Below are 72,089 nucleotides of genomic sequence, written 5' to 3'. Positions count from 1 at the left end.
AAGATCATTAAATATCAAGACAAAAATGGCTCTGAGCACTATGCGACTTAACTTCTGAGGTCATCAGTCGCCTAGAACTTCGAACTAATTAAACCTAACTAACCTAAGGACATCACACACATCCACGCCCGAGGCAGGATTCGAACCTGCGACCGTAGCGGTCGCTCGGCTCCAGACTGTAGCGCCTAGAACCGCACGGTCACTCCGGCCGGCAAATATCAAGACATCGGCTGTGCTTACGTATATTACGTGAGTGTGAACTGACGTCACTACTGACTTTGTGTACTTTCTCCCACAACTGGTTTAGTTAGTAATTATCGACACGTGTTTACAACTTTCAAGTAACAATGGAAAGCAATCAAGTGAAGCCTGATATTGGAAACCTTCCAAACTATCACACATTTATGACTTACGCAACACCGTCCGTTTGGCAACGAAGTCAGCCTACGTCCCTGTCTACTATAGTACAAGAACTGAACATAAATTTCCCATTGTTTGGCGTGGCGAGGTGGTTAGCGTGCTGGTATACGAAACGGGAGGACACGGTTTCGCTTACAGGTGGGAGCCCAATTTTTTTTTTCTCTTCATATACGCAACACGTTCTGAGACATTGTTATTCGTGTAAGTTAAGATATTCGTTATAACTTACATGTAAGAGCGCACTTTCTCAGTAATGATTTCGTGATTTCTGTGTGTTTAAAAATCGAAATATCAAATTGCTGGAGATGAAATTGCTGTGAATGAAACAACCGACAGTGACCTTTATATTATTTATTGTCAGAAATAATTCACCATTTTTTTCCGAATATGTAGCGATTTCCGAGTATGCGGTTAGACAGGAATCTAAGAGCAGAACTTAAATCACTGGGAATGTAACTAGCACCACTAATCTTCATAATCTTGCTTGTCACAACTATTTATCTGCGATCGAATCCTCAACAACAGTAGACAGAGATGAAAGATCTCCGCCGTAATATTTTTAGACTGTAGCACCATATACGAAACATTTTCATTTATGAGATGCGTGTTATAATCTTCGACGAACTGCACCAGCTCTCGAAAATGCGTTTTTTTCAATTTTGTTCTTAAGACCCAAATCGTTGACGTATCATATAGGGAAGTGGGCTACTTAATAATTTGGATCTCTAGGAGCGAGTTATAACCACATAATGTTTATCTTCTTATTCTTTGAAACTCTCAGAATCAATTTTTTCGGGTGTTTTTATAGATGTACTAGTACAACGCGGTACTACACGCTATTCCTAACTCATCTCCGGAACATAAAATCCAAAACACGATGTCAGTGTGAGTGAGAATAAGATGAGATAACGCGGCATTTACGACAATCTGCAGAATGCAGTCAAATACGCCATCGTTATTATGCATGCATGGAAACATGCGGTCAGGGAAATTGTAAAAATTTCAATGCATTTCAGCTGAGAATCATGAGAATGGATATACTGCGCCTGATACTGTTATGGAGGAGGCAAGAGCAATGAAGGCGGGCACGTCACCTCGATGGAATGTGGCGTCATGCGTTGTGGCAACGTAAACGCAATTTTCGGTACTTCAAAGAATAGCGCGCCTGTGTCATCTGCTGGCCGCTTTGTGTTCGTGGCGCTGTGCGCGCTGCAGTGCGCAGCGCGGGTCTGCGGCCACTTGCTTTTGATTGGCTTGCGCGACGCGAACCGACAACAGCGCTTCGGTTCTCTAGACCCGAACGGTATCGCTTCCGAAATGCATACTGAATAATACAGGGGCTCTAATTCGAGTACTAGGCCGTTCGGCGCTCTGAAGTGCCGACACGATCGGCACAATGGCGGAAAGATACAGAATAGGCACCCAGGAGGCGGTTAGGCAAGCATGAGCGCCCGCGTTGGCCCACCCCGTGAGCAGGGAGCTCTCTGGGTAAAATGGGGCTGTCAGATGTCATCACGTAGCGCAGGGGAAGCGCAAACTGTGTATCTTCAGACTGTGTGAAGTTCGCCGTAGCCTCGCACACAAGCACACATAGTTACAGTGCAGTGCTTAAATTCTTGAGTAACTTATTTTAAATCGATGAAAAGCACCATATGGCTGGGTGAGGAGCTTTAAAGCGAAGGTCACACGCCAACATAAATTTACAAAACGTCTATACAGGATGCCTAGCTACAGTTAGAACTTACAGACCTGCAGTGTCACTGGCACTTGAGTAATAAAGCTGTAGAAATTAGGGATAAAAATGTATGTATGTATGTGTGCATGGACATATGAATGTATGTTCCACATCTCCACCTAAATCATTGGACTGATTTCAACAAAACCTGGTAAACATATCATTTACTGTCTACAAAGTACCACTGTGAGGGTAAAAACCACTCACCTATCAAAGATGTGGGGTGGGAGAAAAACAGCAGTGTAGCCCACGAAGTGCAAATAACCCTACTTTAAGTATTACTTCTTTAATACTAACTGTATTCGTGACACATTTTGCAGACAGTATTCACAGATGCTACTGAACGTACCGGAAAAATTACGTTATTGAAGGACACATAGTTCAAGACATATAACGTCATAAATATTGAATACGTGGAAAACAGCCTGCATTGTGTAAGATGTTTAAATTTATTACTGCATTGCTACTAATTATATTCGCAACACTTTTCCCCGACAGTATCCGCATTTGCAACTGAATATACCTACAAAAATACATCATTGTACGACACTTAGTTCAGGAGATGTGACGCCATAAACACTGAATGCGTGAGAAACCGCCATATCATACATAATGTTTTAATTTAATACTTCTTTACTACCAACTCTATTCGTAACACATGTCACACACGGTATCCAATTATGCCGCTGAATGTACCTACAAAAATATATCATTGTACGACACACAGTTCAAGAGCTATGACTTCATAAACATTAAGCTGCGTGAAAATGAAACAGAAGAGCGATATTCGCTAGACATGCAGGTCAAATATGTGTACAAACAAGCGTGTAATACCTTACACATGTGTGAATTATATTTAACATATGTGACTGCGAGCAAAGACACAGGTTACAAGCTCATCCTAAATCACTGGAGCGATTTCAATCAAATTTGGCACATATATCAGTTATAATCTGGAAAGTAATACTGTAGGGGTAAGAATCATCAGCCTCCAATTTGGGTGAGTGTGACAACGTGGAGACGGAACGGAGGGCGAGGAGATGGGCAGACAGCGAGAGAGCGGTGGAGACAGGCACAGATAGGAGTAGGAGGAGATGGACAGAGAGAAGGTAGGGGAACATGGACAGAGAGAGAGGAGAGATGGAGAATGTCAGAGAAGTGAAAGACGAGAAGGTGGACAGAGATACTGAGAGGAGGAGACTGGTTGTGAGCAGGGGGGGGGGGGGGATGAGATGCACAGACAGAGGAGGAGGAGGAGGAAATGGACAGAGAATGGTAATAGGAGGAGAGAGGGGATGGACAGAGAGAAGGGGTGGTATAGATGGACAGCGAGAGGGAGCAGAGGAAGTGATAGACAGGAACAGCAGAGAGGGATAGAGAGAGGAGGGAAGGGAGGAGAAATGGATAAAGAGAGAGGGGATGGATAGAGAGAGGTGGGAGGACGAGATGTATAGAGAAAGGGGATGCAGGAGATGGACAGAGAGAGGGAGCAAGAGGAAATGATCAGAGAGGAGATGTACTAACACAAGATTGGAAATATAAATAGCTGGGTAACGCCGGATTTCTCAGCCAGTTAAAATAAATTTCACTTACTTCTATACATTTACTGTACTTGTATACTTTTCTTTTATAAAATTTTTCCTCGACCTAAATTCCTAAGTCGTTACAAGTTCGTACCTATGATTACGTCGATGTTTGGACCTACTTCTGCCAGATACCTTCTTCAGTAGTGAAGAGAACGAAATTCAATCTCAGAATCTCGCTGACAGCCTTCAACTTAAAAGGTGATCTTCGAATTATCAGTGCTCAGACATTGGTGAAAGACATTGATCCTTTAGCGAAAAGCAAAATAAGCTGTATTCATTGACATGTTTAACGTGCGAATAAAATAGTCATAAGTTGATGTCATTTTAAACTTCATCCGAAGACGACATTCATCATAATGTTGCAGGAGTCGTAAGAAATATTATGTTCCGCACTTAGCTTCCCATGTTCTTCGCTTCACCTATTAAAAGAAGAGTTGAATTCATTTCATTGTCATTTGCTCGTCAATGTAACAATCGTAGAACATAAATTTACGACTAAAAATATTAAGTAGCCACCGGGAAGCGATACATCTCCGTAGAGCTAACGTTAGTGAGCGTAGAACATAATCGTTGGCAACAGTTTCTAGTTCGGACCTACCCTCCCCCTCTGACACTGTGCTCACCGCTTTGACTTGAGCGCGATTCCACTCGCACGAGCAGATCGGTGAATGAGCGTGCTCCAACACACGGAGGTACCTGGTACCAGCACGCTGGGTGTCCAGCTCACTACTCGCTTATGACCCGGAAAGCGCTCACACACCTCTTTCCTTGTCTCTGGATACAACGTGAAGGTGTGGCCTGCACGTCCACCTGATTTGACACAATTGAACGTTTTCCTCTGGTGTAAACACGGAGTTGAAGACTATGCCCAAGTTTTGTCGACACAAGAGAATTTACATCATCACGTTGTTGCAGCATGTGAGTAGGTAGGCCGAGTGCGTTCTGGGCAAAATGTGCATTATATGATGTCATCGAAAATGTCATCTATAGTGTCCAGGAACCCTGCATACTCGGTTCACTATACTAACAATTAAACAAGTCATATTAATGAGTTTTATTACAATAAGGAAAGATACATTACTTAACTCTGGTAATTACACAGATGTGTCGCAAGCAAAGGGCGACATACGAAATAAAGAATCTTTTTCAGTATAGATAATCCCAAGTCTGTGCTACATAGAGAGTACAAGCAAAGTGACTCGAGTTGACGCTGCTACCGAAGTAGCTAATCTTGAAGCTGTTATTGAACTGGGCAATCACCAGTCGCTCGCGGTGCTTGTGTCCTCTTCACACAGGGGCCGCTGCTGTCGCGTTGTCGTCCTGGAGGGAGATCCGGTCAGCGTGCGATTGGCTGCTATCTTCTCGCAGCCTTCTCTTCTTTGTCGTTCTCTACTGGCGAGCCAGCACTTGAGTCTGCGCCGTAACATCATTAGTGATGCCACGTGATGTTGCCTGGTTTCCCCCCACCCACTCTCCCAACCCTCTAACATAAGTCAATTGTCTTATGTATAAAATGACGGGAAATAAGAAAAACTTGGCGGGAAATTCAAAATAGGGCGAAATATTGAAATATACGGGAAATATTGAAATACTGAGTCTTTATTTAACACCACAGCCCGGTAGGCCCTCCGCCAGCCGCACCTCACCCATCCGTGAGCCTCCACTGCAGCAAACTGAGTGTGTGCAGGCCACTGACAGAGCGCCGGGGCCACCGCCAAACAGGACAGAAGGTCACAGGCAAATATGACAATGCATGCATCGCACGTTATTATGCATCAGAATATATTGAATAGAGGGATAAGTTCAAACCGAAGTATAGCCCACACATTCATTCTGCAGGGGAAATTTCAAAATCAGAGGGATGATACACACTTGTCCTGCTGATTAGGATGTCTGCGCTGTAAGGTTACGTTATGCATTATATTTGCAAAATTCACCACAAAAATGTTTGGGTGGAATGAGTGTCAGCTACTAAAACAAGCAGTCCTGCCGCGAACTCATCGTTCTTATACACAGCCATGTATCAAACACATTTCAGAATAAAACACACATTCACATTTTTACAAGTCAAACCATAACCGTCAAAAATGTGTCAAATGCATATTATAACACCTATGTACGTACGTTGTGCCAAATATGGCATTAAAGTACAAAAATTGTTATCCTCTGGGAGGAATTTTGAAAAGTTTGACCGTATGTTAACCTAATGGACAGAGGGTATAGAACATGGATTGCTGACAATGGCAGTTAATAGAAAGCTGAAAGACTTTAATTTTGTAAGTAATGAAAGTAGCAAACTTCACGTAAATGAAATACTAAACGGTCGCCAGCCTAATTAGGCACCATACTTTTAAACATTAAGTTAAAAAAGAAATGAACATGGATTGCCGAAGAGACTTCCATTAATGCTCCTTTTAAACAGTGCAATGGATACATACAACTAACGAACCAACTATGTAGTTGTTAGCAGTAGAAAGCTTTTTACAGAAACCAGCGAACACAGAGAGCTAAATAATACTTCACTTGTAGTAATAAAAGTTACTGTTGCAATCATTAATTAACTCAGAACCAATTAAGATGTTACTAAAGACAGTGGACTGAAATTGGGCATGGAAAGAGTTCAGATTACAACTGTGTGCCGGACCGAGACTCGAACTCGGGACCTTTGCCTTTCTTGGGAAAGTGCACTTTCCCGTTTCCCGCGAAAGGCAAAGGTCCCTGGTTCGAGTCTCGGTCCGGCACACAGTTTCAATATGCCAGGACGTTTCATATCAGCGCACACTCCGCTGCAAAGTGAAAATCTCACTCAGTTCTGATTTCAGCTAACACATACATTCGACAAATGAAATCAAATAATCCTATACCTATACTTATTGTGCCTTCATTATTAGCAATGTCACAGATTTCTTTGGATAGCAACAAAAAAAAAAACAATCTTTAGTTTGACTTTCTCATAGTGGAAAAAAATATAGTGGGGCCCATAAACTATCATTTACTTTATAGGTAAATTCTGTAATTATTTCGGAGACAATTGGATTACACTAATGTGGATTTCTAACCCCACATGAATTTGTTTATATTTCAACACTATAAAGCAATATACTCAATATTTTGAAATAAAACTTCAGAAATTAGTTCCTAGTAATAGTCACAAGAAAGTCAAGTTTCATGAAAGTTCAAATTATGTGCCTCTTTCATTACCTGTGAAGCAGTTGGTTTAATTTGCATCATTTATACGCTTTAGCACTGAAACTTTGGCACATTCAAAGTAGAAACAAATCACTGATTATTCAGAAACAGGATACTCGGTCTTTAGCATGTTTAGGATAGGAACCTGTATAGGTTTCATGATTAGGACAATTTCAAAGTTCAAACACACATTTTTATCACTAAAATTATTATTGAAAAAGCACACACACAAACATACTGCTCCATACTAAGATACATATCTGATTTCCTGAAGTTGGCGGAGCAGTGGCGCAATAGTGGTGGCAAGCACGTGGCGGCTATCTGGTCTTACATCTTGCAGTTTAAGTCTCTTCTCAAATTTTTTCTGGACGATGTGTTAATCATTTCAGAGCTATTCAATAATAAAAGAGAACTATATTACAGCCTAAACCACATTTCAACATAAATCGGCTTCCCAATGGCTCACTTGGCACCTACGGTGTTGACTGTACAACTGCTGCCCACTGACTGCGTAATGTGGTCACTCTCTCTTGCCGCCGAGATTGACTACCAAATCCACCTTTTCCCGCGCACCAAGCCCCTTCCGCAGCGGAGGGGGCTCCCTAAACCTTTTCTTTTATATACACTCCTGGAAATTGAAAAAAGAACACATTGACACCGGTGTGTCAGACCCACCATACTTGCTCCGGACACTGAGAGAGGGCTGTACAAGCAATGATCACACGCACGGCACAGCGGACACACCAGGAACCGCGGTGTTGGCCGTCGAATTTCGCTAGCTGCGCAGCATTTGTGCACCGCCGCCGTCAGTGTCAGCCAGTTTGCCGTGGCATACGGAGCTCCATCGCAGTCTTTAACACTGGTAGCATGCCGCGACAGCGTGGACGTGAACCGTATGTGCAGTTGACGGACTTTGAGCGAGGGCGTATAGTGGGCATGCGGGAGGCCGGGTGGACGTACCGCCGAATTGCTCAACACGTGGGGCGTGAGGTCTCCACAGTACATCGATGTTGTCGCCAGTGGTCGGCGGAAGGTGCACGTGCCCGTCGACCTGGGACCGGACCGCAGCGACGCACGGATGCACGCCAAGACCGTAGGATCCTACGCAGTGCCGTAGGGGACCGCACCGCCACTTCCCAGCAAATTAGGGACACTGTTGCTCCTGGGGTATCGGCGAGGACCATTCGCAACCGTCTCCATGAAGCTGGGCTACGGTCCCGCACACCGTTAGGCCGTCTTCCGCTCACGCCCCAACATCGTGCAGCCCGCCTCCAGTGGTGTCGCGACAGGCGTGAATGGAGGGACGAATGGAGACGTGTCGTCTTCAGCGATGAGAGTCGCTTCTGCCTTGGTGCCAATGATGGTCGTAAGCGTGTTTGGCGCCGTCCAGGTGAGCGCCACAATCAGGACTGCATACGACCGAGGTACACAGGGCCAACACCCGGCATCATGGTGTGAGGAGCGATCTCCTACACTGGCCGTACACCACTGGTGATCGTCGAGGGGACACTGAATAGTGCACGGTACATCCAAACCGTCATCGAACCCATCGTTCTACCATTCCTAGACCGGCAAGGGAACTTGCTGTTCCAACAGGGCAATGCACGTCCGCATGTATCCCGTGCCACCCAACGTGCTCTAGAAGGTGTAAGTCAACTACCCTGGCCAGCAAGATCTCCGGATCTGTCCCCCATTGAGCATGTTTGGGACTGGATGAAGCGTCGTGTCACGCGGTCTGCACGTCCAGCACGAACGCTGGTCCAACTGAGGCGCCAGATGGACATGGCATGGCAAGCCGTTCCACAGGACTACATCCAGCATCTCTACGATCGTCTCCATGGGAAAATAGCAGCCTGCATTGCTGCGAAAGGTGGATATACACTGTACTATGCCGACATTGTGCATGCTCTGTTGCCTGTGTCTATGTGCCTGTGTCTATGTGCCTACATGATCACACTGACAGAACCACAGGCACATATAAAGAGAATTTTGGAAATTTGTTTTAACATTGATCATTGAAATTTCAGCATATTAAACTTGATTCATAACTAAACTGGTGCCTTATTTAGGATTGTGAAAATGTGAGTTTGTGATCTTACGGAACACATCAAATATGGGGCCAAGATTCGAGACTGCATACAACACTGCTTTCATAAAATAACACACGAAGAACGTTGAAACATATGCAAGAGGAAATTAACCACAACCAACCGATTCAATTTTCACCCAAAGAAGTTACGTTCGTAGCGCAATCCTGTCCGTCATGAAATTACCACACACTGGTATACTAAAGTCAAACTAACTCTCTGTGAAATATTCCCGAAAAGAATAGCTGAGAGCTACTTTGATGCTTACACCACATGCTTCACGTGGTCAACTTAGTTTACACAAAGAGTGTAACTCCACAATAATTTTGATAATTAAAATAAATTACATCGAAACGCATTATACAAAGGAAAAACCTCAAACTGGTTACTATCGTCTTACTGTTAACCTGATGGGTCAAACAACTGTATAATCACGTGGTACTGGTCTCACAAAGTACACCCCACGAGGGTTGAACATAAAGAAAAGTTGCTATATTGAAAAATATTGTCAAGACCAGACGTTATTATCTCAAGCACATTCGCATTTTAGACTGATGATCTTAGTTAGAGTTACTGATCAACACGTGGTTCCACTTTACTCACAAAGTAGTGACAAAGCAACTACGTTGCAATTTATGATAACATTACATATTTTAGAGCTAAACCTGAAATAAATGTGATTAAATTTTCAGTTAGGCTCAACTTAAGAAATCCATTGTCCTACGGACTTAGCAGACACGCGCTTAGCCGGAGATCTTACCACTTCAGACGCTCGCCATGGACAGACTGACCTGGGCTCCTACCGAGTGTGCTTAACAGATACAAACAGAAGTGACCAGAGAGGCAGCTTCCTATACCAACATGACAAGGGACGGACAGGACCATTCTAAGAATAGAAACCTCCCTGCTTTTTGAAAGCGTAGCTACCTGTTCCGACGTTGGTCCTACTGTTCTCTAGCAGACAGGCTTGTCTGCTACCATCAAGCATGCAACTAGAAATACATTTGCTCATTCATCCTCTCACACAGAAGGGAACGGGGATGACAGTATATTATCATATACTGTATATAAAAGAAAGCGGATGTAGGTTCCGTATGAGACTGTGTGACATGAATTATATATAAACTGTGTTTTAAAGTGTAGTAGTGTTACAGATCGTTATTGTTTATGTGTAAAGTAACCCGTTTCACTGCTCAGTCTCCTCCCAGATAGTCAGAAACACCACAGTAAATTTAGAAGAGGAATTTATGCCATAAATGAATACAGATTTAAGAAATTAACATGAAAGGAATCCAACAGAGCCCTTTCATAACCCCAACGCTCCGGGAAAAGACTGTGCAGGGAATTTTCTGGCCATGCTAGGACATTCCCAAGCAGGCTTCTCACACCCAACATAACCAAAACTGTAAAGAAGAGGCGTAAGGTCACCAGCTACTTGCTAAAACACAATAATCTTTAGAATCTACCAATTTCAAAGAGAAAAAAAACAATCTGTGACACCTATTTAAAAGATAGTGTAGACCTAATTCTGTCACCAAGTAAAAACAATGGTTCCTGTGTCATTAATGTGAAAACAATTTCTGGTTGTTACCCTTATGGAGTTCACCAGTATTTGCTCATTGCAAGAGCCAACTGATCACAGGAAAATTTATGACTGTTTATTAACAAGTAAAATTTATGAAAATAGCAAAGGTGCCACAAAATTAAAAAAAGATGAAAATAACATCAGTATTATAAAGCAGAACATTACAATGCACAATCCGAAAAAGCAAATAAAAAAAAGATAAGAGAAAAAACGTGTTTTACAATGTGGTTATCGCAAAAAATTCTATATCTTATAAAACTAATAATTTGTAGAATTAAAATAACTTTGTGGCACTAATTTAATCACTCTAGTATATTTCAGTTAGTTAGCAAACAATGATCACTGTGTCATTATACTGAAACTACAATTAATTATGTGATTGTTACCCTTAAGGGATTCCTCACTATAAATATGCCCCATGCAAAGGCTAATCGATCACAGTCCAATGAGCATGAATAGCTATCTGACTGATAAACAAAGCAATGCCACAGGAATGAATTTACGAAACAAAATATCACAAATCTAATACAACACACAAAAACAAACATTGAGAAATAAAACAGCTCTGAAAGTACAATAGTCAACATCTAAAAAAAAAACACCAATAAATAAAACACCTGCAAAATACAAGAGTCAGTCTAAAAAAAAAACACCAATAAATTGAACCCCTGCAAAATACACGATCAAAGTTTCTCTGAAAGAACACACATATATGCATTGGACTAAGAACTGTATAATCACTGTTCACTGGCACACTCAGTAGTTCCACTGTTCCGAGGCACAATATAAGGGTGGAGGGGTTCATCGCCACAGCTGTCAGTAGGGATTTTTGTCCATCTGTTGCATGCAATCCCGCCGTCTCTGCCCTCTCATGAAGTTTCTCTTGGTGGCCCGTGTCATGTACATCTCGATTTGGTTCCATGTTTGTGTTGTCAAATTCGTGCGGTATCCTCGTTTGACTCGCCAGGTTGATATTCCTGGGCAAGGATGACACTTAATGTCTCTTCTTTGTGCCACCCTTAGCTACCAGAGAACATCGAACTATGATTTACTGTCGCCTGACAGTGGGCATCTGCCAGGAAATGTTGATAGGCGTCGTTGAAGTCTGTCAATTTCTCTGGACAAGCACGTGTCAAAAGGCTCCATGCCCCTTGTGTTGTCAAATTCTTGAGTTATCCTCAATTGGCTTGTTGGTTTGATATTCCTGGGCAAGGATGACACTTAGTGGCTCTTCTTTGTGCCACCCTTAGCAACCAGAGAACACCTAACCATGATTTACTGTCACTTGACAAATGGGCTTCCGCCAGGAAATGTTGATAGGCGTCGTTGACAGTACCTGTCAAAAGGCTCCACGCCCCTTTATCCCCTGTCTTCTGTCGTTTCACCGCGGCTGTCTCGTCACGGTCGCGTGCGTGTGGTGCGTTGACAGCAGATGGATTTCCGCGCGTTGGACAGCTCGGCCATCTCAGGTCATCTCCTCCACGAAGGGTCGCACTGGTGCGGCCGGCCATTAGCTCCGGGTGCAAGGGAAAGTGTTTGCCCTGCAGCCCTTCTTTTGTTGGCGAGCGTGCTCCAGAAGTGGCCCGGCTGACAGTGTGTCCTGCTGGGAAACCCGCCTGTTTACAACTAGTCCTCCTCCTCGCTGCTGCCACTGTCTCGTAAGAGTTTAGCTGGTTCGTTTTCACGTTCTCAACTGCATTCACAGAAATTGTTCATCATAGTTATGTGATTACAATATGTCATACATAATACCGGTTAGTATTGTCTTTCACAGTTTTTAAGAACAAAAGTGAGACTTTTTCTTTTTTTTTGCAAATAAAAAAGTTAAATGAATCGACAATATAAAATAAAAGTTAAACGACTTGACAATATAAAAAAATAAAAGTGAAATGAATTGACAGTATAAAAATATAAATTAAATGAACTGACAATATAATTCCTAAATCCACATCACTAATGTGTTTCACTTGCGTTTTAATAAATCAAATGCTACTTATTAATTCACTAAAATGAATAGGATTATGCCTTGTGCAAGTATACGTCAGGGCAGCATAGGGTTCACATGTTATTTACACACACACACATGCACACCTGGTGTCTGTATTACAAACTAACTACCCATAAACATGTAGTACTCAAAATTCTACTTCAATCCACTACTAGTTAATCCAACAAGCTACTTCAATGCTACTTCAACACAGTGTTTATACCACTACAATATTGTTCTAATTCGTCCTCTTCTTGACGCTCGCGGCTTATGTCTTGTCACATGATAAATATGCAGAAACTTTCCTCAAACATACATAGTAAAAAGAACAAATGGTTATTTACATGCCAAAACATTTATACCAATTGACACACCTGATAAGAGACTAGTAATTATACATTTATCATACTCATATGTTTATACATAAAACAGTAAGACAATTTCTTCGAAAATTACGTTATCACAAGAATTAATAACATAGATGACTCTGAGAAGGGGAAAAATATTTTCATCATACAGGTTATACTATATTTGCTTACCCATTTTGTTGTAATTTCGTTCCTTCTTTAAGTTACCTTTCGCTTCCAAATCAGTTATTTCGCCTGTGGTGGTTCTTCTGGATTCATTTCTCATGAATGGCAAAATTGTGGTCTCCTCTATTCTGTAAAACAGTTTCATCTTAACATCCTATTGTACTTACAACTGACACAAAAGATCCGAATCCTCCTGTAGTTTAAATGACAAATGTTTTGCTACATCCTTATTACATTAAACCAAGCTTTCCTTTGGCCCCTTAGTCAAAATTATTTAATCTTCCTCTACCGTCAAGAGGGAAATTTCCTCAGTACAACTCATATAGGCTGCAGTGCATCCCGCACCAGCGAAAACAGTAAGCTGTAATGCTCACAGCATCAGCAAAACACATAAACGTCACTTTTCTAGGACAAGTATTAACGCAGAGTAATTTTTTAGGCTCTGGCTCAACATCAATCAAGACTATAAAAAGGATCCATATTTCTGTTCCATTCTCCATTTGCTGGCAAACTGCTCGTCATTTGACTACCATAATAATATTTCAGGGCCACGTAAATTACACAAACCACAACTCTTCTTTCACCTTGAAGGGAATCAATCTACTTACAAATCCACAGACAGCACTTTACGTACTCAGCTATAAAGAACAAAAAAGATATATCATCAATATTAACATATTAGCGCAAGCCATTGGTTAAACAATCGTATTATCGCATCCTGTTTTCAAGATTCCAGACTTACTCATTCCTTTCTCAGAGTTTTCCTATCCTAAAATATTCATACAGCACGCATACTATAGTAAGAGATCCTCATTTATACTGACAGATATAGAACAGTAATACACTCCTGGAAATTGAAATAAGAACACCGTGAATACATTGTCCCAGGAAGGGGAAACTTTATTGACACATTCCTGGGGTCAGATACATCACATGATCACACTGACAGAACCACAGGCACATAGACACAGGCAACAGAGCATGCACAATCTCGGCACTAGTACAGTGTATATCCACCTTTCGCAGCAATGCAGGCTGCTATTCTCCCATGGAGACGATCGTAGAGATGCTGGATGTAGTCCTGTGGAACGGCTTGCCATGCCATGTCCACTTGGCGCCTCAGTTGGACCAGCGTTCGTGCTGGACGTGCAGACCGCGTGACACGACGCTTCATCCAGTCCCAAACATGCTCAATGGGGGACAGATCCGGAGATCTTGCTGGCCAGGGTAGTTGACTTACACCTTCTAGAGCACGTTGGGTGGCACGGGATACATGCGGACGTGCATTGTCCTGTTGGAACAGCAAGTTCCCTTGCCGGTCTAGGAATGGTAGAACGATGGGTTCGATGACGGTTTGGATGTACCGTGCACTATTCAGTGTCCCCTCGACGATCACCAGTGCTGTACGGCCAGTGTAGGAGATCGCTCCCCACACCATGATGCCGGGTGTTGGCCCTGTGTGCCTCGGTCGTATGCAGTCCTGATTGTGGCGCTCACCTGCACGGCGCCAAACACGCATACGACCATCATTGGCACCAAGGCAGAAGCGACTCTCATCGCTGAAGACGACACGTCTCCATTCGTCCCTCCATTCACGCCTGACGCGACACCACTGGAGGCGGGCTGCACGATGTTGGGGCGTGAGCGGAAGACGGCCTAACGGTGTGCGGGACCGTAGCCCAGCTTCATGGAGACGGTTGCGAATGATCCTCGCCGATACCCCAGGAGCAACAGTGTCCCTAATTTGCTGGGAAGTGGCGGTGCGGTCCCCTACGGCACTGCGTAGGATCCTACGGTCTTGGCGTGCATCCGTGCGTCGCTGCAGTCCGGTACCAGGTCGACGGGCACGTGCACCTTCCGCCGACCACTGGTGACAACATCGATGTACTGTGGAGACCTCACGCCCCATGTGTTGAGCAATTCGGCGGTACGTCCACCCGGCCTCCCGCATGCCCACTATACGCCCTCGCTCAAAGTCCGTCAACTGCACATACGGTTCACGTCCACGCTGTCGCGACATGCTACCAGTGTTAAAGACTGCGATGGAGCTCCGTATGCCACGGCAAACTGGCTGACACTGACGGCGGCGGTGCACAAATGCTGCGCAGCTAGCGCCATTCGACGGCCAACACCGCGGTTCCTGGTGTGTCCACTGTGCCGTGCGTGTGATCATTGCTTGTACAGCCCTCTCGCAGTGTCCGGAGCAAGTATGATGGGTCTGACTCACCGGTGTCAATGTGTTCTTTTTTCCATATCCAGGAGTGTAGATAGATTGTAGCACTGAAAGCAGCAAATCGAAAACAAGGCTACTAACAGCTGGGGACCTGGGTTTGCCAGACCCATAATACCCACAGATTGGATATTCCCCTGAGTTTTGCATTAATTCAACACAGATCTTGCTTCTCTCAGGAGCGACTCTTTTCAATTTACACAAAAAAACTATAAACAGCATTTCACTCGTTCACAAAGAAACCTTTTATCTTCACATTTGAAACAACCTAAATCCTAATTGCACAAGGAAAGAAAAAAAAACTAAAAACGTCACTTCAATCAATCACATAGAAACATCTTTATCATTATTTTTACCAACATATTATTCAAAATGCATATGTCACAAATGTAAACCAATCAATTCATTCTCCTCTCTATACACCCTATGTACTCATTTGCCGTGTCACTCATTTGCTCCGATTGGGCGCCCCCCCACGCTGGTCATTTGTCATTGCCGGTTTTGTTCATTTCCATTTGCTAGGTTATGTCTTGGGTTAGCCGGCCGAATTTCAACATCATGAGGTGCTCCGCTTACAGTCCTATTCCCACCGTGTTCACCGTAGTATCGATTCTGGGTGCCGCAACTGTTGCGTTCACGATCCTGTCCACGTCCTCGATCATTTGCGTTGTTCCACCTGTGTTCTCGACTGTTACCCCAGTTTCTATACGGCCGGTCCCGATTATTGTTCCGTTCGCGTCGCGACGACCAGTCACGCCGTTGATTAGTACTACGGCCATGACTGCGATCGCGCTGCTGTGCCCCGTAATAACTTTGTGCCTGATTAGGCAGGCATTCTCCTGTATTGTATTCCAACTCTTGGAGAAGTGTCTTAAACGTTTCCACGTCCTCTTTGCATCGTCCCGCTAGAATGACTTGGCGCAAGTGCATCGGCAATTTGCTGATGCATATCCTAATTAGTTCCGCAGGCCCGTATGGGTCGTATAGAAATTGATTTGCATGCAGCATGTGGTCGAATAGGCGTGCTGGGCTGCCGAAACCAGACTGGTTCAAATTTGGCAGCATAATTATGCCATGCTTGACCCTATCTTGTGCCGCTTCCGACCAATAGGCGGACAGAAAGGCTTGTCGAAACTCCCGAGTGGAGTTGCAGTGACATGCTGCCGACCTCATGCGAATCGCCGGTTCGCCTTCCAAATAGCCACACATATATTCTATCTTATCTGAACTTGCACAGTCGGGGGGAAGACAGAACTCAAATTGCTCGAGCCATGCTCGTGGATGTATTCCTTTTTGCGAATTTCGAAATATCTCAAACTTTCTCACCGTAAGGAAATGTTTGAAATCAAATCTCCGCATTTCCTCCCGGTGAGGCCCTTGAATGTTTCTATTTTTCTCATGCCTGCCCCTCAAAATACATTCTTCCCTGTCGTCAAAATCTCCCTCGTGGCCGGAGTCCCTCTCTGCACTGTTCGTACAGCTATTTTTAGTGCTATTGGCGAGTTCGGAATCACACCCCATGCGGCTTTCCAGATGCGCCATGCGTTCTTGTAATTCGCCTGTTACAGCTTTGTGCCGCCTGTTCACTTCGAACTGTCCCTTCTGAAATCTAAGAAGCGACCGCATTTCTTCGGTCTCTGCGACCGCTGCCGGTGTAGTATTGTTATCGCTATCCGTCACCTTCATCGTGCCTACGATATCCGCTAATGCTGCAATCTTATCATGTATTTGTCTGTTGTCCTCTGCCCCAGTCTGCTTTAATTATTCTACTTGCTGTTCGAGTGCATGAATCGCTTGACTGTTGTCCGCTACTGTGTTGCTAACAGACGCGGGACAATGCGTTTCCGCCTCCTGAACCCTGGAGAGTACCTGCTGGCGTTCCCTTTGGCATTCTTCTCTCAGCGCTTGGAATTCCTAAGTAGCTGTTCCGCGCTCTCTTTTGATTCCCCCGCTTACCCTGTTCTAAGGGTTGCCGACGATCATCGATTTGTTCAAATGTACGGCCTAATTCTTTCATAATATCACTTTTTATTTCACTTTCCAGATTGTTTATTCTTTGTGAGATATCATCGCACACTCTTTGCATCGACTTGTCGACTTTATTTGTATGCTGGATTAGTTTTTCGTCTATTTGTTCGCCTAGCTCTCGAATCGATTTTTCAGTTGATTCTTTTTGTTCTCGGAACTATTTTTCTGATTCCTCTGCGTTTTCTTTATTTTGATGCAATAAGGCTTTTATGAGTTCTGCCAAATCAATTTGGTTAGTTGGAGGCAACTTAATTTCTGGCTCTGCTGGGAGCCCGATCGTCCTGTTTTGCATTTCCTCTGAAGTATTACCCATTGCATTTTCGGAACCGTCCGACGTGTTAATATTCGAAATCAAATTATTCCCTTAATCCATGTTGTTCAAGTTGTTGGACCACCTTCTTTTAGCTTGGTTACGTGTCTGCATTAGTTCAATTTAGAAGAGGGTATCAGTGATCATAAGTCAGTGGTTGCATCAATGACTACAAGTGTAATAAGAAATGCCAAGAAAGGAAGGAAAATATATTTGCTTAACAAGAGTGATAGGGCACAAATCGCAGAATATCTGAGTGACCACCATCAAACGTTCATTTCTGAGAAAGAGGATGTGGAACAAAAATGGAAAAAATTCAGAAACATCGTCCAGTACGCCTTAGATAAGTTCGTACCGACTAAGGTCCAAAGCGAGGGGAAAGATCCACCGTGGTATAACAATCATGTACGAAAGGTACTACGGAAACAAAGAAAGCTTCATCATAGGTTTAAGAGTAGTCGAATCATAGCTGATAAGGAAAAGCTGAACGAAGCGAAAAAGAGCGTAAAGAGAGCAATGAGAGAAGCATTCAACGAATTCGAACATAAAACATTGGCAAACAATCTAAACAAGAACCCTAAAAAGTTTTGGTCATATGTAATATCGGTAAGCGGATCTAAATCCCCTATTCAGTCACTCGTTGACCACGATGGCACCGAAACAGAGGACGACCGAAGAAAGGCAGAAATACTGAATTCAGTGTTCCGAAACTGTTTCACTGCGGAAAATCGTAACACGGTCCCTGACTTCAGCCGTCGCACGGACGCCAAAATGGAAAATATTGAAATAAACGATATCGGAATTGAAAAACAACTGCTATCACTTAGTAGCGGAAAAGCATCCGGACCAGACGAGATACCCTTAAGATTCTACAGTGATTATGCTAAAGAACTTGCCCCCTTTCTATCAGCAATTTATCGTAGATCGCTGGAAGAACGTAAAGTACCTAGCGACTGGAAGAAAGCGCAGGTCGTTCCCATTTTCAAGAAGGGTCATAAATCAGATGCGAATAATTATAGGCCTATTTCGCTTACGTCAATCTGTTGTAGAATAATGGAACATGTTTTGTGTTCTCGTATTATGACGTTCTTAGATAATACAAATCTCCTTCATCATAACCAACATGGATTCCGCAAACAGAGATCATGTGAAACTCAGCTCGCCCTATTTGCCCAAGAAATTCACAGTGCCGTAGACACTGGCGAGCAGATTGATGCCGTATTCCTGGACTTCAGGAAGGCATTTGATACGGTTCCGCACTTACGTTTAATGAAAAAAATACGAGCTTACGGAATATCGGACCAGGTTTGTGATTGGATTCAGGATTTCCTAGAAGAAAGAACACAACATGTCATTCTTAACGGTTCAAAATCTGCAGATGTAGAGGTAATTTCGGGAGTACCGCAAGGAAGCGTGATAGGACCTTTATTGTTTACAATATACATAAATGACTTAGTTGACAACATCGGTAGCTCCGTGAGGCTATTTGCAGATGACACGGTTGTCTACAAGAAAGTAGCAACATCAGAAGACTCGTACGTACTCCAGGAAGACCTGCAGAGGATTAATGCATGGTGCGACAGCTGGCAGCTTTCCCTAAACGTAGATAAATGTAATATAATGCGCATACATAGGGGCAGAAATCCATTCCAGTACGATTATGCCATAGGTGGTAAATCATTGGAAGCGGTAACGACCGTAAAATACTTAGGAGTTACTATCCGGAGCGATCTGAAGTGGAATGATCACATAAAACAAATAGTGGGAAAAGCAGGCGCCAGGTTGAGATTCATAGGAAGAATTCTAAGAAAATGTGACTCATCGACGAAAGAAGTAGCTTACAAAACGCTTGTTCGTCCGATTCTTGAGTATTGCTCATCAGTATGGGACCCTTACCAGGTTGGATTAATAGAAGAGACAGACATGATCCAGCGAAAAGCAGCGCGATTCGTCATGGGGACATTTAGTCAGCGCGAGAGCGTTACGGAGATGCTGAACAAGCTCCAGTGGCGGACACTTCAAGAAAGGCGTTACGCAATACGGAGAGGTTTATTATCGAAATTACGAGAGAGCACATTCCGGGAAGAGATGGGCAACATATTACTACCGCCCACATATATCTCGCGTAATGATCACAACGAAAAGATCCGAGAAATTAGAGCAAATACGGAGACTTACAAGCAGTCGTTCTTCCCACGCACAATTCGTGAATGGAACAGGGAAGGGGGGATCAGATAGTGGTACAATAAGTACCCTCCGCCACACACCGTAAGGTGGCTCGCGGAGTATAGATGTAGATGTAGATGTAGATGTAGAATTTATACCTGGTATGCAACACACTAATCAGAATAAACGTATCCCCCAAAAATACGACAGTCACATGAAAGGTACCCAACCTAGTACGCACTTTTGCACACGCAAAACGAATTTATATCTTTGATCGAAGTCAGTGCAATTTACAAGCGAGAAAAAAAACACATACATACAAAACACACAAATATAGAAAACAAAACAAGACAAACAACACAACACCGGTCAACAACGCCGTAAATCTTTTGAAAGTCTGCTCAGAAACAACGCAGAAGTTGTTTGAGCGCTGCAGGGAAAAAAATTAAGATTATACAACGCTCGCAATCTAACGTTTCAGAGATTCCAGAGTCTAGCGGAATCACAGAACAGGGTCGCCATGTGTAATGCTGTTGCATTAATTTGTTCTGAAAGCGGTGCTGATAGACAATAAAAGCGGGTTAAAAGCTGTGAGCTTTCTGGGGAAGTTAACCTTGCATTACTGAGCAACTGTTACACCAGGTCTCCAGTCCAGCTTACCAAATTCCCAACCAGACTACCATTAATTATAATCTTTTAATCGTCATACGACAAACGGTGATATATATATATATATACGAGGGCAGTTCAATAAGTAATGCAACACTTTTTTTTCTGAAACAGGGGTTGTTTTATTCAGCATTGAAATACACCAGGTTATTCCCCAATCTTTTAGCTACACAACACTATTTTTCAACGTAATGTCCATTCAATGCTACGGCCTTACGCCACCTTGAAATGAGGGCCTGTATGCCTGCACGGTACCATTCCACTGGTCGATGTCGGAGCCAACGTCGTACTGCATCAATAACTTCTTCATCATCCGCGTAGTGCCTCCCACGGATTGCGTCCTTTATTGGGCCAAACATATGGAAATCCGACGGTGCGAGATCGGGGCTGTAGGGTGCATGAGGAAGAACAGTCCACTGAAGTTTTGTGAGCTCCTCTCGGGTGCGAAGTCTTGTGTGAGGTCTTGCGTTGTCATGAAGAAGGAGAAGTTCGTTCAGACTTTTGTGCCTACGAACACGCTGAAGTCGTTTCTTCAATTTCTGAAGAGTAGTACAATACACTTCAGAGTTGATAGTTTGACCATGGGGAAGGACATCGAACAGAATAACCCCTTCAGCGTCCCAGAAGTCTGTAACCATGACTTTACCGGCTGAGGGTATGGCTTTAAACTTTTTCTTGGTAGGGGAGTGGGTGTGGCGCCACTTCATTGATTGCCGTTTTGTTTCAGGTTCGAAGTGAAGAACCCATGTTTCATCGCCTGTAACAATCTTTGACAAGAAATTGTCACCCTCAGCCACATGACGAGCAAGCAATTCCGCACAGATGGTTCTCCTTCGCTCTTTATGGTGTTCGGTTAGACAACGAGGGACCCAGCGGGAACAAATCTTTGAATATCCCAACTGGTGAACAATTGTGATAGCACTACCAACAGAGATGTCAAGTTGAGCACTGAGTTGTTTGATGGTGATCCGTCGATCACCTCGAACGAGTGTGTTCGCACGCTCCGTCATTGCAGGAGTCACAGCTGTGAACGGCCGGCCCGCAGGCGGGAGATCAGACAGTCTTGCTTGACCTTGCGGCGATGATGACACACGCTTTGCCCAACGACTCACCGTGCTTCTGTCCACTGCCAAATCACCGTAGACATTCTGCAAGCGCCTATGAATATCTGAGATGCCCTGGTTTTCCGCCGAAAGAAACTCGATCACTGCCCGTTGTTTGCAACGCACATCCGTTACAGACGCCATTTTAACAGCTCCGTACAGCGCTGCCACCAGTCGGAAGTCAATGAAACTATACGAAACGAAGCGGGAATGTTTGTAAATATTCCACAAGAAATTTTCGGTTTTTTCAACCAAAGTTGGCCGAGAAAAAAAATGTGTTGCATTACTTATTGAACTACACTCGTATATACACTCCTGGAAATGGAAAAAAGAACACATTGACACCGGTGTGTCAGACCCACCATACTTGCTCCGGACACTGCGAGAGGGCTGTACAAGCAATGATCACACGCACGGCACAGCGGACACACCAGGAACCGCGGTGTTGGCCGTCGAATGGCGCTAGCTGCGCAGCATTTGTGCACCGCTGCCGTCAGTGTCAGCCAGTTTGCCGTGGCATACGGAGCTCCATCGCAGTCTTTAACACTGGTAGCATGCCGCGACAGCGTGGACGTGAACCGTATGTGCAGTTGACGGACTTTGAGCGAGGGCGTATAGTGGGCATGCGGGAGGCCGGGTGGACGTACCGCCGAATTGCTCAACACGTGGGGCGTGAGGTCTCCACAGTACATCGATGTTGTCGCCAGTGGTCGGCGGAAGGTGCACGTGCCCGTCGACCTGGGACCGGACCGCAGCGACGCACGGATGCACGCCAAGACCGTAGGATCCTACGCAGTGCCGTAGAGGACCGCACCGCCACTTCCCAGCAAATTAGGGACACTGTTGCTCCTGGGGTATCGGCGAGGACCATTCGCAACCGTCTCCATGAAGCTGGGCTACGGTCCCGCACACCGTTAGGCCGTCTTCCGCTCACGCCCCAACATCGTGCAGCCCGCCTCCAGTGGTGTCGCGACAGGCGTGAATGGAGGGACGAATGGAGACGTGTCGTCTTCAGCGATGAGAGTCGCTTCTGCCTTGGTGCCAATGATGGTCGTATGCGTGTTTGGCGCCGTGCAGGTGAGCGCCACAATCAGGACTGCATACGACCGAGGCACACAGGGGCAACACCCGGCATCATGGTGTGGGGAGCGATCTCCTACACTGGCCGTACACCACTGGTGATCGTCGAGGGGACACTGAATAGTGCACGGTACATCCAAACCGTCATCGAACCCATCGTTCAACCATTCCTAGACCGGCAAGGGAACTCGCTGTTCCAACAGGACAATGCACGTCCGCATGTATCCCGTGCCACCCAACGTGCTCTAGAAGGTGTAAGTCAACTACCCTGGCCAGCAAGATCTCCGGACCTGTCCCCCATTGAGCATGTTTGGGACTGGATGAAGCGTCGTCACACGCGGTCTGCACGTCCAGCACGAACGCTGGTCCAACTGAGGCGCCAGGTGGAAATGGCATGGCAAGCCGTTCCACAGGACTACATCCAGCATCTCTACGATCGTCTCCATAGCAGCCTGCATTGCTGCGAAAGGTGGATATACACTGTACTAGTGCCGACATTGTGTATGCTCTGTTGCCTGTGTCTATGTGCCTGTGGTTCTGTCAGTGTGATCATGTGATGTATCTGACCTCAGGAATGTGTCAATAAAGTTTCCCCTTCCTGGGACAATGAATTCACGGTGTTCTTATTTCAATTTCCAGGAGTATATATATATATATATATATATATATATATATAGAGAGAGAGAGAGAGAGAGAGAGAGAGAGAGAATTTAAATAAAAAGAAATAAATCAGTTTATATTTGGAAATTTATTTTAACATTGATCATTGAAATTTCAGCATATTAGACTTGATTCATAACTAAACTGGTGCCTTATGCCTTATTTAGGATTGTGAAAATGTTAGTTTGTCATCTTACGGAACACATCAAATATGGGGCCAAGATTTGGAGACAGCATACAACATTGCATTCATAAAATAACACACAAAGAACGTTGAAACATATGCAAGAGGAAATTAACCACAACCAACCGATTCAATTTTCACCCAAAGAAGTTACGTTCGTAGCGCAATCCTATCCGTCATGAAATTACCACACACTGGTATACTAAATTCATACTAACTCTCTGTGAAATATTCCCAAAAAGAATAGCTGAGAGCTACTTTGATGATTACTCCACATGCTTCACGTGGCCAACTTGGTTTACACAAAGAGTGTAACTCCACAATAATTTTGATAATTAAAATAAATTACATCGAAATGCAATATGCAAAAGAAAAACCTCGAACTGGTTACTACCCTCTTACTGTTAATCTGATAGGTCAAACAAATGTATAAGCACATGGTACTGGTCTCACAAAGTACACCCCACGAGGGTTGAACATAAATAAGAGTTGCTATATTGAAAAATATTGTCAAGACGAGAGGTTATAATCTCACACACATTCGTATTTAAGATTGATGATCTTAGTTAGAGTTACTGATCAACACGTGGTTCCACTTTACTCACAAAGTAGTGACAAAGCAACTAATGGAAGATATTCTGAACTTCACACTCGAATTACACTGTGTTGCAATTTAAGATAACATTACATATTTTAGAGCTAAACGTGAAATAAAGGCGATTAAATTTTCAGTTAGGCTGAACTTAAGAAATCCATTGTGGTACGGACTTAGCAGACACGCGCTTAGCCGGAGATCTTACCACTTCAGACGCCTGCCGTGGAAAGACTGACCTGGGCTCCTACCGAGCGTGCTTAACAGATACAAACGGAAGTGACCAAAGAGGCAGCTTCCCATACCAACATGACAAGGGACGGACAGGACCATTCTAAGAATAGAAACCTCTCTGCTTTTAGAAAGCGTAGCTACCTGTTCTGACGTTGGTCCTACTGTTCTCTAGCAGACAGGCTTGTCTGCTACCATCAAGCATGCATCTAGAAATACATTTGCTCATTCATCCTCTCACACACAAGGGAAGGGGGATGACAGTATCTTATCATATACAGTATATAAAAGAAAGCGGATGTAGGTTCCGTATGAGACTGTGTGACAGGAATTACATATAAACTGTGTTATAAAGTGTAGTAGTGTGACAGATCGTTCTTGTTTATGTGTAAAAGTAACACGTTTCACTGCTCAGTCTCCTCCCAGATAATCAGAAACACCACAGTAAATTTAGAAGAGGAATTTATGCCGTAAATGACAACAGATTGAAGAAATTAACATGAAAGGAATCCAACAGAAACCTTTCAAGATGCATTGCAGTACACTGTGGGTATTTCGAAGACTTGATAACGTAAATAGATTAACAAGAAAGTATCTATGACCACATTGCTTTGTGAATTCGTTTTCGTTGCAGTTCCCGATGTAATTCTGCCATGTAAGTATGTTTCATGAGATTAAACTCATTACATGAAGTTATTATTCAACAATCTTTACACATGGACACCCTATTCACAGATCTATTAATTTTTTAAGTCCACCTTTCCTTCAAGGTTCTGGCAGAAAGAAGTACAGAACTGTTACCGTAGTTAATTGTTGGATCAACCTTAGAAGCCACGTCATTTGGCTACAGTTCATGTGTCAATTCAACCACATGTAACCAGCAGTGTTTGGAATCAGTTTTCAACTAACCTTTTCTGCTCTATTCCGCTGTGGGAAGCGGACTCTCCTCGCTGCATCAAAATGGTCAGCCGCATCAGCTTGACGCGACAGTCTCACATAATAACACGAACTTCCGCAAAAGACAGCAATTGGTTTCACATACAAAACAGTTAAGTCCTACGTTCCATATACTACAATTTTTTCCGAATCTTCAAATCGGATTCGAAAGAGTGAAACGCTGTTGGTCGTCTCTTTGAGAACTACGATACGAGCAGCTGACGTATATAGGCTACTCTAAGACAAGAAAAGGACAAAACAAAAAAGGAATGACGCACCACGAAGGAATTAGACGACTAGGACGGAAATCACTAGATGTGATATACATGAATGGGCAAATAAATCTTTACATTTTCAGAAAAACTGGATGATTAATTCATGAGAAAGAGCTTCACAAACTCAGCTAGTCAGTAACACGTTGTTCTACTTGTGGCCCTTATTAAAGCAGTTATTCGGGTTGACATGGATTGACAGAGTTATTTGTAATGCATATGTGCATTCCCTTCGCGTGTTTAAGCCAAGTATTATGCATATTTATGTGATTGGGAATGCTCAGTAGTAGCCAGGCTACATGTACATTTAACAATTAAGCATCAGCAAGGAGAATTAGTGATGAAATGTTGTACAGCCCTAGAAGAGACAGGATCCGACTATTCGAGAGTAGGATCTTACAATCTGAGACAGTTCAAAAATGGTTCAAATGGATCTGAGCACTATGGGACTTAACATCTGTGGTCATCAGTCCCCTAGAAGTTAGAACTACTTAAACCTAAATAACCTAAGGACATCACACACATCCATGCCCGAGGCAGGATTTGAACCTGCGACCGTATAGGTCGCGCGGTTCCAGACTGAAGCGCCTAGAACTGCACGGCCACAGCGGCCGGCCTCTGAGACAGCTTTCCGAGACAAACTTCCATCACAATGTCCGCGAACTTGACGTCAGATCCGCCTAGCAACAGCGATCTGAACGCCCACTGGCTGAATATATATACAGGGCTATTACAAATGATTGAAGCGATTTCATAAATTCACTGTAGCTCCATTCATTGACATATGGTCACGACACGCTACAGATACTTAGAAAAACTCATAAAGTTTTGTTCGGCTGAAGCCGCACTTCAGGTTTCTGCCGTCAGAGCGCTCGAGAGCGCAGTGAGACAAAATGGCGACAGGAGCCGAGAAAGAGTATGTCGTGCTTGAAATGCACTCACATCAGTCAGTCATAACAGTGCAACGACACTTCAGGACGAAGTTCAACAAAGATCCACCAACCGCTAACTCCATTCGGCGATGGTATGCGCAGTTTAAAGCTTCTGGATGCCTCTGTAAGGGGAAATCAACGGGTCGGCCTGCAGTGAGCGAAGAAACGGTCGAACGCGTGCGGGCAAGTTTCACGCGTAGCCCACGGAAAATTGGCTCATGCCACAACTGGAGACCGACAGCGCCAACTTCATCTTTCAACAGGATGGTGCTCCACCGCACTTCCATCATTATGTTCGGCATTTCTTAAACAGGAATTTGGAAAACCGATGGAGCAGTCGTGGTGGAGATCATGATCAGCAATTCATGTCATGGCCTCCACGCTCTCCCGACTTAACCCCATGCGATTTCTTTCTGTGGGGTTATGTGAAAGATTCAGTGTTTAAACCTCCTCTACCAAGAAACGTACCAGAACTGCGAGCTCGCGTCAACGATGCTTTCGAACTCATTGATGGGGACATGCTGCGCCGAGTGTGGGAGGAACTTGATTATCTGCTTGATGTCTGACGAATCACTAAAGGGGCACATATCGAACATTTGTGAATGCCTGAAAAAACTTTTTGAGTTTTTGTATGTGTGTGCAAAGCATTTTGAAAATATCTCAAATAATAAAGTTATTGTAGAGCTGTGAAATCGCATCAATCATTTGTAATAACCCTGTATATATATATATATATATATATATATATATATATATATATATATATATATATATATATATATATTCATACTGTGCAGTAGAAACACCTGAGTCCTTATTTAACACCACTCCAGGGGCGGGGACCTCCGCCACCTGCGCCTCCCACATGTGTGTACCTCCACGGTAGCAGACTAGGAGCTGTCACACACAGTCCACGCGCGCCACTGCAGATACCCTAGGACTGACGTCACTGCCACCACCGCTGCCACCTAGCACCAGCTGGCGTAAGAAGCCGCCAATACGAGTCCGACACAACACCGACCAGGTAATAGGGAGTCACGTCTCTGTCAGTGGAGTCAGGTAGGCACACAAGGACGCAGCACACATACTACTGATTCGGCAGCCTAACAAAAAGTGCGGAATAGTAGAGAGAAAGGTGGGGTGGTCTCTCTTGTCCTTCGGGAAGACAGGGGGAGTTAGTCGAGAGGATCCACTCAAAGCGCACGGTCGAGTAGCCGGGGCGGCTCTAAAAGAACGGTCGCGAGTGCATATTTCAGATGTTAAACAAGATATAAAGTGAAGTTATTAGTTATAAGAACGACACGTCTCGTGGGCAGTGTCTATCAGTATGTAAAGTCAGAAAACTGTGTTAACGTGTGTAAAGGGTCGAATATAACGGTGTAGTCCAGAGCCGCCATATTGCAAATACTGATTCTGTGACGTGTGTGACAAAGAAATTTCCGTATTAAAACAAGTATAGTTCAAACGTTGTTGAGAATTAACAACTGGCATCCCTAAACACTCCACTTCAGCAGGATTACCACCTGCATGGAACCTGATGACTGAGCGCTACTACTGTGCTACTAGGGACTTACCGAAGCGGCAAGACGCCAGGTTAGTGATACCGCCCAGAGAAGTACTTCCTTCTCGCTACAATGCCGCTAAGGATGTTGTATGTTGGATGTCCTCTTGAGGGATATCGTGTCAAATTCTGTTCGATTGGCGCGTTAGATCGTCAAAAACCCGGGATAGTTGGAGGACCTGCCCATAACGCTCCAAAGATTCCCAACTGAGACTGATTCGGCGACATTCCTGGCAAAGCCAGGATTTGGAAATCAGCATAAACTCTCAACGTGTTATATAAGCCCATGATGCCCTGCCATTAAGGGCAATAAAACGGGGTGTAGAATATCGTCGACGCACCGCTGTGCCGCGGATGACAACTAAATGGGCCCTGCTATGAAATGAAGTGGCACCCCAAACCATTACTCCTGCTTCTCGAGACGTGTGGCTGGCAACAGTCAGGCTGTATCCCACAGCTCCAGAAACGTCTTCGCTGGTCATGAGGGCTCATTTCTAATCAGGAATCATCGCTGAAGACAATTCTACTACAGTCAATGATATTCCAGTCCGAATGTGCCCGACACCGCTGCAAGCGAGCTTTTTCGTGTACAGAGGTCAATGGTAGTTGGCGCAAAGGGCACCGTAAGCTCAGCACCCTTTCTGTGAGCCGCCTGTTAATTGTCATTGTGCACACGGAAGAACCAGTTTCACGTCGGGCCGATGATAATGACCGATCCGGTGCTGTGAGTGCCCTTCTGATGGTTACTCGGCCCCGCGTTCTGTGGTCTCTCTAAATCGACCGCTTCGTTCTTGACGCTGTGCTCGACCATGGTTCACCCACACGTTCCAACATCGTCCAATAGTGGCATCGTTCCTGTCAAAATGTCGAGCGTTTCGTCGATTACTAAAACCGGCTTCTTTAATCCCAACTACATGTCCTCACACAAATGCTGACATCTACGTAAATTGTTCACGCGCCTCTCTGCGAGCCGTAATTACTTTCCGACTGAGAACACAGAATGTAATTCGGAAAGACTTTGTGCCTTGGTGCGTCAAAAAAATGTATACACACTTTGAACTGTCACAGACAATTTATTTCCCGTTCTACAAGGTTACATATCTGTCAGAAAGTAATGTTATGTTTCTTCAACAGGTGGAAGCAGTGGCAAGGAAATAACTGCAACATAGCGGACGTGCGTTTCAGCTTCGAAGCGCGGAAGCAGATAATTAAGTGGTACTGGAAGTTTGAGAATGTAGCTGCGGTTCGAAGACAGTGGAGGAGTGAGTATGGTACAGAAGCACCTTCAAGGTTAAGAATTACACGTCTACGAGACAAATTCTAAATTCGTGGAACAGTGTGTGATGTGCATAAAGGCCGATCAGGGCGACCTCGTACAGCTACAAGTGATGATTCCACAACTGCGGTCTTGGAACTGTTTCAGCGTTCGCCTCAAAAATCTTCAAGGCAAGCGGCACGTGAGAGTAATGTAAGTGCTAGTCGTGTGCTACGCATTCTGAAGAACGGTAAGTTTCGTGTGTACATTCCAAGGCTGGTGCAACAGCTAGGTGACGACGATCTAGATTGAAGGTTAGAATTTTGTGAATGGGTTCAGGAGACGGTGAGACGTAAACCGGGATTTATGGGCAGCATAATTTGGTCGGATGAATCCCAATTCAAATTCAATGGAACTGTCAATAGGCACAATTGTGTGTACTGGGCTGAAGATAATCCTCACATTACAGTTGAAAAGGCTGTGAATTGGCCTGCTGTAAATGTGTGTGTGGTTTGTCTGCAAGGGGACTCATTGGGCCTTTCCGTTTTGAAGGTACTGTTATTGGAGAAACGTACCTAACAATGCTTGCTGACTCCATATTCCCTGCCATTCGTGCATTATAAATGATGTGTTTTATTTCCAACAAGATGGCGCCCCGCCGCACTATCACAGGGACGTACGAGCATACCTGGATCACAATGTGCCAGGCCAGTGGATAGGACGCACGGGACCAATCGAGTTTCCTGCACGCTCTCCAGACCTCACGCCGCTGGATTTCTTCTTATGGGACACAGTAAAAGATGAAGTGTACAAACATAAACCACGTAACCTGGACACACTTTGGAATGAGATTCAGGCGGTGTGCGCAGAAATGTCATTGAACATTTTGGTACGATGAACGGAATCAGTGGTGACTCGTACTCAGACATGTATTGATGCTGAAGGCCACCAGTTCGAACATTAATCACATTTGCAAAGTACATTTATTTTTCCAATTGGACTAGATATGGGTAGTTCGCGAACGAACAGGTGCAAAGGAACGGTTCACGGAATCAGTGGTGACTCGTACTCAGACGTGTATTGATGCTGAAGGCCACCAGTTCGAACATTAATCTCATTTGCAAAGTACATTTATTTTTCCAATTGGACTAGATATGGGTACTTCGCGAACGAACAGGTGCAAAGGAACGGTTCACCAAGATGAACGAAAGGACCGAGGAACGAATTCCAAGGAACGATTGGTTCATAGTTCACTTCGTCGGCCAATGTGGCCGTGCGGTTCTAGGCGCTTCAGTCTGGAACCGCGTGACCGCTACGGTCGCAGGTTCGAATCCTGCCTCGGGCATGGGTGTGTGTGATGTCCTTAGGTTAGTTAGGTTTAAGTAGTTCTAAGTTCTAGGGGACTGATGACCTCAGAAGTTAAGTCCCATAGTGCTCAGAGCCATTTCAACCATTTGAAAAGAGACTGTAAGTCGTTCAGTGAAGACTCTGTCATATTAATTTGGTTGCAAACAGAAGCACGATATCTTAAACTGTCCAGGAAATATCTGAGGTGAACATCTTAGCTGGATAATCCTGTATACAACACAGCTCCTCCCCCTTCCCCCTCTCTTTTATGCCGTGATATGTGGTATGGTGGTTTCATGATTTGACAAAATTGTTTTAGTTTTACTTTGTGTGGGTCTCTGTTTGCGAATCGTGTAAACTTTATTCTTTGTCTAATCTTTTTCCCATCAAACTGAGGGTGTCCAGTGTACCAGACCAATAGCTCATCCGCCGCGTGGATTCGGACTGGGTGTGGCTCACTTACCAGTCTCGCCAGCTATAGTTCAATTCTTTTATCTTGGCGACTCGCGCATGCCCGCCCAGACGCGGGAGATTGTTGCGTTGCCAGTTGCACGCGCCAATAGAAGCAGCGCCATAGTATAGTATAGTTCGCAAACTTACGTTTAGTGGGGAACGCACTGTTAATGAAGTAAAGCCGCCACATCCGCGTTAACCCTATCGCTGCTCCCCGCATTCCGCGCAGTGCTCGATTTTGTCATCACTGCACTGCTCGCCTGTGCAGACACATGGTGTTCCGACTGCTTTGACACACTTATCATTCGATTTCACAAAAACTATTTGGCCCAAAAACTAGATTTTTACACATCTACATGACTGATACCTTCCCCCCATAAATGACTTAATTTTGTGCAGCATTAAATGTAGTAAAACATTGCACGAAATTTTGAAGAGTTTGCAGAGGTAAAAGTCCACAGCGTATACTTTCCGTATGGTCGATTTTAGTTTCCACTAGAAATTTCAAAAAATTACATTCAAACGAATAAAATTCATGAAGTAAGACACTTCGATCCAAACACCTTAACCATTACACTCCCGCAGCTCGCCATTTACTTGAGTTCCTGAAGGAGTTTAAACAATCACGCAAAATACCGACAAACACTGTTCGTATGACTATGAATTACTCTCGTTTCGTGGAAGTACAATAGGAAATAAACAATTACTACTGGTCTTTATTGCGAAAAAGCGGTTAGTGAGAATGAATTTCTCTGCTATCACCTGTATTAGGAGGCTTATTGCTTGTTTGGTTTAATTAATTAATAGAATATGAAGCAACTGGTATAAAGAATGCTTTTTCCAAACTTTCTTTTATAGAAAGTCTGATATCAAGACATTGCTTTTGTTCAATTACTTTATTTATGACTGAACGTTTCTATAACTGAAGACACTCGTCTGTGCTCCGCACTGCAGTCGAGTTCTGGCAACGTCGTTCTCTGTTCATTGGCTGACTGTGTTTTGTGACGTCAGATGCGCAGAACGAACCTAAACTCGGCTGCCGTCGTAAATGACGCGCACTTTAGTGTCTTGCACTTTAAGCTGTAGAAGTAGGTCTAACGTGGAGTCGTCTGTAGTTTTTATAAAAGGTTCATGACATCTGTACAGGGTTCATGGTAACTGACAGTACACAAAGAGATGGTGTTTTACACTGTGCTACTTCGGCAGACTTGGCCTCACATTTAGCGTGCTTCCGGGCTGCTTTTTGGAATGTTTCACTGTGTAAAACGGAATGTCACTGTGGTTCTCTCTTCAGAAACTGTCGAATGTCTTTCAAATGACGTACCAATCCACAGCCAAAAACTGTTTCAATAGCTCAGAATACATAAAAAGTTATGAATATTAACAAAACAACAGATATCTCACCTATTTTGGCACTATCACTTACTTTATGCTTTGTCTCGGTGTCTAGAATCGTTCACCAAGTATTTCGGGCGTCCATGTCACGTTGGAATGAGTCTACATAAGGCTGTCAGTGTTCGCTTATAGTTTTCGTTTCGTATTTGATGGTCGTTTGTATAGCACATTGCCGCAGGCCCTGTGTGAGGTACACTCCACGCGTTTGACTTTAAAGCACACGATGTGGTTTCAGCTAGCTGTATTAAGAACAGCGCAGGCGGAACGTGCTGACATGCCACTTAAGTGGGACAAATTAACCTTACCAACATTCGACTGTGGTGACAAATGTACTTACTGCTGAAGATTGCACTGTGGAAGTTTAACGTAGTGCTACTGACCGGAAGTGAGACATGTGACAAGTACAGGGTGTTTCGAAAATGACCGGTATATTTGAAACGGTAATAAAAACTAAACGAGCAGCGATAGAAATACACCGTTTGTTGCAATATGCTTGGGACAACAGTACATTTTCAGACAGACAAACTTTCGAAATTACAGTAGTTACAATTGTCAACAACAGATGGCGCTACGGTCTGGGAAACTCTATAGTACGATATTTTCCACTTATCCACCATACGTAGCAATAATATGGCGTAGTCTCTGAATGAAATTACCCGAAACCTTTGACAACGTGTCTGGCGGAATGGCTTCACATGCAGATGAGATGTACTGCTTCAGCTGTTCAATTGTTTCTGGGTTCTGGCGGTACACCTGGTCTTTCAAGTGTCCCCACAGAAAGAAGTCACAGGGGTTCATGTCTGGCGAATAGAGAGGCCAATCCACGCCGCCTCCTGTATGTTTCGGATAGCCCAAAGCAATCACACGATCATCGAAATATTCATTCAGGAAATTAAAGACGTCGGCCGTGCGATGTGGCCGGGCACCATCTTGTATAAACCACAAGGTGTTCGCAGTGTCGTCTAAGACAGTTTGTACCGCCACAAATTCACGAAGAATGTCCAGATAGCGTGATGCAGTAATCGTTTCGGATCTGAAAAATGGGCCAATGATTCCTTTGGAAGAAATGGCGGCCCAGACCAGTACTTTTTGAGGATGCAGGGACGATGGGACTGCAACATGGGGCTTTTCGGTTCCCCATATGCGCCAGTTCTGCTTATTGACGAAGCCGTCCAGGTAAAACTAAGCTTCGTCAGTAAACCAAATGCTGCCCACATGCATGTCGCCGTCATCAATCCTGTGCACTATATCGTTAGCGAATGTCTCTCGTGCAGCAATGGTAGCGGCGCTGAGGGGTTGCCGTGTTTGAATTTTGTATGGATAGAGGTGTAAACTCTGGCGCATGAGACGATACGTGGACGTTGACGTCATTTGGACCGCAGCTGCAACACGGCGAACGGAAACCCGAGGCCGCTGTTGGATCACCTGCTGCACTAGCTGCACGTTGCCCTCTGTGGTTGCCGTACGCGGTCGCCCTACCTTTCCAGCACGTTCATCCGTCACGTTCCCAGTCCGTTGAAATTTTTCAAACAGATCCTTTATTGTATCGCTTTTCGGTCCTTTGGTTACATTAAACCTCCGTTGAAAACTTCGTCTTGTTGCAACAACACTGTGTTCTAGGCGGTGGAATTCCTCCAACACCAGAAAAATCCTCTGTTCTTAGGAATAAACCATGTTGTCCACAGCACACTTGCACGTTGTGAACAGCACACGCTTACAGCAGAAAGACGACGTACAGAATGGCGCACCCACAGACTGCGTTGTCTTCTATATCTTTCACATCACTTGCAGCGCCATCTGTTGTTGAAAATTGTAACCACTGTCATTTCGAAAGTCTGTCCGCCTGAAAATGTACTGTTGTCCCAAGCATATTGCAACAAACGGTGTATTTCTATCGCTGCTCGTTTAGTTTTTATTGCCGTTTCAAACATACCGGTCATTTTTGAAACACCCTGTATATGGTAAATTCAGATTTAAGCTTATAATATTTTTATTTTGTTTTTGTATTCAAAAATTTGTTTTAAATTTTACTGTAATTTAGTATTTATATTCTGTGATTTCAAACTCACTGTAAGTGTGCACCTGAATACCAAGCTGTTTATCGACTAAGCTACGGCCGGCTTAATCATCTGTCCTTACCCGTCACTGAATAGACCTCCATCCATACTGACGTCGCAGCCACTGGAACGTTTCGTAATAAAATAAATCGCGAAGTGTGTGTTGCAGTGAAGAAACACCGTTTATTACGCATGACGTTCCTTACTGTGTTGTCTGACTCGTCACATAAACTGTACTTGTAACGGATGGGATGACAGATATTGAGCTTGTTAAATCTTCTGTAACAGAAAACCTTACAAAGAGATATTTGATATGCGCCAACTGCATTCTCAACTGAACTCCTCACCCAGTGCCATCTAGGCCAGTCCATCCTTCATATCGCATCGCAATATGAGGCGCGAGCTAGGAACGAGATCAATTTTATCGGTTGCGTTCACAATATGTTTGGATTACATTCATGTTTGTTATTATAGACATTTCTAGATAGAATCTTTATTGAATATTTTTGCGCCTCAGTTGCATTTTTATAAACTTGCCATGAATGTTCAGAAAGCTGGAGCACTTCGGCTTGTAATCAACCCCCTCCTTTTTTCTTCCACCTATTGTCCACATTAAACAATGCCCAGTCCAAGTAATTAATAAACAATGTCTTTTATGAAAATTTGAGAGGAGCGAAGATTACAATAAACTGTCAAGTTTACTTAGCTTGTCATGTTGAGATGCCTCCAGTTCTTCTTGTCTAGGGGTCTGATTTTTGAAGCTGGAAATCTAAAAATGTTCAAATGTGTGTGAAATCTTATGGGACTTAACTGCCAAGGTCATCAGTCCCTAAGCTTACATACTACTTAAACTAAATTATCCTAAGGACAAACACACACACACACACATGCCCGAGGGAAGACTCGAACCTCCGCCGGGACCAGCCGCACAGTCCATGACTGCAGCGCCTTAGACCGTAAAAATCAAACATCAGGTTCTTACGGTTGGTTTGAACTAAATAAATTGGAAGATTGTTGTTATAGAATTTCTTACGTAAGTATATTTTCCACCGATTTTCTCACATTTTAGTATATCATACAGTATTTTGATTTTTCACATTAACAAAGCCGAAATTACATTGTTCGCACCTATTAGACAAAAATACGTCCGATCACATCAGAGGGAAACTTACGATTCTCACACTCTAGGGAAATAACAAAATTCCAAAGAGTTTACAATTTTTCTAAACAAAAGAATTCCTACTAGTTTTCGTTACATTGTTAATTTCGATTATTATTTCATAAATGGATCCAGAAATGAACACAGGAAGCAGTACAGTATTGCGTAATTAATAATAGAAATTTTAAGTGTGCAAATAATTCGTAATTTCAAATGTTTCTAAAAAATTAATTTTAATTATACTTTCAGAACTAGTACTTATCGATTAAAACATCGAAACTAAAATATTTTGTAAAATAATTCCCTTTCATAAATTTTAGCTTGAAATATAACATACTGTGTATAAAATTATGTGAAAGTTTTCAGAAAAGCAACTGAGATAATACTGACCTGCCCAAAATTCGAAAAATAATAATAATACTGGTATCGACAGCTACTGTTGAGGAAAAGTAGTGGGAGAGGAGGATGTTCGTTACAAATTGGTCGTGGCAAATAAGCACTAGAAGCACCACATTTCAAAGAAAAATAAATAATTTGCAACTCAGGAGCGCTTTGTACTTTTTTTTCTAGAAAGATAAGCGTATCTCACTTCATGATGCAATCCTGAAAGTACACTGGTGAGCTAAACTCGACGAAAAAGGAACTTACGCATAATGTGTCACTGTCACGTAATATAGCTCGATGAAACTTGGACCACACATAGGAAGAACTACAACAATATACTACAGAAGGTAACTGAAATAAATACGCAATGGGACGAATAGGTATGACAGCGATTCGTGATGGTGCACTGGACATTACAAAAGGCGTGGCATGGTTGTTAACAGGGTGTGTGATCATCAAGAACGGCACTGCCATCTAGCAGTTACGAACCGCGATGGCGGAAGAATGGAACGTCATACCACAAGACGTCTTACCAATTACGTGGCCATCATGGGAGCACGTTGCACACCATACACTGTCGTCCGTTGTGATCACACACCCAACTGAAAACCACGTATCGGCGTTTGTAACGTCCAGGGAAACATCATGAATCTCGGTGAATTCTCTGTAGTTATTATCTTTGAATAAAACTGTAATATCTGTTCCTCTCACTGCGTATTTATTTCAGTTACTTTCTGTACTATACTGTAGTAGTTCTTTATATGTATGGTCCAAGTTTCATTGAGCCATGTTACTTGGCAGTGACACTTCATGCGAAAGATGTTTTGGTCCTTAACTTTTACACACCCGTGTAATACAGTGTTCGCATTTAGATCTGAAATAAAAGCACGACAGAGGAAATCAAAATGTACTGTTTCGACAAAATGACACAACTGCGCCGGCCAGTGTGGCCGAGCGGTTCTAGGCGCTTCAGTCTGGAACCACGCGACTGCTACGGTCGCAGGTTCGAGGACCTCAAATGTTAAGTCCCATAGTGCTCAGAGCCATTTGAACCATTTGACACAACTGCTCAATGCAAATGTCTCAATAACGGACAAATGTCCAACTCTTTTCAACTTGCTATGATTTATTGCTTGTCTAGATTTGAAAAATGCTTCAGAGAGTAATATTTTTTTCTCTACCAACAATCTTCTGAACTGTGCACCGAACGGATGGATATTATGACGCTATTGCTGTTCTATTGAAGCGCTGCTAATAACCAAGGTACGTCGCAGTAACCGAAATTGCTAAAGCGGAAAATGCGTCGGAAACCGACCTAGAGACAGCCGAGTTTGGCAGACATTTTGTCCGTCAGTTATTTAGCTGTCAAGGGCAGGAGAGGAAGAGGCGTTACGTGCTCCTGCCAAAAGGCCTCCAGTATTTGGAGAGGCCGCTGTGTTATTTGTGGTGGAGTTACGGATGTGGGGGAGGTATCGATCGATAGCGGCGTACGTGCCGTTTTCAGCAGGTGCATTGGCTCGGCTAGGTGAGCATCGTGCGTTTGTTGTGGAGAAGTATTGTTAATGGTGGGTCTGTGATTGCTGCTCAGTGAGCATTTCGCATTCGGTTCAGACTTGGCCGACATGCTCGAGTTGCGTATCAAACTGAAGATCATCAAAAATGGTTCAAATGGCTGTGAGCACTATGGGACTTAACATCTGAGGTCATCAGTCCCCTAGACTTAGAACTACTTAACCTAACCTCAGGACAGCACACACATCCATGCCCGAGGCAGAATTCGAACCTGCGACCGTAACAGCACGGTTCCGGACTGAAGCGCCTAGAACCACTCTGCCGCAACGGCTGGCTTAAGATTATCAGGTTCTGCACCAAAAAGAAAATCTACTGGCCAACCTCGGACTGTAATAACACCGGAAAATGTGGCGCGTGTGAGAGCGTCCGTCAAGTTATCTCCAAAGTGTTCAGCACTTGAGCATGCAGCTGTGCTGGGATTGTCTGATACGACCATCTGCAAAGAGATCTTCTCATGCACCCCTAGAAAATGATGGTTACCCAAGAACGAGACTATGGAGATTTTGAATCTGGCAGAGGTGTGTGTGAAGAAAATCTTCAAAACATTTTCCCAGGCGCTGTTTTGATTTCTTCTGATGAGGCCCACTTCCACTTGTCAGGTACTATGAAGCAAATAAAGTAATCGCTACTGGACAGAATTCACCAACGGCCATTTCACAGTCATCGAGTGAGTGTTTGGTGTGCCATTGCTGAATTAGGTGTGTGAAGTCCGTATTTTTTCGAGGAATATGGCGTGACGGTAACGGTCAATTCACATTGCCACTACCCACTACCGCATGAGAGAGACCTAAGGTAAACCAGTTTGTTGGGGATCATGAAGAGGGAGAAATCTGATTGCAACAATACGGAGCCACAGCTCACACCTCTCGACGTTCCCTAGAAATTTTGAGAAAATTTGTCTTCTCGACGTCCTCTTTCTTCGCGAGGAGACACCGCCTGACCCCCAAGGTCACCCGATTTATCACCGTGCGATTTTTTTCTTCCAGGAAAGGCTTCGACAATGTATGAAAAACAGAGGGCTTCATTTATTGCACATACTTTTGAAAACCAGCTACTGTAAAATGGCATAGTATTTGTAGTTCAAAAATAAAACAAATATTATCTCTGTATCTTTCTTTGTTAGTTTGTAACTACCTTTTGAAATACGGGAGCCATTTTTGCCGTATCCTGTATCTAGAATGTTCTCGCATGTTCTGTAGTCTCTCATGCAGAATTGGGGAGAGGACGGGGGGGGGGGGGTTGGAGGGGGAGTGAAGATTATGGGAGACTGTTGATGATCAGGGCGTTATGCAGGGCAGGGCCGATAAGCTGAACGTTCTCCTTGGTAGAAACAGTAAGGTTTTCGTGAAGATAGTGTGAAGGAGGGATTTACTGAAAAGTCAGAATTTGTATCTGCTATATCATCTTAAAATGAGTTCTAAGACCGAAATCAGTTCATCGTGATATACCAGTCAAATTTTATTTTTGACAATAAACTTACTCTTACGTGTCGGTGATTTTAACATTTGACAGGTTCATTGTGGCTGTGGTGCCAAACGGAAGGGATTTCCAAGACAGAAAAACACTTTCCACTTAACAGGCCGAAGGATGTTGCAGAACCATGTTCATATGGACCCTGGTCAGAAAAACACTGCGAGATTCCTTCAGTGTCCCCAACGTTTACCGAGTGAGGTGGCGCAGTGGTTAGCACACTGGACTCGCATTCGGAAGGACGATGGTTCAATCCCGCGTCCGGCCATCCTGATTTAGGTTTTCCGTGATTTCCCTAAATCGCTCCAGGCAAATGACGGGATTGTTCCTCTGAAAGGACACGGCCGACTTCCTTCCCCGTCCTCCCCTAATCCGATGAGACCGATGACCTCGCTGTTTGGTCTCTTCCAACAAACAACCCAACGTTCAGTGATGGCTGTGAGAACTGCTTTCACTTTAGAATTATGTGTGTAGTGTGTCTCCCGTGCGAATCGAAAGTTTTTGTTTTTTAAGAACGAAAAAGGGAGGAAGCTTACAGCTTCGAGACGAAGCACAAGCTCAGTTTGAGGAAGAAAACGGATTAATGTGCTTTTGAAGGAACCTCCATGGCAACCTCTTCAACTGGTTTACGGGAAGCACGGTTAGCTTAATTTGGGTGGTCGGACGAGGATATAATCGCGCCGTCCTGCAGCCTGTACCCTACTACTCAGGCATCACTCCGAAGGGGGATGGGCTCACGGGCTTCATTGAAAAAAATAATAATAATAAAAAGACAAGGGAAAATTTTTATATATTTTATTATAATTATTATTTAAGATTTCCTCAACACAGAGGTTTATCGTCCAACATAATATCTCCAAAATTTTACCACATTAGCACCCAGGTATTGAACACCGCCTCTTCAAGATATTTCTCCATTTATTTCGATCTTGTGTATCCTATTCTTCTGCATTAAGTCTTCTCGTTATGAATTGCAAATTGTGGAGCCATGTAGTCATCGTTCGTACTCTTCTCCTTCTTTCTGCAGTTTCCCATCCCAATATCAGTTCTCGACTCATTTAGTAATCGTTTTTGGATTTTTGTTTCCTCCACTCTTCTTAGATGTCCATACTACCGTAGTTTCCTTATGCGCAACACATCACATTATTCCTTCTTTCACTTCCATTCTCTTTAATACTTCACTGTTCCTTACATTCCCTTGACTTGCAGCTCTTGTTGAAGTTCTCGAATAGTTCATATCTACTAATTTTAGCTCATTAATGTGTTTCTGATTAGTTGTCCTGACCTATAATATCTGCAAGATTATAGTTTATAATACCTACTTGAATATGATTCTCTTAGCTGTATTCATCACATTTCTGTTCCGCAATATTGCGCTGAGCATGCCAATGACCTTCTAGCCCCTATTAATTCTGTTGTTAACTCCAACATTTGATTTTCCATCTTTTTCTGAAATAGATCCCTGATAGCGAAAAAATAGATTTTTTTAAATTGTTTCTCGTCTGTATAGAGTTCATCTACATTTTTGATAAGAAATTCTGTTATCTGATAACTAATCTTCAGACCCAATGTTCGTATTTCATTCCTAACTGATTACAAATGTAGTTTGCATCTTCCACATATTCTGCTCTGACGACTTGGTCATCAACAAATAAATAAATTGTATCCAAGTGAGTGCTGAAACGCAAGCCCTGTGAATTTTTTATGAAAAAACTCTTAAAGCTTCTTAAATAAAACCAACATTATTAACATTCTACATCTTTATTCTTTATGTATACATATTTACTTCCCAACATAGTCACCCTGGCGACGAACACATTCCTCCCGACAAGAGACCAGTTATTTGACTTTGTTGACGAAGCCACAACATTACCTCTGCTTGCACCGCTTCATCACTATCGAAGTGAAGTTCTCGGAGGTGTTCTTTACTTTCTGGAAACAGATGAAAATCGGATGGAGCCAAGTCGGAACTGTATGGAGGATGGTCAAGGAGAGTGAACACAAGGCGTCTGATTGCTGCAGATGCCGCAGCGCTCGTGTGTGGTCTGGCATTGTCAGGCTGCTACGTGTGTGGATGAACTCTTCCAATCCGTGCTTTCAGTTTTCTTAGGGTCTCGCAGTTGCTTGTAGAGTGTATGGTGGCGCCTTTAGTCTTCAATTCCAAATGTACCACACTCTGAATATCCCTGAACTCCGTGAGTATGAATCTGCCTGCCGATGACACGGTTTTGAACTCTTTTGGCATTGGTGATCCTGTTGTGTCTAGGAATCCTGCCTACTCCTTTCGCTGGACCAACAATCAAGCAACTTGTGTTAATGAGTTTTATTACAATTAATGAAATACAATACATAACTTTGGCAACTGCACAGATGTGTCGCAAGCGCTGGGCGACATACGAAATAATCAGTCTTTGCAGTGACTGCTGATCTCTGACTGACAAAAGTCTTTCCTGAACTGCTGTCGAAGTGCCTAACGTTGACGCTGCTATCCACGTGGGGCTCCACCAGTCTGGCGCGGTGCTTATGCCCTCTCCAGGTAGGGGCCGCTGCTGCAGCGTTGTCGTCCTGGATGGGAGGTCGATCAGTGTGCGACTAGCTGACCTCTTCTGACGGCCTTTCCTTCTCCGCCGTCCCCGACTGGCGTGCCGGCGCTGACTGTACGCCGTAACAGATCCACTGCGGCATAACTCCATTGACGTTCTCATGTTTCTGGGGTCAAAATGGCGAACGCAGCTTCCATCACCTGTCACAACATTGTTCAGAAACTCATCATCTTCAAGCTCAAAACGCGAAAGAAATTGTTGACAGTTGTCCAATCTCCTCTGTCTCATGTCAGGAGTGATCATTCGAGGCTCCCGTCGTGCACACAGTTTTGTGTACTGCAGTTCTACAGTGGTGGCCTGTGCACGCTCTCGTGATATACCAAACTTACCTGAAAGCTGTGTCTGTGTTGCACGACGATTTCCTCTGCTGAGTTTATCAGGCCTATTCCGATGAGACTCGTTAGGTGCCGTAGGCGGTTCTACACTCCGAGCTCTGTCGCACGCGTTGAAGTTAACGCACCACCATTACCTTCATTACATACACATTATTGATTTCCACACAATCATCACCAAACACTGTTTTTATTTTTCCACGGATTTCAATTGGAGGCATGTTTTCTGTAGTTAGAAACTCGATCACAGCACACTGTTTCTCACGCACTGATATAATTACGTTACACGCCGCTATGTTCGCGCTACACTTCGATTATATTTTTGTAGGGGGTGGGAGAAGTATCTGCGAAAACTGTGACCGGCCCACTCCACAACCGAATTTGGCTCCGTGCCTGTTTCTACTGTGCCACCTCACTCAATTTGAAGAACGAGAGCTGTGGAACGTCGGACATGTAACGATTGTAACTTGTGTTTTACTTTTCTAAATAAAATATTTTTAGCTGAAGGACTTGCACAGTTGGATTACCATATTAATCTGGAAATCTTGGGAAAGGAAAGAGTCACAGCTTTGTTGGCGGCGTCTTGCTCCTGATTGCCTAATGTGATTCAAGGAAATCAGTAATAGCATCAAAGAGGACCATAAGAAGACTGGGACACGAAAATACTTCTTGTTGAATGTACCGTTTCATCCCAGTGCCACACTGTTCGAACATACGATTAACAAACGTGAGTCTGAAAACTGACGTGTAACAACGACATTCCTTTCGTGACAGACTTGTCTGCTCTGAGAAAATCAAAGTAATTTCACTCCTCTAACGTTAACTAATAAGTCCAGTGGTACAATGTGAATGCTGGCAGTTCTGTAAGGAAGTTAGTTTATCATCTTCTACCTTTTCTTCCGGTTGTACACCGCCGTATTATTTTAAAGATCTCAAATTATTTGCCGATAGTTTATCATTTCCTCGAAATTTATGCAAAATAACTCTAAGACAAGAAAGACGCTCCACGGGGAATTCTTGTTTCAGATCAGAGCCCTTTATCTTTTTATCTGCTTCATTTTCCCTGCCAATAACAATAGAAACGGAAGACTTCGAATAAATACAAAAAGATTGGACATTATTGTTCCATATAACATACAGCACTCGCGACATTCAAACGTATCTCTGCCAGTCAAATAAAACCCAATTTTTAAGATAAAATGTTTTTATCTTATTTTTCTGACGTCATCATCTTCTAAACAAGTACATTCCAACTCTTTATTCTCAGCAGAAAAAAAAATTGACCATCTGAAAAATAAGCATCTCACCCTCAAACTCATGATTTACTGGCATCTCTAAATTTCTGGGAGCAAATAGTAATAGCGGCGAGCGAAACGTCACGCAGTGCAGCCGCTCGGTCTGTGGCGCCTTCTCACGGAACGCGCAGCACCGCATGTTGGAGGTTCAGGTCCTCCCCCGGGCAAGGGGTTTATGTGTGTGTTGTCATTATCGTAAGTTAGTTTAAGGTATATTACTTAGTGTGTAAGCCTAGGGACCGATGACCTCAGCAGTTTGGTCCCAAAAAACCTTACCACAAATTTCCAAAAATTTTGAGAGCAAAATACAGCAACTATAAAACTTAAATTAAAAATTAAAAAAAAAAAAGGTTGTCAGTGTTATACTGACGTCACATGTCTAAGTAAATAACAGCAAAATCTCTCTCTGAATGAGCTATAGAAATCAGATGGAATGCTTTCAAAAACTGTTTACAGAAACATCCCAGAATAATAAAAGATGCATTCTTCCTAGCTATCCTAACAGGACAGCCCATCCATCATGCTTCCAACATACATCTGTGTCCAGCTACTGGAGAGAGAAAGGAGCGTACTTAATTTATTTTCACTGGGAAGTTGGAACAATTTATTTAGGGACTGATTTCATGTAGTTTATTTGTTTATTACGCTGATACAATAAACTCACCGTGACATGCTTTGGGTCACAGTAAATAGCCTACAGACCTGCTGACCGAGATGTCTGCTTAGACTCATCCTCACAGGCGCACGTAAAACGTTGATAGTGTTATACTGATGTCACACCTCTGTGTAAATAAAAGCTGTCTCCCTCCCCGTAATCTTCAAGTGTGACTGTCACTTACTACTCGTAAATTACGCAAATAATGCAGTACACTGATGTACAGACACGAAAACAACTCGGAAATTGTCAAGATAATGCATGTATAATACACTTCAAACACGCTCACCAACTGTAAACCGTCGAAATAATGAATTTCGCAGCCTATAGACCTGCAAACTACACGTGAATTACCGAAATAATACAGTACATTGATGCACAGATACGTTCACTATGCGTTAAATTGGCGAAATAATGCATGTATTTCGCTATGCAAACATGCCCTCAACTCTCAAACAGCCTAAATAATGCAGGGCACAAACACTCATTGCATGTAATTGCGTTGCTTTCAAACTATATTTAAGATATTTGACGGTGATGTTATCAGCGAACTGTTCCCTACAGAGTTCTAAGGCAGAATGACGACTAACTACCGATCCTAATGGGACAGCCCATCCCACATGAGAGACACTTCTGGCTGTGCACGTGTTTACCTCAGGTCCAGTGCTGAGGAAGATGTTTGCATAGCGGCTCACTCTCACAGGTGCACCTAAAACACTGACAGTATTATACTGATCTCACACCTCTATGTAAATAAGAGCCATCTCCCTCCCCGAAATCGTCAAGTGTCACAGAAGTAGTTAATGGTCACTTTTGTTGTTGCAGGAGCTTTCGCGATGTCTCAGCTTGTGAGGATGGAGATTTTTGCCCTAACAGGATCTGTTTACGAAAATAGTCCAGAATAACACCGAATGCATTCTTCCTGATGGTCCTAAGGAGGCACCCTGTCCATCACGTCTTACCATTCCTGAAAATTGTGAATCATGCTTTCAAGAAACGTCTCTGAAATGGTAAATATTATCATCGCTGTGTAGAGGTTCCTATGTCCCAGCACAAAGGTTATCTTGTGAATGAATGGAGCATTCTGATTGGCTCTTACTGAATTTACCTGCTAAATTACTGATGCTGCCAGTGTGGTAGCACAGTCCGTACTTTTTTTCTGCAGACGAGACTCTCAGTGGCAAAACTACTTTGTACAGATCGCTGTACTGCACTGACAGTTAAACTTTGAAAAAGTGCTCTACAGATCTTGAAATATGTGAAGACACTCCCTAAATTACATAGTTCTCCCACTGATGACAGGAGATTGAATATTTAAGAGTGAAACTGATCTCCAACCCGGCTATATATCACTACATATCGCCTCTATGTGGAAAACACACAATTTGTATCCTATACCAAACACAATCATCACTTCTACACCCTGTGTATAGCTAGCGATCACCAGACACTCATACATATACCATGAAGACAGAGACGATAAGCACGTGGACTGTACATAGTCCTCGCAGAACTAGATATTTCCTGTGAGGTTGGTAGGTCATCCACCACAGATGACGGTCACAAGTCACCTGCCCCCAGCTACACAATGGCCTGAATCATGACCAGAGGAACGTCAGTGGACCGAGGTCACTCTCTGAAATCTTGTACAAAGGCTGGGTCAATACCCCTCAGCACAGAGACGTTACTGTTCCTGGTCCCAACCTGCTTGCTTGCTTGCTTTCTGCACCCATCTCCAGACTCTGGGATTACAAGAACATATATATTTTCACATGGTTCGCCAGAATATCATACCATTTTCTCAATACTTCTCGATATCAAACACATAGAATAGGTGGAAATTATTTCTCTAGAAACTCGAAACTTTAGGGAGGTGCAGCGTGTTGTAAACCACTGAGTAACTAAAACTTATCCAATCTGAGAAGATCTTTATGTGAAAAGTAGAAAAAAAATAGATGAAACTGATATTTCTTCTCACGAATACCGATGTTGGTGAGATAACAGATTCCAAACCATCCTTATAATTTACAAAGTCAACTAATGTTTTTCTCATGTTAGAGTACCAGCAAACGTGTCTTCCACACGTCTTTCACCTGCTATATGCACACACCACAATCGATGTTCTCTCAACCAAATAAAGGCGTAAAATGTGAAGAAGCAGTCAATAGGACAATTACATGGGTGGGAATAATGGTCCAGCGCAAACACACACCCACATTGAATCTTCATGAATTTCCACAGAGAACACACGTGATCACGAAGGGCATCCAGCACAAAGTGAGTATTAGTTCACTGTTCAGCTGTCTAGAGGGCGACACGGTTAAGTCAGATACACTACTGTACCCCAACCAGTGTTTCCATTCGGACAGCATTACCTGGAAACGTGACTCATTCCCGCCCCAGGCCATCGTCGCCACGTCCTCCTCGCACACCAGGCAGAATCGTCCTAGGAAACCGGCTACATATATATTTTATCATTGTACTTGCAATTAAAACATACGATTGCGGTCTGAATTGAAAGACATTCGACAGTGAGTGAAGTATCGGAAATACCTCCTGGTGACAGCTGCAGCTCTGGAAATACAAATATCTGTACCATTCTTAGGACTTGACATACTTTTCCTAGCAAAAAAAAAAATCTTCCATTCTCCTATCTATCGTGTTGGTAAGCCTTTATGCGATCTCGAACCTCTCAGATTTTACACTACTGGCCATTAAAATTGCTACACCACGAAGATGACGCGCTACAGACGCGAAATTTAACCGATAGGAAGAAGACTCTGTGATATGCAAATGATTAGCTTTTCAGAGCATTCACACAAGATTGGCGCCGGTTGCGACACCTACAACGTGCTGACATGAGAAAATTTCCAACCGATTTCTCATACACAAACAGCAGTTGACCGACGTTGCCTGGTGAAGCGTTGTTGTGGTGCCTCATGTAAGGAGGAGAAATGCGTACCATCACGTTTCCGACTTTGATAAAGGTCGGATTGTAGCCTATCGCGATTGCGGTTTATCGTATCGCGACAGTGATGCTCTCGTTGGTCGAGATCTAAAGACTGTTAGCAGAATATGGAAACGGTGGGTTCAGGAGGGTAATACGGAACGCCGTGCTGGATCCCAACGGCCTCGTATCACTAGCAGTCGAGATGACAGGCATCTTACCCGCATGGCTGTAACGGATCGAGCAACCACGTCTCGATCCCTGAGTCAACAGATGGGGACGTTCGCAAGACAACAACAATCTGCGCGAATAGTTAGACGACGTTTGCAGCAGCGTGGAGTATCAGCTCGGAGACCATGGCTGCAGTTACCCCTGGCGCTGCATCACAGACAGGAGCGCCTGCGATGATGTACTCAACGACACCTGGGTGCACGAATGACAAAACGTCATTTTTTCGGATGAATCCAGGTTCTCTTTACAGCATCATGATGGTCGCATCCGTGTTTGGCGACATCGCAGTGAACGCACATTGGAAGCCTGTATTTGTCATCGCCATACTGGCGTATCAACCGGCGTGATGGTATGCGGTGCCATTGGTTACACGTCTCGGTCACCTCTTGTTCACATTGATGGCTCTTTGAACAGTGGACGTTACATTTTGAGATGTGTTACGACCCGTGGCTCTACCCTTCATTCGATCCCTGCGAGCTGGCCGGTGTGGCCGAGCGGTTCTAGGCGCTACAGTCACGAACCTCGCGACCGCTATGGTCGCAGGTTCGAATCCTACCTCGGGTATGGGTGTGTGTGATGTCCTTAGGTCAGTTAGGTTTAAGTATTTCTAAGTTCTAGGGACTGATGAGCTTAGAAGTTAAGTTACATAGTGCTCAGAGCCATTTGAACCATTTTTGACCCCAGGGAACCCTACATTTCAGCAGGATAATGCACGACCGCATGTTGCAGGTCTGTACAGGCCTTTCTGGATACAGAAAATTTTTGACTGCTGCCCTGGCCAGCACATTCTCCAGGTCTCTCACCAACTGAAAACGTCTGGTCAATAGTGGCCGAGCAACTGGCTCGTCACAATACGCCAGTCAGTATTCTTGATGAACTGTGGTATCGTGTTGAAGCTGAATGGGCAGCTGTACCTGTACACGCCATTCAAACTCTGTTTGACTCAATGCGCTGGCGAATCAAGGCTGTTATTACGGCCAGAGGTGGTTGTTCTGGGTACTGATTTCTCAGAATCTATGCACCCAAATTGCGTGAAAATGTAATCACATGTCAGTTGTAGTATAATATATTTGTCCAATGAATACCCGTTTATCATCTGCATTTCTTCTTGGTGTAGCAATTTTAATGGCTAGTAGTGTATATTCATAATCTTTTCGCGAGATACACGTCGGAGGAAGAAATAAATACGTTGATGCTTTTAGCAAAGGAATTTTAACAGTAAATCTTCTCACGACACACGACTTCTCTCCTATAACATCTGCCAGTGGAGTTTCACCAGCATTTCCATGACGCTTTTGTGCCTCTAAAATGACCGTGTGACGAAATGCGCTTTTTTTTCCCAACTGCCCATCCTATCTCATGCGGGTTCCTAGCTGGCGCAATATTCGTGTATTTTCTTCCACTGAATCTCAGTATGACATCTGCCTTTCTTGGGATTACTTTTATCTGATCGTCCCATTTTAAATTTTCTTGTAAGTATACTATCAAATATTTAATGGTTGATGGTGTCCCCAGTGTTTGTTTTGTAATTGTGTAAGCACACAATATCGAATTTTACTGCTTATTAATGCATTTTAAATTACATTTGTTTATTATCAATTAACAAAACAGTCAAGATGTTAATAATTATTTATTTAGAAATTACAACCGGTTTCAGGTCTTATGCTGGCCACCTTCAGATCTAACGAACTGTAAAGATGCAAAGAGTGCAAAATTAAATAGGAAAGTTAAAAAAAACATAGTGTATGGAAAAAGAAAGACCTACAAGAGCTAGAATAATGTAGCGTTCACACATCCGGCTGCAGCCGTTGGTACACTTAACAGTTGTGCGAAATCACAGTCGTTTACTGGTGTTGATGGTTGATCTGCCAGGGTCGAATAGATTGGAAAACGCTCGGTTATGCCGTACGACGTCAGCCTCTGTAACAAAGTTACGTAAGACACGTTCAAATGAAAAAATAAAAATATGTCTGTTTTATCAAGTAATAATTTATGATAGACCGCTGTCATCTACAAATCATGTTCTCTAACATTTGTTTACATTGAGCATCAACTGCCTATCCCCAGACCACGCATCAATTCTCCAAAGATATTTGTAATGTTTCTGTTCTATCCACTGTTGGTAAATTACTAAAAACTAAATACTTTACTAAAGATAGTAATTTACTTTTGAACTTTTTCACGAAAATCTCAACAGTTAATTGTTACACAATCACGGCAAACAAAGAATCAAATCCATAACTCAGAAATGCCACAGTGCGCGATATCTATGAGTACATCTAAATGACTACGCTGCAACTCACAGTGCATGGCACTCTGTTCATCGAACCATCTTCGGACTATTTTTGTTTCTTTCCACTCCTGAACATCGCGCAGGAAAAAGGAATACTTAAATCTTTCCGTTCGAACTCCAATTTCCCTTGTTTTGTTACGACGATCATTTCTCCCTATGTAGGTGAGCGTCAACAAAATATTTTCGCAATCCTAATTGACAGAAAGTCATCGAGTAAAACGGAAGTGATTTCTGGCGTACCCCAAGATAGTGTTATAAGCCCTCTGCTGTTCCTTATTGTGGGGTCCAGACCACTCGTCTCGTATAGGGTGCCTAAAGCTTGCTGCGTACACGGAATGCTATACAACAATTCAAGCAAATCACATTTATAGTTTTATTACAAATAAAGAAGATCGACAATACTTAACTTTGAATTTAGAACGGTGTCGCAAGCGATGGGCGACATTCAAACAATCAAAGTCCTTTGCTGCGTACTACGTCCATGTACGTAATTCATATCGATCACACGCCACTGCTGTCGCAGAGCTCTCTGCTAGTTCTGTACTAATACTGCCCTGGTCCGCGAGTCCCGGCCGAGGCTGGCAGGAGCGGCGTTTACATTATCTTCGGGTAGAGGGCGCTCCTGTAGTGGTGCGTCCTAATCAGCGCACCATTGGCCGACGTCGTCTCACCGCCTTCTCTGCTCTTGCGTTCTTCATCTTCGTTCCGGCGCTTGTGATTACGCCAGAACACTTATCCATATAAACGATTTAGGAGACGAATCGAGCAGCCATCTTAGATCGTTTGCAGATGATGCTGTCGTTTATCGTCTTGTAAACTCATCAAGAGATCATAACAAATTGCAAAACAATTTCGAAAAAGATATCTGAATGGTGCGAAAATTCACACTTGACCCTAAATAATGAAAAGTGGGGGGACATTCGCATGAGTGCTAAAAGGAATCCGTTAACCTTCGGTTACACGATAAGTCAATCTAATTCAAAGGTCGTAAATTCAACTAAATACCTAGGAATTATAAATACGAACAATCTAAATTCGAAAGAAAATATAGAAAACGTTATGGAGAAGACAAACCAAAGACTGCGTTTTATTGGCAGAACGCTTAGAAGGTGTAACACATCTACTAAAGAGACTGCATACACTACGCTTGTCCGTCCTCTTTTGGAGTACTGCTGCACGGTCTGTAATCCTTACCACATAGGATTAGCGGAATAAATCGAGAAAGTTTAAAGAAGAGGAGCACGTTTTGTAGTATTGCGAAATAGAGGAGAGAGTATCACGGACATAATACGGGATCTGGAATTTACACCATTAAAACAAAGGCGTTTCTCGTTGCAGCGGAATCTTTTCACGAAATTTCAATCACCAACTTTCTCCTCAGAATGCAAAAATATTTGGTTGGCACCAGCTTCCATTGGGAGAAACGATGATCATAATAAAATAGGGGAAATCAGAGCTCGCAATGACATATATAGGCGTTCGTTTTTTCCGCGAGTTATTCTCGATTGGAATAATAGGGAATTATTGTGAAGGTGGTTCAGTGAACCCTCTGCCAGGCACTTAAGTGTGATTTGAGGAGTATCCACTTGGATGTAGATGCAGGCAAAGTATGGTATTGAAATTTCGTGAAAAGATCTCTCCACAACTAAAAACTCCATTATTTTAGTGATTGCCACTCCAACAATCTTACCACATCCTTGAACGATATGTTCCGAACAGGACAAGAAATTTGGGGACGCACAGGCAGCGTTGGATGGCTACATTTAACGATGGCGCAGAGACGGCGGGACGAGCGCGGTTCTGAGATAACAGCGGCGCCCCGCGAGTTGCTGGTCTCAGCAATCCATTCCCACGGGGAAACACAGCGAGGCCGTAATTTTCAGCAGAGCGTTACGCCAGCGCGCTCCACCGCGTCCCACTGTGTTTTCTGCAGCGAGGAAGACCTCGAAACTTCTTTGGGTACGAGGACAGAGACACTCAGTTCCGCAGACAAACTGAGTTGCACACCTTTCTTTTAGTTTCTCGCGGCGATGTAATATGAAGCCGTGTATTGAGCGTTACTTTATAATTTTATGCTTGGCCACATTTCATCTTACAGGGTGACAATTATTGCACTATATGAAAATACGTAAATTAGTTGCAATATACGGTGTGCACACACTTATTCAATATGTAAACGTCACTACAGATATTCGGATTTAGGTTATGACATGTTATGTGCCTGCCATCATTGACGATGATGTGGCGCAGACGAATGGCGAAATTCTGCATGACACGCTGAAGTGTCAGGACATCGATTCTGTCAATGACCTCCTGAATGGCTTTTTTCAACTCAACAATGGCTTTGGCGTACCGCTGTACACCTTGTCTTTAATATAGATCTACAAAAAGGAGCTGGATGTTTTCAGATTCGGAGAATATGGCAGCAATCGAGGCCCATACCAGTGGCCTCTGGGTACCCCAGAGCCACAGTGCGGTCCCCAAAGTGCTCCTTCAGGGCATCAAACACTCTCCTGCTTCGATGAGGTCGAGCTCCGTCTTGTGTGAACCACATCTTGTCGAAATCAGTGTCATTTTGGATAATGGGGATGAAACCATCTTCCAACACCTATACGTACAGATAGGTAGTCACCGTGCCATCAAGGAATATCGCACCGATTATTCCGTGACTGAACATTGCACACCACACAGCCACACGTCGAGGGTGAAGAGACTTCTCGATCACGAAATGCGAATTCTCAGTCCCCCAAACGCACCAATTTTCGTTATTGACGAACCCATCCAAATGAAAGTGGGCTTCGTCGCTGAGCCAAACCATGCATGCGCATAGTAATTCCCATCATGCCCCGCGGGCAATTGTGCAGTTTGCACGTCCTAACGCTAACTGTTCAGAAGTTATGATGACTTTATTTCATATAGTTCAGGAATTGTCCTGTACCTGCGAGGAAAAGATCCATACATCGCTGGCAAAAGAAAATTCTTTGTACTCCAAGAGCCTCGACAGGCCTTATAATTAACACATTGCAAAGCAACTGGTTGAATTCTGCGATTGTTTCCGTTTCAGACACAATTTTTAACCCTGGGATGCATGAGTGTTCGGACAGACGTTAATGTGGGATGGGGGCCTCAGAAGCCCCCATTTAGATTTCTATAAATATCCTTATCTTTCATATATATATGAAGATGGTATCTGTTCTTTCAGACATATCCGAAAGAACAGATACCATCGGTGACCATGCAGCTCGTTAGAATGAAATTATAATGAAATGAATACCCCTAGCTGCATACAGACGTTGATATAAGTCAACGGGGACAGTCGAAAATCTGTACCCGACCGGGAATCGAACCTGAGATCTCCTGCTTACATGACAGACGCTCTATCCGTCTGAGCCTTCGAGGACGCAGAGGATAGTGCGACTGCAGGGACTTATCTCTGGCACGCCTCCGGTGAGATCCACGTTCCCAGCTTATTGTCCCGCACTATATTCATAGTGCCCCTGCCCATTATACTCATTACTCGCGGCTTTTTGCCGATTCCCGTAAGAGTTCGGACACTGTTTGTGCATCCACACAGAAGATGGTCAAATGGCCGGTGAGCCTTAAGTATATATATGAAGATGGTAACTGTTCTTTCGGACATGTCCGAAAGAACAGATACCATCGGTGACCATGCAGCTCGTTAGAATGAAAATACAATGAAATGAATACACCTAGCTGCATACAGGCGATGATATAAGTCAACGGCGACAGATGAAAATGTGTGCCCCGACCGGGAATCGAATCTGGCATCTCCTCCTTACATGGTAGACGCTCTATCCATCTGAGCCTAGGGGTATTCATTTCACTGTAATTTCATTCTAACGAGTTGCATGGTCACTGATGGTATCTGTTCTTTCGGACATGTCCGAAAGAACAGATACCATCTTCATACGTATATAGTTAAGACTCACCGGCCATTTGACCATCTTCTACTGGGCGGATGCAAAAACAGTGCCCGAACTATTGCGGGAATCGGCAAAAAGCCGCGAGTAATGAGTATAATGGGCAGGGGCACTATGAATACAGCACGGGACAATAAGTTGGGAATGTGGGTCTCACGGGAGGCGTGCCATAGATAAGTCCCTGCAGTCGCACCATCCTCTGTGTCCTCGGTGGCTCAGATGAATAGAGCGTCTGCACACATTTTTAAGTGTCCCCGTTGACTTATATCAACGCCTGTATGCAGTTAGGGGTATTCATTTCATTGTAATATCCTTATTTTTCAGCCTTGTTACATTCATTACGAAAACGTACTTTTATAAACGAGTGAATATTGTCTGATAAAATATATCTGCAGTTGGTTTAAATTAGGAAAACATAAAAAGAATATATGGACATTAATTTCAGTGGAAGAGTGAAACGTCCCCTTGAAAAAATTATTGAATTACTGTGCTCGTAAATCCCTTACGTTATTTGATTTTCAAGCAGCTGAGCAGAACTGAACGTACTCAGACATTTCACTTTGTACCTATTCTGATCAACACTAAACTGACGCACAATATTTTTAGCGCAACGCAATCCGACTTTTAAAAATCCCTACAAAAGAATGGCCCTGACTAACATTAAACTATACCTTTCACAAATCACTTACCTCACAAAATCTTCGTTATTCGAACTACTGCAATACAGCGAGCGCCACTACTGCCAGCTAAATAAAAGATTCAAACTACTGAAGGCACTAACTACTGATAGGGATAGTTAGCAAATGAAAGATTTTGATAGAGAACAAACAATGTATTTACCTTAATAGTGTTCAAAAGTCATAATATATATACCAGTTCATGACATCCATTCTTACAAATGTACTGTTTCTGATGGACACACGTCCAGATCATCCGCTCTCAAAAATCAGCCATCTCACTTCCCCACATCCACCACAGCTGGCGGCTCACCTCCAACTGCGCAACGCTACGCGCTGTTAACAGCGAACAGCCCAACACTACAATAGCGAATATTACAACAATGCCACCCAGCCGCAGACTGCACACAGCACAGCCAGTGATTTTCATACAGAGCGCTATGTGGCGTTACCAATAAAAAAACCTAAACAGCCTACTTACAAGAGTACCGACTGCTCTAATTTTATCTTACAATAAATCATGCAAGAAGGAAATACTGGTAAAGTATTTGTCCATCCTGATACTGTTTGAGCCTCCTCTAAGCGTCTTTGTCAGGCTCTTTACCATATGAGCTGCAATATTAGCTTTTTTCTTAAGTGCACCAGCCCATCTATAGCGTGTGACGTTAAAGAACCGCAGAGCCAAAATACCTTTATCCCATATTTTCCTAGCTTGCTTGGAATAAAATTGTAGAAATCTGCAGTGGGCTCTGAAAGACACTCGCTGCTCATCTATTGTGGAGCTCTCTCCTGGATGATATGTTTGTCTGTAGTTGTTCATGAATAGCTACCAATCACTGTGGAAAGCTGCCATATTATTATCTTGGCTCCTAGCTTGTCGGGTGCAGTTATTGTCGAACCTTAATGCTCTTCTTATATCTTTAAGCTTGTCTACAGGAAAAGTTGCCATATAAACAGGGTTATCACTAGACTCGTGAAATAATTCTCTTATAGGAACATTCCAACTTCTGTAATGGCCAGCTTATAGGAGAATTCCAGTAAATGCAGTGACTTCCACGTTTGTGACATTACGCCACGTCCAACCTTTTATAGCTACTGAGCGCCGTTCTTCCAGATTTGTGCAATGAACTATTTCATCCACAATATTATTTGTGATCAAGTAACTCCAAGTACTTTTTGGTGTTGGTGTATTTGTTCCTCCTGAAGGAACTTTCATTATATTATTAGTAAGCGTTCAGCTAGAAGGAGATGATCCTTTGCTCCACCGAGTTTCATTACGTCCAATAAAAATGTTTGCAGGCTGGGCTGGGCTTGCCACTCTTATTTCCAGTTTCAGGCTCGGTTGTGCTTGGTATATTATTTGTCTTTGCAGGCTTGGTTGTACTTGCTCCATTATTTGGATTTGCAGGCTGCACTGTATTAGCAGGCCAGGATATTTTTGGCAAGCCTGCATCATTTACATCCGAAGAGTCAACACTACTTTCTATAGATTCTGAGCTGTCCGTCATAGGTCTATATGCAGGATCCGTTTCATCTTCGAAAGCAGTACTAGATTCACATTTGTCCAACCATTCATAAATAATAGTTGAAGCGTTTCGATCACCTCCATTTACATTATAACTAGATTGTCTTTTTCGAGAAGTACTAGATGATTCCACACCGTAAGGAACGAGCGTTCCTTGGTTAGAAAGAAAGTCTGTATAGTTACTTTGTCAAAGAAAGAACGAACGTTCCTTGGTTAGAAAGAAAGTCTATATAGTTACTTTGCCAGAGAAAGAGAGAAGAAAGAAATCAGAGAGAATGACAAACATAATTACTTATCAGCTATGAGAGCAACACCTTTCACTTCTGAGTTCTAGTTCAACAGTGACGAGGAAGACCATTATTGTTGTTGCTATTGTGTATTTGTTCCTGCTGGAGAAACTTTCGTTATATTATGAGTAATTGTTCTGGTAGAAGGAGGTTATCCTTTGGTCCACCGAGTACCATTACGTACTATAAAAAAGTTTGCATGCTGAGCTGGACTTTCTACATTATTTGCAGTTTCAGGCCAGGTTGTGCTTGGTATACTTTTTTTCTTTACAGTCTGGGTTGTAATTGGTTGTGCGCAGATTATGCTGTAATTTACCGTCTAGTAAGGTCATCCGAAGACCAGTATCAGTTGCAAAGCGATTTAGAAAAGATTGTTGTATTGTGTGGCAGGTGGCAGTTGACGCTAAATAACGAAAAGTGTGAGGTGGTCCACATGAGTTCCAAAAGAAATCCGTTGGAATTCGATTACTCGATAAATAGTACAATTCTCAAGGCTGTCAATTCAACTAAGTACCTGGGTGTTAAAATTACGAACAACTTCAGTTGGAAAGACCACATAGATAATATTGTGGGGAAGGCGAGCCAAAGGTTGCGTTTCATTGGCAGGACACTTAGAAGATGCAACAAGTCCACTAAAGAGACAGCTTACACTACACTTGCTCTGTTAGAATATTGCTGCGCGGTGTGGTATCCTTACCAGGTGGGATTGACGGAGGACATCGAAAGGGTGCAAAAAAGGGCAGCTCGTTTTGTATTATCACGTAATAGGGGAGAGAGTGTGGCAGATATGATACGCGAGTTGGAATGGAAGTCATTAAAGCAAAGACGTTTTTCGTCGCGGCGAGATCTATTTACGAAGTTTCAGTCATCAACTTTCTCTTCCGAATGCGAAAATATTTTGTTGAGTCCAACCTACATAGGCAGGAATGATCATCAAAATAAAATAAGAGAAATCAGAGCTCGAACAGAAAGGTTTAGGTGTTCGTTTTTCCCGCGCGCTGTTCGGGAGTGGAATGGTAGAGAGATAGTATGATTGTGGTTCGATGAACCCTCTGCCAAGCACTTAAATGTGAATTGCAGAGTAGTCATGTAGATGTAGATGTAGATTTGAATTTGTAAGCTGTTGCATGTGCAACAATTACTAGCATAAAAATATTACAGGTACTAATATTCACAGACCGGCATAAAATCGCTTGCTGAAGCATAAGATTACAACATTACAACAGGTCCCCCCCCATCTTGCAGCCGAGGGTTGAAGGACGTCAGCTCCCGTTCTGGCTGTAGGAGTTTTTATTCTGCTATTACACTCTCCATTCACATTAATGTGATCACCGCGTATGTTTCGACATCAACGTGCGACAACGACTCACAGTCGGCAGGTGGCAGCACTAGCAGCGGAGGGTATACAAAGCGTGTCGACGGGACGTGGAAAACAGTGAAGTCGTTGTCGTAACGCAGAACCGGAAAACCACTGCAAATATGTGCCGAACGCCCTTCACCTTGTCCAGAGATCTGTTGTATACGGGGTGTCTCTCCTAAGAGTGGTAGAGTGCATTGTCTCTCGCGTTTCGGCAGGTATCTGCTAGTTCGTATTTGCATTGTGTAGCTGGAGTCAACCCAAAGAATTACTGTTCGTGAAGCCTTTCATGCGTCGCCCGGTCGAGTTTTACTGTCCCTGTTCACACGTATCGATAAAACAAATATCGCGCTAGACTAATCTGGAACCGCTCCATCAAATGGGCACATAAATTCCACATTAAAATATATTTTGACTGTAACGGGAAGCAAACCGACGATTTGACACTGGGTGTCGCATGAAAGATGTGATGAGCACTATTTGTCTGGACTGACTCCAGCTATATAATGCAAAAACGCAATTTCAAATTTTTGCTCAAACACTCGAGAAAACGCAGCTGACGACTCTTACGAGAGACACCATGTATGTGTGAGCCGAATAGTGGATTTAATACTTCGAGATCGTATCGCTTGATAGTATTACAGATAAAACAGCGAGATATGTAAAGATTAAGCGGCGTGTTCATTTTCCCGTATGCTATTAGAGAGTGGAATAATTTTTAAATAGGAGTTAGGGTGGGGTAGCGTATATCTCATTCATATGTAGAAGGAACCTGCAAGTGATTTCTACAACAGAGACCAATTTAAATCTATTTGATACATTGCCTGCTGATTGCCATCAGCACTTCTCGTTTTCTGTAACGGCTACGTCGCAGTTCGGTAATCGTTCAGCAGGGTACTCGTCAACAACAACGAAATTGGCGGGTTACTGCACGGCAGCGAAGATCCATTATATATCATTACAGTTCCGTCACACTCAATATTAGCTCCCATACCACCACAAAGGTCAGGGACCTTTGATAGGGCACTAGCCTCTCCCTAGTTTAAGTCTTAAAATGCTAACGCTATGACATCGATTAGACATTTATTATCACAATAGTTCTCCCTAAATATGATCTGTAGAAATTTATTCAGGAGTCCAGGAAAGAAATACAACAGCTTACTGAGACGCCGACCCTAGGGGGACGGCACTGAGAATTCAGATGCGTAACACACGCGTACCACGTGACGGAGAGTACATTAACACACATCCATCCTCCTCTCGCTTAGAAGAAATGACTGTAAACGTCCGTATAGCTCAATTCCTCATTTTTTCTCAACTGTAAAAACCTCTCTATGATGCACAACGTCTCTGTCGTAACATCTGCCGCAGAAACTTGTAGTTGATCATCCCCGTAATATCGTCGCACTGACTAAACGATCCTATGACAAAACGTTCATCTATTCGTTGGATCTTCTATTAACACAACCGGATAGTAGTCTGAAACCGACGAGAAAATGCTCTTAAGACTGTCAGTTTAAAAGGTGTTTTGTAACCTACTTCTTTCGTGGACGATGAACTGCATTCTCTGAAGATCCCAGTAATTGAATCTGAGCCCGACGTATGGTTTTGCTTTATGCGTCCTACTGTTGATGCTTACGCCCAGGTATTTTTAACCCCGACGCAAACAGAAGGATGTCGTAAGTGTAACGCGTGTATCCGTGTATCTGTCTGTGGTATCATAGCTCCCAAACGAAGGGTACGACTTTAACGCAGTTTTTTTTTTTTTTTTTTAATTCGAAAGCTGGTTTAATCGTGTTCTTAGCTACGTTCATTGAAATTCTGTTCAGCCGTTTAAGTTTCATCAACTAAATTAAGTAAAAGAGTTTTCAGGGAGCGTGCTCTCTACGTAATACATGAGAGGTACATCTTATTACATAGTACCAAGACATATGTTTATTTACTACGATTCACCAATAAAGATGATTTTTGTCTTTAGAAGTCACCCGTTTCAGCACATACTAAGCTGAAAAAGAGTGACAGTGACTCAACTGTAAAATATAAACGTATTCTCTCCCAGACACTTTTTTAGTTCTTTTTGAAATCTACAATTCAGTACTGAATTAAATGATTTTGTCCTAATAGTTTAGGCAGCGTATTGTAAGAGAGTGTAATCAGCCCACTTTCTTCTGACTTGATTAACTGTCGATTGACTGTCGATCGTACCATGTCTACGTGTAAAATAAGACTTTTAAAAATCATGAAATAAAACTTAAATTAAAAATTTAAAAGGAACGACCCAAAAAACATATAAAAAGTATAAAAATAATATTTAAGTAGGGGGCAGCGCCGATGCCACCCCACTCTGCATTGTTGCCAAATTTATTCAAGATGACGGATCCAAGATGGCTGCAAAAGGTATGGCAACATCACAGTGACCTCATGGTGGGAAGTTCAAATTTTGGCAGGAAAATAGATCAATTGGGCTAGGTCCACTTACCTAACAACCCTCCCCTCCCCTCTCCCCGCCATTCCCCATCTGAAAATTCATGGAAAAAGGACTCAGTCTGTGCTGTGCTGCCAGATAGGATTCACATAAGTCTTTATTTTGTATGCATTGTTTATATAAACCATTAGAGTTGTCATAGACAGTAGCTCCAGCCAATGTGTTCACCTTGAGATCCAGAGTCCAACTGACATAGTTCACAGCACCACCACCAGAGGGCACTGTTGGCCATCCTCCCTCCCCTCCCATGACGTAATCCAAGATGATGGTCTGGGGAAAAATGGCGGGAAAAGGGCTCAGTTTGTGTCTAGCTGCTGGACTGTGAGGATGGATGCAATTGTTTACTGTGTTCAGTGAATGAAATCTCTGTGCTGGAGGAGTAGGAGTTTAACGGGTATACTAGCTGTAATCACGCATCTGAGGACTGTGACTATAGCAATGATACTTCGTGAAGACGAATATGCTTCATCAAATAATGAAGATGCAGAAGTATGGGGCTAAGTAGTACTTTGCAGCTCATGCTGATAAATGTGTGTACTGTTACTGCAGATCATTCAGTAAAAGCCGAGTCAGTCTCCGAAAGTGCAAGAGGCAAGACGTTCACTTCGGTGCACATGCTCCCTGCCCCCAGAGGCGACGTACCCTATCATGGCACCGCCATATGGTAGTGGTCATGTTTCCATCCCTGGTGCATGGATACCCTTTGTCACTGAAGACAAATTGCCTCAGGAGTTATTACATCTGATGTTTAATCAAGGTGCGAAACATTGACACATACATAACTTGAAAATGTCACAGGAACTAAACGTACCACTGCACAAAGAGAGAGAGAGAGCTTCGCAAATGAAACAAGAATATTTAAACAATTTGCGATGTAATTACACGTTTTATTCTAAGAAGTACCACCACCACCACTACACTTGAACATGGACTTTAAAAGCCGGCAGCGGTGGCCGAGCGGTTCTAGGCGCTTACGTCCGGAACCGCGCGACTGCTACGGTCGCAGGTTTGAATCCTGCCTCGGGCATGGATGTGTGTGATGTCCTTAGATTAGTTAGGTTTAAGTAGTTCTAAGTTCTAGGGGACTGATGACCTCAGATGTTAAGTCCCATAGTGCTAAGGGCCATGGACTTTAAAAATAAAAGATCGTGGCACACTTGTGAAACCATCCCTGAGACACTTCGCGCGCTTTTGTGGGATATACCCTTGTCTTTGAGCACTAGCTGCTTCAGGAGTTACTAAATCTAATTGAATATGTCTGTACATACACTTTCAAAAAGATCACTGCACCGTATGTTGCCTCAATTTTGCGGTGCATACCGCCACACTTGAATACTGACTCCAACGACATCGCGACACACTTGTGGAACCTTCCAGGAACACTTCGCGCGAATTTGTGGGAAGTACCACAGGCTTCCCTTGCCTTTGAGCATGGGCTGCTTCAGGAGCTACTAAGTCCAACTGAATATGTCTGTAAATACACTTTCAAAAAATATCGCTGCACAATAGTTTGCATCAGTTTTGCGATGTATACCGTCATACTGGAACAGGACTCTATAAAGATCACTGCACACCTGCGAAATCTGCCTGAGACACCCCACACGCTTTAGTGGGAAATAGATCCCGAAACCGATACCAGCTGCAATATCTGATTTTACACGCAAAAACATTGGTATTTAGAAGTCTAAATAAATACCTTCGTAACTCTTAAAACAGGGCCCTCGCCCTTTTCGAGTTTTAGCTGCTTGTTTGAAGACATTGTCAGAGAGAGAAAAATTCCTGAGGCCTACAACTGCTGTGGTATTCATCACTTTTCTGAAACGGTGAATAGGCTTGGTTTATATTTTCTGCTGGAGTCAGGGATGTTATTTTTCTCACATCTCGAAACACACACTGGTGCCTAAGCACAGACCGTAAAATAAAAAAAAAAATCGAAGCACTCTCCTAAGAACGAGGAAAATAGCTGGAATTTTCAGTGAATTTTCGACGGCCTACAGCTGCTGGTCTGCAGATGCTTTAAACCAACAATGGCGGGTGAGGGATAGTGTCCCACCTGTCTGAACCGGAGGAGAATGATCTGCTTCGACTTGTCTCTGAACATTCGAACAAAGAACACATCACGTGACTACCAGACATGACAGAACTTTCCGTACATACCCTTCCAAGTCTTCTTCAAACCAGACTGTAGAGGCTCCTATACCTCACTCAAAGGATGTCTTGGCAGCTCGGAGTGGCCGCGTGGTTTGAGGCACTATGTCACGGATTGTGCAGCCCCTCCCGCCGAAGGTCGAATCCTCTCCCGGGCATGGTTGTGTGTGTGTTGTTCTTAGCATAAGTTAGTTTAAGTAGTGTGTTAGTCTAGGGACCAATGACCTCAGTAGTTTGGCCCCTTAGGAATTCACACACACTTGAACATTTGAAAGGATGTCTTGTAGCTCTCTGACATAATGGAACTTCTTGTGAATGGAGCATTCTGTTTGATTCTTACTGAATTTACTGCAGCAAAACACTCGTCCTCCTCCCATTTGCCGTAACTGCATGTATTGTTTTTTCTTCTACCTCGTGTTGCAGGAGAAAGCTTCATCTGGGTTTGGCCTTAACACACCGTACACAGTTGGCAGAGCCACGACAGCATTCTCCTATTTCCACCGAATGGTCAAAACAGACAGTCCTGTTGTATTAACTCAGTTCACCCTGTTTCTCCACAGCTTGCAGAAGGTTTTAGATATAACGCTCTCCGACTTCTGCTCAGTTCCAATTTCAGTTGAGAAAATCACATGCACAAAGTTGCAGGGAGTATGGGGTAGAGACTGAGGAACAGATGCAGAGGAGCTGTCTAGAATCACATTGGAAGCAGATAGTTTCGTAAAAGGTGGATGTAATCATTAAAACACATCTACATATTATCCAAAGCATGTATGTTGTTGAATGGACAGAATTGATTCCAGATCACTATTGATCTGAAAAGCCAGTGTACTGCTCGTAGGATTTTGTACATTTCTTACGACCTCAATCTATCGTTGCATTTTTTACGTGATTCATCACATAGCACATCATCTACTGAACGTGATCATTCTCAGTCAACCATCATCCTCCCTTTCCTATGACTCAGTGGATATATCGCAGAATCTCTGATATGGTATCGAGACAGACTGCGTTAAAATACTGGTGACATCCAGAATGCGATTTTCACTCTGCAGCGGATGTGTGCGTTGATATGAAACTTCCTGGCAGATTAAAACAGTGTGCCGGACCGAGACTCGAACTCGGGACCTTTGGCTTTCGCGGGCAAGTGCTCTAACAATTTTTTTTTTACCATAGATCATTTATTTATAGGTATCTATTTGGATACAAAAGTAGGCAGTTCACAAACACAAAATGAAATGCATCCTCTACAAAAAAAAAAAAAAAAAAAAAAAAAAAAATCATTGTAAAACAAATCACAAAGTTAAAGGAAGGGGATGTTGTATTTTTTTATTAATTATTTATTTATTTTCAGTAAAGATCACTCTGTTAAAAGGAACATGTAGATCATTTCACGGTATAGTATGTGCATTACTTATTGAGTGGTCAAGGAAGACTGCCTGAAGATAGTTGGCAAAGGTTTTCCGATAGTGTGACCATCTATGTACCTCATCGAGGGCTTGCTGCAAGAAATACCAAAAGTCAAGTCGCGACTTGGCAACATCCCCATAGAGGTACGCGATCGTCCAACCTTTGACCCAGATGATCGACTGTGATTTAGTTGCCGGAAAGTAGTCACTCTCCGGATGTAAGAAGGAAGCAGCTGTAATATGTTGCGGGGTCATACGGAGGTAGCAAGCTACCATCTTTCTTCCTATGAGACATACGTCCTCCACCGCGATACAAGTTAAGCGGTGATGGTCGTCATCCACTTGGCGACATTTCGGGCATAGTGGAGTGTCCACTAGTCCAATTGCATGGAGCCGTTGGTTGGTGTTGGACTTGCCACAGGCGACAGAGAACCACAGTGTCCGAACGAAGGTAGGAAGGAATTTTTGGTGCACATGTCTCCAAATCTTCGGCCAATGCAACGTGGGGTGTTTGAGTTCAATGACATTACGACTTATCCGTCGTAGCAGCCAAACATAAAAATCCTTCGCGCACGGCTGTCTCGTGCGCGGAAACTCGTCTCTGATATAATTAAGTTCCACGAAAAATGTTGATACATGCGCAAAATGTGGCGTAATGTTGCCCACCGCCACCGGAGGTGTGAGGGACGCTGGAACCACGAGATCCAGTAGGCGGGATGCAAGGGAATCAACCCCGCTACGCCATTGCTTGTACATCGTGGCTAGAAGGAGCGCCGTCGCTCGGCAGTGAACATTCGCAAGTCCGAGTCCCCCCTTGTCCGTAGGGAGCGTGACCGTTGTGTATCGCACCTTGAGGGGCGATCCAATCATTACAAAAGAGCCTAGTGCTGATTGAAGTCGACGTCCGAGCATAAGTGGTAGGGGCAGTATCTGAGAAATATGCACCATTCCAGAAAACCAATTGAAGTAACAAAGCACGACTCAGCCCCTGTCCTCAGAGCTTCACTTCATCCAGTACCTCGTCTCCTACCTAAATGTCTAGCGGCGGCATGAGGGAGTTGCAAATACTGGCTTCATACCACATTCCTTAACCGAATCACTTTATGAATTGGATGATTTTATTATGATCTTACAACGGCGACGACGTGCACCGGAAATCGCCGTCTATATTCAATGTCGCAGTATTTGTGTGGAAAACCATGTCATTCGGATGCAATACCATACCTCGATTTATAAAACTTATAGAGTTTCTTTTAACATGAATTTCTTTGTGCGCCGGTAGAACCAAGACTGCATGTGACAGTAACATTGTCATTGCGATTGTGTTTTTTAACGGACGGTCACTTATAAGACAATTACGTCTCTTTTCGTAAGACAAACTGGTACACTCACAAGAAAAACAAATGAGACATGAGCATCCATCACGGATTTTCTCTCAGTATCGTTTGGTGTCACCAGAATTCAGTTATTGGCAAAGTATTATTCTTAGTAGGGGATGTGTGGCAGATTCGCTATGATCCGCGGGCTTATAAAGCATGTGTACTGTTGTCAGTGTTCCGACATGTGCAAAGAAAAGACTATGTCCTGTCGTAAGGTCGGTATGGATTTAACATGAAAAATTGCGTTAGCCATAGGGGAATTAAAGATATTTATACATGGAAAATTATGTCCAATTATGAGAATGCTGCAAATTTTCATATTTCCAGAGCCACCGTCGTCAAGGAAGGAGTATTTCCGATACTTTGCTCACTGTCAAATGTCGTCAGATTGAGGCTGTAGCCATAATACTTAATTGTAAGTACAGTGATAGTATGTATGTACCTGGTTTCCTAGTACGATTGTGCGTGGGGTGCGGGAGCGTGCGTTGCGGTGGTAGCCTGCGGCTGGAACGAAGGGCATTTCCAGCTTATGGCGGGAGCCGTCCGAACTAGAGGCTGGCTGGGGTACATGAATGTAGCTGACCTAACTGTGTCACCCTCGAGGCGGCTGAATAGCGAACTAATATTCAGTGTGTGTTGGGCAGCCTTCGTGATCGCGTGTGTTCCCCATGGAAATTTGAGAAAAATCAGTATGGGCGTGTTTTAGTGCTGGACAATTATTCCCTCCCATGTAAATTTTCCGGCTGACTGGTTCTACGTATTTCCTATCTTTATTTGGTTGACAGAACATGTGGAGTGTGTTGTGTCCATCTAGATGGTGAAAGACAGGTGGAGGCGACGTTTACTGGTTCTCTAGACATGAGAAACAGCTTAGTTGGCTTTGTAAAGCAGAAGGTCGATTTGGAATCCGTCGTACCATTGACATAGGTATTCATTAAAAACTACCAGTTTCCTCTATTTTTTCGAGTTTTCACAGAAATATCTTTGCAAACGAGATGAGTTTCTAGTTACTCAGTGGTTTGCAGCACGTCCAACCTCACTGCACCACACTAAAGTTTCGGGTTTCTAGAGATGTAGTTTTCACTCTTTATCTTCTGAATTAAAATGTGCAAGTGATCGGTAGCTAACTGCCTAACTGCTATGTGACTGATATCGAGAACTATCAGGTAAGTGGTATGATATTCTGGCAAACCATGTAAAAATACATATGTTCTGGATATGGCTATAGAAAGCATTGCAGCAAGCAAGCAGGTCGGGGCCGGAAACTGCAATGTCTTTGTGCCAGGGGGAACCAGCCCAGCCTTCGTACAATCGTTCGGAAATTGTCCGCCATCTCTTGAGGCCGCTCAGATCAGTTTTCTGGCAAGCGTGTGTGGGGGCAGTTGACTTGTGACTGTTGGCCACTGTGAATGACGGACCGACCTCGCGGGAAATATCTAGTGCTGCGTGGACTACATGCGGTGCATCTGCTTATGTATTTTTTTGGGATGTGTCTGTCTTTGCGGTATATGTGCGAGTGTGTGGCGGCCAAGAACTACATGCAGATGCAGAAGTGACGATTTTGTATGGAGCAGGATACGAACTTGTTTACTACATCGATATGGTATGTGGTGATATAGACTGGTTGGATATCGGTTTCACACTGAAAAATTCGAGCTTTCCTCGACAACAACAGAGCAATGTAATTGAGGAAATGTCTTTGGTGATAGTTTCCATATTTTACGATATGTAGACCACTTCTACCTGGTTTAACTGTCAGTGCAATATGGCTACTGTATGGTTTTTTTTTCGATCTCTAAAAAGTAGTTTTGCCACTGAAAGTCTCGTAATCTGTCTGTCAACAATAAGTGGTGGACAATGCTCCCACACCGACAGAGCAGTTTGTCATATTTCACACAGAAAAATTCAAGCTTTCATCGACAGTAGCAGAGCACTGTGATTGAGGAAGTGTCTTTAGCGATAGTTTCCGTGTATCATGATCTGTAGACCACTTTTGCAGGGTTTAACTATCCGTGCAATATAGCCGCTGTATGTTTTTCCTCGATCTGTACAAAATGCGAGGGTTGGAACTTAAATAGTGGCAACTATTTATTCACAACCGATACAAAAGAGTTACATGTTGCACCCGTTACTGTCCTTCAAAGCAGTCACCAGCGTTGTGTAGAACACGTTGCCAGCGATGTGGAAGGCGTTGTATACCGTTAGCACAGCCTGTGATTCTCGTGTACGACTGTGATGGTGTTATCCGAACGCATTACGTTCCTCCACGGCAGACGGCCAATGCACAGTATTACTGTTCGTTTTTGGAGCATCACCTGCGACCAGCTTTGTGAAAGAAGCGGCGACGCTTTCTTCGCAATCCACCCATCATTTTGCACGACAATGCGCGGGCGCATATAGCGCAAACTGTGGCTGCTCTGTTCGGTCGATGGGACTGGGAAATACTGTACCGTCCACCATACTTCCCGTACTCAAGTCCTTGTGACTTTGATGTGATTCCGAAGACGAAGGAACCACTTCGTGGCATTCGCTTCAGAACTATTCTAGAGATTCGACAGGCAGTAGACCGCTCCATTCGCACCATCAACATAACAGGCTCTGCTAACGGTATATTACGCCTTCCACATCGATGGCAACGGGTTCTACACAACGCTGGTGACTATTTTGATGGACAGTAACAGGCACAAACATGTAACTCTTTTGTATCGGTTGTGAATAAGTAGTTGCCACTATTTGAGTTCCAACCCCCGTACAATGCAGATATAGCTATACAGCGGAACGAATAAAGGCTCGCAGGCAGTTGCACATTCTAAAATTTCTGTGGACTGAATATATACGCATAAAAATTACAATGGTATAACTAGACTCTACTACACTAATTAAAGTGACTTGCCGTAGAAACAGAGTTAAGTAAACAAGTAACATGTATTTAATATATCGTCTGAACATTGTATTGAGGTACAATATTCGGTACTGCAAAAACAATTTCGTCTGATAATTTAGTGCGTATTCGTAGAAAGAAGGTTAAAGTTTAACGGCCAGTCGACCTCGAGATAACTAGATACAGTATACTGGTTCAGGCTTACTTCTCGTAGACTACAGTAAGATTAAATTGTGAACTTGTTCTAAGTATCATCCTGTTGGTTCACCTCAAGAAACTTACGGAAATCTGGGCTAACCAAAATCAGGATTGGCAGGGCAAATCTGAGCCCAACTCCTCTCCTGTGTTTTAATCACTATTCTATCTCGTTAGGTGAAACGACAGAAAATGAACCAGCGTATCAGAGGGAACAGGACATAAAACACTAGACAATGGCTTGTTATCAGTTCACGTCGTACCTGTTTCAAAAATTAATAACAATGAAAATTACACTAGGACAGGATGTCTCTTTACGTCAGGAAAATATCTTTTCTTTTATTACTGAATAGCCCATTAAACATTGTTAGAGTTTCATCTTCAGGTCAAATGTTGAGCGCCTCATTGTTTTTTTCTTTACGAAAATATACTTCAGTTATTAATAGCGAACTAATACTTAGTATGTGTTGAATAGCTTTTACGGTCACATGGAAATTTGAGAAGATTCAATATGGACATGTGTTTGCATTGGCCCATTATTCCCACCCATGTAAACTGTTCAGTTGACTGCTTGTTCACATTTAGTGTCTTTAGTTAGTTGAGCGAACATAGATTGTGGTGTGTGCATCTAGCAGGTGGAAGACACATTTCCTGGTTCTCTATACATGAGAAACACCTTAGTTGACTTTGTAAATTATACAAAAGATATGGAATCTGCTACATCGCAGACATTGGTATTAGAGAGTGGAAATATCAATTTCGTGTATTTGTTTTGAGTTCTCACATAAAGGTCTTTGCAGACAGGATAAGTCTCTAGTTGCTCAGTGGTCTACAGCATGCTCGATCTAGCAAAAGTTTCGGGTTTCTAGAGAAATAATTACCAGTCTATGTCTTCGGAATTATGTTGCACGAGCGATATTAATATGTGCTTGATATCGAGAAGTACTGCGAAAATGGTGTGATATTCTAGTAAACCATGCGGAATTAGATATGGTCTTGTAACCCCCAAGTCTGGAGATGGGTGTGGAAAAGTGAGCAAGCAAGCGAGCAGGTCCGGACCAGAAACAGTAACGTGTTTATGCCGAGGGGAAACGACTCCAAATTTATAGAACAGCTCTGAGAGCGACTTCGGTCCTCTGAGGGCGCTCTGGTCACGCATTGGGTGTGGACGACTTGTGACCGCCGGCTGCGGGAAAATATCTAGAGTTGCGAGGAGTATATATGGTGCTGTCTGTCTTCACGGTATATATATGAATGATGTAAAATGGGTGAGCTTGTATTGCGAAGGATACGAATTGTATGTTTACTACATCAACACAGTACACGGTGATATAGTGATGGGTTGGAGATCAGTTTCACGGTCTAATATTCAAGCTCCTGTCCCCAGTGGGAGAGCAGTGTAATTGAGTAAGAGTGTTTCTGTATTTGACGATATGTATGGCACATTGCAAGATTTAGTTGTCTGTGCAATATGGCAATCAGTGTAAAATAGTTTTTTGTCTGATTTCTTCCCATCTGTGCTTAGACAATGCTCTGTTTCCAAACAACAAGAATGGTTTTATGATTAACGGCATTTTCACGAGTGGGTACAGAGACGATGAAGGCTTTTAGCGGTGAAAATGTTTAACATTTCTGACATGTATATTGACAGCAGGACATCACGGTATCCAGGAAGGGAACACGTGATGTCCTGTTAGGATTGCTAGTGGGATAGAAGTTGATGTTAAACCTGTGATATCAGTATGCATGTGCGGGCTAGACACAGCTCAAATGTCCCATTATTATGATGAGGAATATAATGCAGCCTGTGCTATTCTGTGACGTCAGACTTAAACTATATGGCCGAAAATAGACCCAACATTCACCTGCTCGCTATAGGCAGCAGTGGCGTGAGAGCAATGGATCGTGCTGGCCTGTATCCAGCGCGCCTTTGGAGCATCTGCACTCTGTAAATAGGTGTTCGCTCCCATCCAGTTGCGTCAGCAATGGTGCCCAGGTGATCACATATTTCAAGAGGATTTTCTTAGGTGTCAAGTATGAAAGGGATGCCACCATCTCATGCTTGAGCAACCCGATCAGGCACCTGCTGGTGCATCCTGACTTTTGGGAGCGTGTGTGGTAGCCTCCTGTGCGGTCAAGTGGACAGGAGGCGGCAGGCGGCGCCTGAGCACGTTTTTTGTGTGTCTGTTGCATTATTCTGCGAGCAGATCTGTAGGTTGTGCTATGTATTATTTGGACAGTTTACGAGTTGATTTCGTGTCTGCACATCAGTGTACTGCATTATTTAGGAGGAGTTTGCATGTCTGTTTGCTGTGTACTGAATTTATTTCGGTAATTTAGGAGTTTTTGGGTGTCTGCAGAGCATTATTTCAGTAATTTACGAGTAGTTTACAAGTCTGTAGGTTGTGTGATGTGACCCCAAGCATGTCAGAGCATGTGTTTTGTATCAGTGTGATAAATACACTATCTAAAATCCATCCCTAAATAAATCATTCCAAAGTAAATAAAGCACACCTTTCCTTCTCCAGCAGCCAAGCACAGGCTGACTCATTTTCCCCTCCATACAGCCATCTTACATCACGGAACTAACGACAGTGCCCTCTGGTGGCAGTACTGTGTATTAGGTCAGTTGGACTCCAGACCCCTTGGCGACTACAATTGATGTTGGTACTGCCTCTAATTGTTTAAATAAATAGTGCATCCAAAATGAAGACTTATGTCCAGCACAGGTTGAGTACTCTTCCCACAATTTCCTAGGCCGAGGCGGCAGTCAGATGACTTAGTTTATAGGATGTAGGCCAACTGCCCTTTCTTTCCTGCCATTTTCTTAGGTTATACAGAGATAGCCCAATTGACCTATCTTCCCATCCAAAATTCCAACTTCCCACCAGCTCCTAGGAAGATGTTGCAGCCGGGTGACTTAGGTTAGTGGAGGTAGCCCAAATGCCCTATTTTCTCATCATTTTCTTAGGTTAGTAGAGGAGTGTTGCATAGTCCTGATGGAATGTTCACTTCCCTCCATTTTCTGGGGGAGGGATGGGAGGGGGGTTAGATTAGTGGCAGTAGCCCAATTTACCTGTCTTCCCGCCAAAATCTGCAATCTTGGATGATGTCATGTGCTGTTACCTAATCTACAGGCCGCCATATTGGATGACGTCATCGCCGCCATCTTGGATACGTCTGGCAAATATGGAGAGTGGGGCTACGTCTGCTTTGTTCCACTACTATGGGATACCTCCAAATATCATGTCGAACCTTCTTTTGCCTGGCCTAGTGCAGCAACTCGATGTGGCATGGACTCAACAAATCGCTGGAAGTCCCATGCAGAAGTATTACGCCATGCTGCTCTACAGCAATCCATAACTGCGAAAGTTTGCAGCCACAGAATTTTGTGCACAAACTAACCTCTTGATTGTGTCACACAAATGTTCGCTGGGATTCATGTTGGGTGATATGGGTCGCCAAATCATTAATAATCGAACCAGTTGCACCAGAGGACCCAGTCCATTCCATACAAGCACAGACCACACCATTATGGAGATACCACCAGCTTGCACAGTGCGTTGTTGACAACTTGAGTCCATGGCTTCGTGGGGTATGCGGCACACACGAACCCTGCCATAATCTCTTTCCACCTGAAATTGGGACTCATCTGATCAGGTCAGGGTCTGCCAATCATTTAGGGTCAAACGGATAGAGTCACGACCTTAGTATAGGCGCTGCAAGCGATGTCGTGCTGTTAGCAAAGGCACCCCCCTCGTCTGCTGCCATAGCCCATTAACGCCAATTTTCGCCGCACTGTCGTATTGAATATGTTCGTCGTACGTCCAACATCGATTTCTGAGGGTATTTCACACTGTGTTGGTGATGTGTTAGCAGTGACAACACTAAGCAAACTCCGCTGCTCTTGGTTGTTAAGTGAAGGCCGTCGGCCACTATCCTGTCTGTTGTGAGAGGTAATATTTGAACTCCGGTATTCTCGGCACACTCTTGACACTGTAGATACCGTAGCATTCAATCCCCTAACGATTTACGAAATGGAATGTCCCACGTGTCTAGTTCCGACTACCATTCCGCGTTGGAAATCTGTGCTGCCACAATCACGTCGTAAACCTTTTCACAAGAATCACCTGGGTACAAATGACAGCTCCGTATACATATCCCATGACTTTTGTCACCTCACTGTAGATGAGCACGTCTTATCGATCGTCAGAGGAGGCGATCCAGTACGTGACGTGTAGAATCCTTTTAGGAGACATCATTGGGGACACTACTTCACAGTTA

This window comes from Schistocerca cancellata, chromosome 4 (genome assembly GCF_023864275.1).
Source record: "Schistocerca cancellata isolate TAMUIC-IGC-003103 chromosome 4, iqSchCanc2.1, whole genome shotgun sequence".
Taxonomy (NCBI): domain Eukaryota; kingdom Metazoa; phylum Arthropoda; class Insecta; order Orthoptera; family Acrididae; genus Schistocerca; species Schistocerca cancellata.
The sequence above is the reverse complement of the archived record's forward strand: the minus strand, read 5'-3'. Positions refer to the sequence as shown.